The sequence below is a fragment of the Mytilus galloprovincialis genome, chromosome 8, assembly GCF_965363235.1.
Source record: "Mytilus galloprovincialis chromosome 8, xbMytGall1.hap1.1, whole genome shotgun sequence".
In the NCBI taxonomy this organism is placed as follows: domain Eukaryota; kingdom Metazoa; phylum Mollusca; class Bivalvia; order Mytilida; family Mytilidae; genus Mytilus; species Mytilus galloprovincialis.
The window spans coordinates 84,374,115-84,444,140 of NC_134845.1; the positions used below are offsets into that span (position 1 = coordinate 84,374,115).

General features: G+C 34.6%; 1 protein-coding gene and 1 pseudogene across 1 annotated transcript; one reads left to right on the top strand and one right to left on the bottom strand.

The window, feature by feature from the left end:
• Positions 1–29,957: 29,957 nt before the first annotated feature.
• On the top strand, positions 29,958–39,171 carry LOC143043802 (uncharacterized; annotated as a pseudogene).
• Positions 39,172–40,273: 1,102 nt separating this feature from the next.
• Positions 40,274–41,807, bottom strand: LOC143042703 (uncharacterized). The gene is made up of 2 exons (XM_076215138.1): positions 41,437–41,807; positions 40,274–40,510 (listed from the first exon to the last, which is right to left on the bottom strand). The coding sequence occupies exons 1-2, from the start codon at positions 41,754–41,756 to the stop codon at positions 40,291–40,293; spliced, it is 540 nt and encodes a 179-aa protein (XP_076071253.1). The 5' UTR covers positions 41,757–41,807; the 3' UTR covers positions 40,274–40,290.
• Positions 41,808–70,026: the final 28,219 nt, after the last annotated feature.

A 70,026-nucleotide genomic window follows, 5' to 3' on the forward strand; every position in this document is an offset into this window, starting at 1 on the left:
TTTGTTTAAGATTGTCCAACTTCCTCTGATCATTTTTTAATTTCAGATTCAGCCAGTATTTGGGGGTTCTCTCTTTCCAAGTCTCCTTCTTTGAATCATTTCTTCTAGAGAATTTTGCCTGGCTTATGTCAGCAAGTATAGTGGATGTTTTAAGGAATGGAAGATTTACCAAAAGTTTCTTTATTTTACTAGCTGTCTTTCAAATATCTGTCCTAAAAATAAAGCTGATCTTAATATTTTTCTTATATCGTTAAATTCATGTCAGGAGTGTGACGAATTACATCTAAATGGTTAATCATTGAAACATCTTTAAATATACCATTTTAAATCAAAATATTTGTTCTATTTTGTACAAAATTCATTTCCTCACTTTCCTTTATAATATCATAGTTGTACACACTTATTTCCTTTGATAAATTTGCATTACTGTGCACAAAAAATAGAAAAATGACCAATTAAAACTTATTGTGTCAAAACAATTATGATAGATTACACTTTTAAGAGGTAAATGATAGGAATATAACTTGGTTTTAACATTTCTAACACAAAGAAACTTGTTGAACTTGTCCTTGTGAAATTATGAATTGACAGAAAACGCTTTAAAAAAAGTGTCACACTCCTGACATATATAATGCACTCCCACATCTATGATATAAACATATCACAGTTGTAATAATTTTTTTTCTTCTCTTTGGAATAGCCACTTCTGAAAAATAAAGAAGAAGAAAATATTTAAGTCCTATGTATTCTTTGGTAGATGTTTAAAGACAGTTGTCACACTCCTGACATTTTTGGGTGCCTCTCTTTGGTGTCCATTAAAACAATAAAATGTGTGATTTAGAGCACCAACATACCCTTAATTATAGTGCTAATATACCAATACAAACTTATTTCCCATACTGGCATTATTGGAATTTAAAACATGGTTACAAGGAAGCTTTAGTTTTAAAAGTGTCATTTTTTGAAAGACTTTATTTTTTGTACATACCTTCACAATAAAGGTCAGTGATTACTTATCTTAAAATTTTATTGGACAAAATTACAAAAATATTTAAGACTAATAATGTAGCAACTACCAGAAATATTTCAGTATAGCATAAAAACGATCCACCTTTTTCAATTCTACTTTAAAAATTTCTATTTTTTTAAATGTCACGCTAAAAGCGTCACACTCCTGACAAAAATGGCCTGTTTTTAAAACATTTCTCTGCAGTGGTTTGAGATATCTTCATGAAACTTGGCATGCAGCTAGCCCTGACTATCCTGCATTTTATAACACCTGTGTTATAATTCTAAACTTAACTAATTTAAAAATATACCACAAAAAGTAAAAAGCTTCATTTTTTTTTAAATGGCCCATAAGTGAGTTGTGGTCACTTCTTTTTATCATCAGCATTTGATGTGTTAAGTTGAAAATCTAACAAAGGGATTTAACACTACGTCAAAGGATATGACAACATTTAACTGACAAAGTATATGACGTGAACAGTCTAGTATATGGTTTAACTTTGTCTAAAGGCCCTCCAGTAGTAGGATTCGATGAATTAACCTTGCAGACCTACCAAATATAAATGCCATCATCATGGTGGATACGAACTATATGTACTTTTTAAAGCTCGAAGTTGATTCGGATTATACTGCAAAGACCCTCAAAGTGATTTACCTTTGGCACATCTGAATGTGGAAATGAAATACCTTTGGTAATATATAGGGAAAGGAACATGTTGATAACAGAAACTTGCATCTGAAATTGAAGCTAACGAGGCAATTATACACATCTGATTCAAACTGCAAACTTCGTTGAAATCATATATAAATCTGAATACTTGGTTTAGAGGAGAATACCAGTGAGTCCGTGAAATACTTTTCAAACTGATGGAAAATTTCGTCTTCAAAGGGACAAGGGGGAAACATCAGAAAATGAGTGGTCATTATTGGGGTTTGTATGAGAAGGCAGGCCTTAAAGTAAGCGGTTTAACCCAATTTCGAGAGGCGAGCAACATGAACAATCTTAACCAACAATCTAGTTGAAATTCACATAACTTACAGCAACAGTAGAATATAAGTGTTCAAAAGTCATCAATCGATTGACAGAAAACAAATCCTGGTTGCAAACCAAACCCGTGGGAAACACACTAACTATTAGATCATGTAGATGAAAACAAAGGAACAAAAATAACAACTGTCAACATACATTACACGGAACTAGTTGATAGCAACTGCCATATTCCTGACTAGGTACATGCCATTTTTTGACATTTTGGTAGATTGAACCAGGTTTAATGTCTAGCCAATTGCAAGCCTTCCGCTTTATGACAATGTAAAATAAACATCACAAAAATAACAACACGTCATGACAGAATTACAGCACAGACACTCGTAAAAACATTCACCACAGAGAAACGCACAAACAAATAATTATATAGTCGACACAAAATGCAAACCGCAGAACCACAACGATTATTTTCAACGACAAACACCTCGGGATGTCAAAAAACAGTGACGCGCTATCGAAATAACATGCAATTTCGAAATTCATACATTTTTTTCACAATATACATTTGTACTTGTCCAAACAATTTTCATGGAAATTCAGGTATTGAAAGGCAATTCTATAATTATTTGGACAACAGACGACAAGTATTAACACACTATTCAACCAAAACCATAACAGAACTCTAGAAAGGAACCAGTTTGTCTATGTAACAAATTGATATATCTAGAAGCCTGCATCATAGATTTGTCCAAGGATGTAAAGATTTATGTGAGCAACTTACAACATAGACATGACAAACAAGGATTGAGTTGTCATCTCATCTATTTTTTTAAATCAGTTATAGAAACACATTAGAAAACAAACTCGCGTATCACCAAGCCAATTAGACACCTCTCGTTGAACCTATCATTTCCTAAAATGTTTCTTCGCCTCCTCATTTGCCGATGGATTATCTATCGAACAATGTTTGGAACACAAAATATCTTCAACTCTAATGACGAAGGATTATGACTACTCCGATCTGAAGACAGTTATATTTATATCAAAAATTGCTCCCGATATCTTGAAAGATGATATTTTTTACGTGAATGGAGTGTGATACAAAGAAACACTAGGATTTTTGGAGATTATGGTCAAGAAAAATCCTGGCAATTATGAGCCAAAAGATTTTTTATCGACAGTGAGCAGTACTCTCCGGATGATCCTAAATGCCTCTACATAAAAAAGTCAGTACTTCATCAATCATCAATTAAGAGTCTGATCCATTCTTTCCAGCTACTTATATAAATATCATAAGATTAATAACATGGATAACTGGGACAAGAAATCAGAAATTACATCTGACAATGTTGACAAAACAAATCCATCTGGAATGCGAAAAGACAAGATCAGATTTAAATTTCTGTATCTTCTTCACGGTTAGCTATTTTTTTTAAAGTGATAAGTATTGGTTGTTTCTATATATGCCCTGTTATAGATCCTCAATCACCTGTATTGGCCCTCGACACTTCGACTTCAACAAAAAAACATGCATTTAACGAAAGACGAAATAGAAAATGAATTATGAAATCTACGAACGTAACAATGCGTAAAGAAAAGACAATAAATTCAACAGTTATTCCTTCTAAGACACCTTGAAAATTGAATGCAATCAATTTGATTTAACTTCTTTAAAAAAACACATGTTAAAACTATTTTAAGTTATAAGCTTGAAATAAACTCTGTGTTTGTTCAATGGAAGTTTCCGTTTATCCTGTTTGCTATAATTATTATTTAGTCAGTTTAGCTAGACTAGATTTTTTTGTGTTAGATGTACGTTCATTGTATAGTAAATGTGATGTGTACACAGCAAAATGTCTTCAATGTTTCATTAATAACATTAATTAATTACTTTAAGCATTTTATCGTCATAACATTTCATCTTGCACTTGCAGCTATTACATATGAGAATACAGTTAACGTTGATTTTTATAATATTGTGCAATTTGTAGGTTGTTTCATTGAAAAATGCATATAATAGTATTATTTTAATCCACAAACGTGTACCTTTGTGAGTAACGAAGCACATCATAACATTAGGTAAGTCGTTAATATAACACCATAACACGTTTTATACGTATAAGTAGTCTCTATTTGCTTAATACCGTTTTCCAATTCTTGGATTAATAGTGTATTTGATCGTTCAGAAATTGATGAAGAAAATTTCTATCATTTGTTGGTTGTGATCGATCCTCGTCTCTAATTTCTCCAAGTACATGTAGCTAGCTATAAATGAAGCATTCACGACGAATGTTTTGGTGGGGTTTGTTTTGCTAAGTCTTTTGTTTTCTATGTTGTGTCTTCTGTACAATTATTTGTCTGTTTGTCTTTTTCATTTTTAGCCATGGCGTTGTCAGTTTATTTTCGATCTTTTGCCCCTCTTTTAGCAAATAACAATGGCCAGTTTAAATGTAAATATGATCTGTTTGGTTTTTGATTTACTCATCAGATAAATAACTCGAGAGGTCAATTTTACTTTTCATTTGAAGATTTACATTTGCCGGACAATTTGAATATTTATATAATTATATGCATTGATTAAAATATAATACTCCATGTTACCTGTTTAACCATACTATTTTACACATATTGATTTTCTTAACTTCCATTAAATTGTGATAACAATTTTTTGTGATATTACATAATCCATAATACATGCTTTTTACATGTAATACACAAATATTCATATAAACTTTGAAGTAGTTTTGTTATGAAAGACATTTACTTCATGATTGTGGTCGATGTGGTCTGTTGTACTATGTGGAATTTTGGAAATGGCAGATATTTTATTATAATTATTATTGTGTAAACTGTAAATGCATTTTTGCTTTGCTTATGGAGAGAACGGTATTTATAAAACGAAATCCTTGTTAAGCATTTTAAAACAAATTTCTGTAATTCTTATCGATGTATGTGCGTCTTATTTCTTGTTTTTTAGTTTAATAGTTTGATTTATTTTTTCTTTTCTGTATATGTATGTACGTCCATGAGATTGATTAGATTCGAGCTTATGCGTATGTCCAATGTGTCGGAAGGCCAGATTGGATTGAGGAGCCGGGGCGGGGAGTCTTAATTAACAACAACATAGATTTTTCTCTGTTGTTTTGTGGGTTATTTCCAAAAGTTGTGACAATTTTTGGATAATTTACTCATGTATATAAAGCATTTGAACAGTTTACTTTCCCTCAAAATTGTACTGATTAAAATCTTGAGTTTACTTATTTACAATAATCTTGCTTGACCGAGTACCACGATGTCTTGCCAGAAAAAAAGGTGGCCTGTCGAAATGAATAACTTCCGGTTAAAAGTCGGTTATATGAAAATGGACTATTGATTAGTTGACACACAGCTAATCATCACTACGTAATCTTAACAGCGGTGTTTATCAGATCAGAGGATATTCAAAATCAGGTTTTGGGTTATATGTACAGCAATAATGATCTTATGTCTGTCGGGTTATTACTTATGCAAGGCATGCACTGTATTTCAAAATCAAACTTACTAGTTCAATACTTTAAGGGAGAATAATTTAACACTGTCAGTTGATTTAGAGATCTTCTCTCCTCTTGTTTTCGAATTTTGCCAGATAATCGGAGTCCTCTGGTTTTATCCATGTAGTGGTATTAAAAATGTTGCCCATTAACTCCTACTTTTCTTTCCAGAATTTGATTGCATATAGTTAAAAATGTTATCTTTGAAAATCTTATAATAAACCCTTGTTATTTTTTCATTATATTTGAAAGAAAAAAGGTGCCAATGTTAAATGTATGAAAAATCTAGAGGGAATTATTCTTCACAAAACTTTTAATGGCATATATTTCGAAAACAAGAATACTTTTTTTATGCTTTTTCAATTATTTTGTTTAGATACTATTCATTTCAAAGTCTTTTAAAAGGCTTGTTTATTTTGAAACAGAGTAGCAAACATCCTTTAACGATTAAAAAAGAGCATGAAGGTGCATATACCCGTTTCGTTAGTAAGTTCCAGTGGCAAATATTACAAGTTTTATATGTGAATTGAATACAGTATCTTATATAGGACCGACATGTTAACCAGCAATTGCAATGTGTTACATGTAGTTCGAAATATTCGAGGTAGTCATGCCACCCAATCGGGTTACTGCGACAGTTTATTGACAACATCGCGCAGTCTTTTTTCTTACTTGATAATAAGACATATTGAATAGAAGTGAAAACCAATGTTCAAGTCTTTGTTTGGTCTCGCCGGTGTATTGAGCCCTCCATCTGCTATACTCGACGACATGATACAACTTGTCCATTTATGCGGATATAAAGATTTGGGTTTTTTTTCATTGAAGACCTATTTGAAAATTGATAATGATAAAGAACGACATACAGGTATAAGTATTGGCTAGCATTATTCGAAAATAAGGTCTTATCTCAATTCTTTAATTCAGAGGAAGCGTACCAAGGGCAATTAAAAATCATTAGTTAACAAAACAACAGAGAAAAAAAAGCTTAAAGAAAAACAAAGAATAATATACAGTACACGTATACTACGCTACACTACAAGGGAAATTAGGGCATTAACGAGGCCCTGCCAAATATGGAAAGCCAACGGGGTCATATTTCTTAATTCGTAACTTGTCAATTCGTAACTTGTAGTTGTGTATTTCATCATTCGTAATGCGTAAATTGTCAGTCTGTAACTTGTATATTTGTAATTTCAAAATTGTTAATTCGTAAATTGTCAATTTGTAACTTGTGTAACTGTGTGATTGCAAATTCTTTATCGGTAAATTGTCAATTTGTATATTGATGTTTTTTAACTTGTAACTTGTCGATTCGTGAAATGTCGATTTGTGAAATGTCAAAGTGTTAAATGTTGTCGTTGTATTATGATAACGATCATTATGACGACAGATGGCGCTCGGTTTCTTCTTCGCGTACATAAGCCATCTGTAAGTAGGAGCACCTTCATAAGGAGTATGTACATTTTTAAATCAATTATGTTCAGCAAATGCCGCAAAAAAAGAATGCATGTTTACAGAATCCCAGTTTTATTTTGTTTACTGAAGACGACAGGTGGCGTTTCGTTAAAACGTAAATTATATAAAAAAAAATATATCCCGAATAGTTCAGTACCTCCACGTAATAGATCTCTCATAATGGCGAGGTTAATGAAATAGTAGTTTGTCAGCGGAATAAAACGACAGAATTATTAAGGAGATGTGGTATTAAACCGTGAGATTGCCAATGAGACAACTATCCACCAAATTTCAAATAAAGTCGATGTAATTAAGCAAGTATAGACAACTTACGGCCTTTAACAATGAGAAGACCTACTACCATATTTAGTCGTCTATAAAAGGCTACATCATTAAATGAAAACCCAGGTACTATTTATAAACAATTTCTGTTAATCCTTAAATGCTTCTATCGGACCATTTTATTCTGACAGGATGGGATAGGGCTGACAGATATAAATATATATTAATATTCATGCCAACTGAACTATAATTCTTGTCACGAAGCTTAAGAATTGCCGCTATCTAATTTTTCGTTCTATAAAAATTTACAACCCACAGACCAAAATGTTCCCCTATCCCTCTCAACTGCTGCTCAACGCCCAATAATCTCGATAAGATCCCCAACCGGTGCCACCCCTCCTTATAGCCCGGCAACCCGACCAAATCTAATATTTCGTCGATTGGATCGTTTATTAACCGAGTTGATTAACGATGTTAATCAATAAAGCAAATTTTTTTGAGATTTTGAGATTTGCATTTCATATGAATTTAAATAATTTGCAATGAGTTGGTAACAATATAAATATTTCCCGCCCATAGATATTTCAAGAAATGACGTTATTGCCAAACCATGCATGTTGTATTCCGCCTGGCTCTTCTGCCCAGCGGTAAGCCAGGGTCCCAGGCTATCCTTTTACTCTTCAAAATGACCCAAGACATACTACTCCCCCCTGGCCAAACCCAAAATCATGTGCAAAGATTTGCATGGTGAAATACAATTAGGATAAGCATATGCATATTGGAGATTATTGCTTCTGGCATGCAAATGGTGAGATGGTGAAATCTTCTCTGACAAGTGAAAGGGGTAGGGTGTCACTTTGGCTAAAAGTGGGTGTAGGTTACGTGTTTAGTAAAAAAAACAGTTTCATAGTTTTACAACATTGGTAATTGACAAAATATTCAGAGGGGACACCTCTAAGTATATTTCGATCTATTACCATGATCATCTTTATCTAGGAATACGTTGTGGATTCAAATATTGGCTTTAATACAATGGTAGAGAGCGCCGTCGATGTATTGACGGTGCACGAGAGCAGTTTCTGATCATTTCATATGAATTTAAATAATTTGCAATGAGTTGGTAACAATATAAATATTTCCCGCCCATAGATATTTCAAGAAATGACGTTATTGCCAAACCATGCATGTTGTATTCCGCCTGGCTCTTCTGCCCAGCGGTAAGCCAGGGTCCCAGGCTATCCTTTTACTCTTCAAAATGACCCAAGACATACTACTCCCCCCTGGCCAAACCCAAAATCATGTGCAAAGATTTGCATGGTGAAATACAATTAGGATAAGCATATGCATATTGGAGATTATTGCTTCTGGCATGCAAATGGTGAGATGGTGAAATCTTCTCTGACAAGTGAAAGGGGTAGGGTGTCACTTTGGCTAAAAGTGGGTGTAGGTTACGTGTTTAGTAAAAAAACAGTTTCATAGTTTTACAACATTGGTAATTGACAAAGTATTCAGAGGGGACACCTCCAAGTATATTTCGATCTATTACCATGATCATCTTTATCTAGGAATACGTTGTGGATTCAAATATTGGCTTTAATACAATGGTAGAGAGCGCCGTCGATGTATTGACGGTGCACGAGAGCAGTTTCTGATCATGAACGGCTGCCAACGCTCGGTGTGAGCACTACAGTGTCTTCAAGGTGGTTCAACTCGATTATTAGTACTGTTTTAAAGAAAAATGAGGTACACTATTGTGGTATTTTGCTGTGGACGAATTTTTTTTTATTGTCTGGTTCTATAGCAGAAACCACCCACAGTCAACCACCTTGTACAGAAATATTAGCTTTTGGCTTGAGCGTCTTGTCTGTATGTCTTGCAGTTTCAGTTTTGTTAGCGATTTTGAGACGCAACCATCTTCTCCGGATTTGTAGTCTACTGTTATAAATTTTGCAGGTTGTCGCTGTATTCTTTTAAGCTTGTTGATGTTCATAGATGTGTTGGGGTCCCATACTATTGACCATAACCCATTATTGGCCTGACCAGTGAAATGTATGTGGTTTCCTTACATTACGATGGACAATATCTCAAATTTCTTATCAGAAATCCTTGTGTTGAGTTGGCCTTCTTGGCTACGTTGCATGAAATTATTAAACGTGTTGTTTTCGATTTTTTACATAACTGGGTCGATACCTGGTGGACTATCAGTCAGCTCAGTGTTCAGTACTTGATTTAACAAACTTTTCTAAAATTGTCCGTTTATAAATTTGAAATTATTAAGACACTAAGGTTTCTACTCCCCCAAGCAAAGTTGACTTTAGATGAATTTGGCTATTTGTTTTAGGTAGTTTTGTTATATAGCTCTTCAATGGTTTCGGTAATTATACATCCTCGGATTTCAAATGTTTGGCTTTGAGCGTTCCTGATGAAGGTAAATCCAGAAAAGCGCTTTGGACGCATGAAATTATTAAACGTGTTGTTTTCAATTTTTTGCAAATATGTAAGGCTATTTTAGGTCCCCATTTAATTTTGCTGGTTCCTTAAGATTTTATTACAAAATATTGCACATTCAATACAGTTTTGGTATAAGTATACATTAACTAAGTAACTCATTTAAAATAATTTTTCATTCAATCTGTTATGCAAAGTACAAATATTATATAAACTTTTTTTTTTTTATCTTCATTACTCGAGAGGCAAATTTTAAATAAAGACTGTTCGTACATTAAATAAATCATTAGATAATTACATTCTTTTCTGAAATTCTATTATTTCAGCTTATAATATTAAGACATAATGGGTACATGTCCACCTATTTCTCCCATCATACATTCAGTCAAATATTTACACCAGAGAACACTGATATTACTAGACTTAAGTATGAATTTTCCAGCTCCGTCTCATATTTCATGTATTTCGTTTAATTTTGACCCGGTCAAGTATTAAGAAGTAATATCCTACCAAGTGACAGTAATATATTTGCAAAATTGACAAGGAAGTCCATTCCAGCGACACAGGCTGTATATACCTTAATACCGTGAGGAAGTGACATATCCTCCCAGGTATTTTATGTCTATTTGTTTTCTTTTATATGTATGTGCTGTATATAATTGATTTAAATTAGTTAGGTATACATTCCATATGGAGGTGCTCCTACTTACAGAAGAAGAAACCGAGCGCCATCTGTCGTCATAATGATCGTTAGCATAATACGACAACATTTGACATTTCACACATCGACATATCACGAATCGACAAGTTACAAGTTACAAAACATCAATATACAAATTGACAATATACCGATAAAGAATTTTGAAATCACACAGTTTCAAGTTACAAATTGACTATTTACGAATTAACAATTTTGAAATTATAAATATACAAGTTACAAACTGACAATTTACGTATTACGAATTATGAAATTACACAACTACAAGTTACGAATTGACAAGTTACGAATTAAGAATTTTGACCCCGTTGGCTTTCCATAGCCAAATGCCACGGCTTAGAACCGTGGCATTTGGATGTAAAAGTTTTGTTTTGGATTTGCATACTTTGAGTTTTTTTTAACATAAATATTTACAATTGTTATTTTATTTCAGTACATTTAAGTAACATTGATGCTTTAAAATTGAATTAATTTCTTCATATATTTGTTTAAGTCAGAAGAAATATATTGTACACCAGTTTTTTTATGTTTTTTTCATACCATGGTTTGGTATGCTTATCTTGTCAATATGAATAACAATCAAGGTGCCATGTTTACTGTTTTTTGTAGACTAGTTTTTAGCTCACCTGGCCCGAAGGGCCAAGTGAGCTTTTCCCATCACTTTGCGTCCGTCGTCGTTAACTTTTACAAAAATCTTCTCCTCTGAAACTACTGGGCCAAATTAAACCAAACTTGGCCACAATCATCATTGGGGTATCTAGTTTAAAAAATGTGTGGCGTGACCCGGCCAACCAACCAAGATGGCCGCCATGGCTAAAAATAGAACATAGGGGTAAAATGCAGTTTTTGGCTTATAACTCAAAAACCAAAGCATTTAGAGCAATTCTGACGTTGGGTAAAATTGTTTATCAGGTCAAAATTTATGTGCTCTGAAATTTTCAGATGAATCGAACAACCCGTTGTTGGGTTGCTGCCCCTGAACTGATAATTTTAAGGAAATTTTGCTATTTTTGGTTATTATCTTGAATATTATTATAGATAGAGATAAACTGTAAACAGCAATAATGTTCAGCAAAGTAAGATTTACAAATAAGTCAACGTGACCGAAATGGTCAGTTGACCCCTTTAGGAGTTATTGCCCTTTTTAGTCCATTTTTAACCATTTTTCGTAAATCTTAGTTATCTTTTACAAAAATCTTCTCCTCTGAAACTACTGGGCCAAATTAATCCAAACTTGGCCACAATCATCATTGGGGTATCTAGTTTAAAAAATGTGTGGCTTGACCCGGCCAACCATCCAAGATGGCCGCCATGGCTAAAAATAGAACATAGGGGTAAAATGCAGTTTTTGGCTTATAACTCAAAAACCAAAGCATTTAGAGCAAATCTGACATGAGTAAAATTGTTTATCAGGTCACGATCTATCTGCCCTGAAATTTTCAGATGAATCGGACAACCCGTTGTTGGGTTACTGCCCCTGAATTGGTAATTTTAAGGAAATTTTGCTGTTTTTGGTTATTATCTTGAATATTATTATAGATAGAGATAAACTGTAAACAGCAATAATGTTCAGCAAAGTAAGATCTACAAATAAGTCAACTTGACCAAAATTGTCTGTTGACCATTTTAGGAGTTATTGCCCTTTATAATCAATTGTTAACCATTTTTCGTAAATCTTAGTAATCTTTTAGAAAAATCTTCTCCTCTGAAACTACTGGGCCAAATTTAACCAAACTTTGCCATAATTGGGGTATCTAGTTAAAAGAATGTGTCCGGTAACTCGACCAACAAACCAAGATGGCTGCCATGGCTAAAAATAGAACATGGGGGTAAAATGCAGTTTTTGGCTTTTAACTCAAAAACCAAAGCATTAAGAGCAAATCTGACAGGAAGTAAAATTGTTGATCAGGTCACGATCTATCTGCCCTGGAATTTTCAGATGAATCGGATAATCGGTTGTAAGTTGCTGCCCCTGAATTGGTAATTTTGAGGAAATTTTGCTGTTTTTTTGTTATCTTGAATATTATTATAGATAGAGATAAACTGTAAACAGCAATAATGTACAGCAAAGTAAGAACTAAAAATAAGTCACTATTACCAAAATAGTCAATTGACCCCCTAAGGAGTAATTGCCCTTCATAGTCAATTTTTAACAATTTTCTTAATATTTGAAGATTTTCAATAACATTTTCCACAGAAAGTACTGTTATAGATAGAGATAATTGTAAGCAGCAAGAATGTTTAGTAAAGTAAGATCTACAAACACATCACCATCACCAAAACACAATTTTGTCATGAATCCATCTGTGTCCATTGTTTAATATTCACATAGACCAAGGTGAGCGACACAGGCTCTTTAGAGCCTCTAGTTTATATGTTTATTTTCATATGATGGTTTTGATATGCTTATCTAGTCAGTATGACTACACTTAAGGTGTTATGTTTTGTATACTTTTACTGTATACTGTACACCAGTTTTTTACATGTTTATTTTCATACTTATATCAAGGTTTGATATGCTTATCTTTATGTACGTTTTTTATGTAAATTTTTACTTGTTGACATTTTCAATAAATTGTTTTATCAAAAATCCTTGTTCATTTGTTTAAGAGAAACCAAGGATTAAAATACTCGACTGCAATAAGTGATCATAATTATATTTGAAATTTGTCTTCCCTATGACAAAAAAATTGTTAAAGCAATACACAGGTATTTCTTTCAAACAGCAAAAAGGGTAATTTGGACAAAATTGTTATTAACATTAAACTGTAGTAATATAATTATTCCCCACGCAACAAAGTTTCAAGGATATAATGTTTTTGACCCATCAGTCTGTCAGTCTTAATTTTGTCATCACAACTCTAAAACTACACCACAGAATTCCATGAAACTTTATAAAAAATAAGCACTCCACACGTAGTGAATGTTACCATAAAATTGTTATCCCTATGTTTTGTGGGAATTGTACCTCTTTCAACTTAGAAATATACATTAATGTACCCCTGAATTAGCTAGTAAACAGAACTCCTCTGAAACTACTCAACATAATTTCAAGAAAATTGGTCAGTAAGGACATCACATATAGTTGTGCATATTACTAAAAAATTCTTTTCCTCCTTAATATTATAGAAGTTATACCCCTTTGAACTTTAAAAAAAGGTCAAAAGTCAAGGTCATATGAAGTTACAATGGAAAATGGCATACTGTCAGATTGAACACATCATATTTGTCCTGGACAAAAAAAACAATAGCTTGACATAAACATGATTAGTCATGGTCATGGAATAAACAACACCACAACCTTAATACATCTTCCTACCAAATATGATAAATGGCACACTGCCTTGGCCTAATTTCTTCATATATGTCATGGACAAAAAATATGGAAAATAATAATAATTTGACCTTGAAATGGAGGTCACAATGGTGCATGAGAAATCACCTTAGCCAATTACATTTTCCTACCATACATGATTCGTCAATGTCATTGGATAATAATATTATGTCCTGGACAAAACAATTGGAAAAAATCAATAATTTGATTTAAAGGTCATAGGTCAAGGTGATATGAAGGTATCAATGGTGTTTGACACACCATCTCAATTTAATACACCTACCAAATATGATAAGTCAATGTCAAAGGATAGATTTATACCCTGGACAAAGTTGTATGAGAAGAAGAAAAACTACTAAAACAGTATGACTCCCTTCATCTGAAGGGAAGACATTATAACAATGCAAAACATTGAGAAATGACAAAAAATAATAGAACAAAAATTACAAATCAATGCAATAACCATTGAAGGTCCAACATTTACTCACAGAAAAATAAATATAACATTGGGTGGGCTGGAAGGGTAAACATGTGAAGATGACAACTTAAAAACTTTTTTTAAAAACATTTCTAAAACACATATTTTTAAAATAATTATCATTCGTTTATTCACAAAATGCCAATCGAAAGACCTCAGCTTTTTTAAAAAGCTAATCTTGTTAATACATATAATCATACGAAAGTTTAGGAAATATGTCATTATACTTGAAAAATGAAGATTTATATAATTTTAATCGGACAAAGGATATATTTATTGGCACCGTGAAGCCATTTAAGTGCCAAGCCACTTTGACATTTTGTTTATTTAACAATTATTTGATCATCTTTGATATATTTTTTATAAATTCTGTAAACAAAGTTGATTTATATACAATAGTTTAAGAAATATGCAAAAATATTTTTGTAGAAATAAGTGTTTTTTATTCAAAGAAAATAATCAGAAAAAATGAATTGTGACTTTTTGTCGTGAATTTGTGTCTGTGACTTTCTGTCCTACATTCGATCTTGATTATGTCCCATACGGGATTCTATGGATATATTGCAATATAGTCAACAGACTAGCAACGACTAACTTTTTACATACACAGTTAAAACAAATTAGTCGTTGCTAGTAAATACACACCATTACACAAGGTCAATCTAAAGACAAATAGCCTATCAAAGTAAGGTAAACGGACAGAAAGTCACAGGACCAAAAGTCACAGGACATAAAGTCACAAATTTGATAGGACAAAAAGTCACAGGACATAAAGTCACAAATTTGATAGGACAAAACGTCACAGGACAAAAAGTCACAAATAATTTATTGACCATTATTTTAATATATATGAATAAATCTTGAAATATTTACGTTTAAATACATATATTCATATCAAAATTTAGGAAATGTGTCAGTATACTTGAAAAATGAAGATTTATTTAATTTTAAAATGCATAAGATGCTTTTCTTGACACCATGAAGCCATTTAAGTGCCAAGTAACTTTGACATTTTGGTTTTTTTAACAATTATTTGATAATCTTTGATATTTTTTTGATATATTTTGTTTAAAAAGTTGGTTTATATACTATAGTTTAAGAAAAATACAAAAATATGTTTGTAGAAATAAGTGTTTTTTATTCAAAGAAAATATTCAGAAAAAATGAATTGTGACTTTTTGTCCGTGACTTTTTGTCTGTGACTTTTTGTCCTGAGACTTTCTGTCCTACATTCGTAAAATAAATAGTCCGTTTCTAGTACATGCACAACACTTAATTTATACAAGAAGCTCTTCAAAGTAATTCTGCAAGCGGATTTGGTCGTTTGGTCTAGACTGCGGGACATGTAAACAAGTCTTATTGAAAACTACGTTCAAAACTATGATTGCGTTGGATTTCCCCCTGCCCAGTCGTTTAACATGTTTGATTCTGTCGTATTTCCAGATTGCCACTCATAATTAATGCCCGTCTTGGCAAGGGGTAGATAAATTTGTGAAATATTGTACCAAAAGTTATCTTAGTAGTTACAGTTGTGTTTTAGAAGACAAATGCACTTTATTTGAATGACATCTATTGACAAATAAAGTTTCTGTGCCATTTTAAAGATGGGTACCCTCTGACGTTTTTCAATCCCTTCACCAATATTATGTCAAAAGACCTGATATAAAATGGAGAAAAAATGCCAAAAAAACATCCTTTATTATAAAAATCCAACTGAAGTGTCTATTTATACTGCACTTTTGTTCATTACAAGTCATTTCTTCAAAGTTTATGCCTTGAAATAAGTAGGAGATAACTTTCATAATTTTGTCCTGAAAATAAGCTTCCTCAAAATGAATTGTAGATGACATACATACTTGACAAAACACTATAGTGGCTTACTTTTATGTAGATCTCCTTTCTGCTATTGCCACTGGATCTCAATTATCTTCAGTATCCTGTGGTAGGGAATCAAGCCATTCCGAAGTTTTGTTAAAGACGAACATAAGGAAGGCTTCATTTGATATAGTTGATGCATTGGGTCTGTAACGCAGGAAGAAATCTAACATACCGAACACACGCTCGGGAATTTTATTATGGGGAATCACTGATTTACTTTGTACTATGAGTTCTTCTGTTGGTTTAAAATATCTGCCACCAGGTAATTGTTCCTTCATGGCCTTTTCTAATACCGAATGCAAACCTTTGAATGCCATTTGTGCAAACGCACAAGCTTTTTCATCAATGCCATCTTCTGCATTAATCAGTTTCTCAAAGACATCATCTTTTTCTATAAATGTGTCTGCAAAAAGGTAGTCTTCACCACTTATGAATGCAGACAAATCTTTGCTCATTTTATTTAAGTAGAACAAATTCAACGACTAAAACAAATGTTACTGAACAGGCAAATGTACAGCAACAACGTTTAGAATTAAACCAGCAATTGAAAGCCATTGAGCAACAAGAGCTTTGTTTAACAAATTTGATGGTAAAACCATCCAAACCTAGTCCCCGTATGGAATCTGTTTAGACACTGGAGAAAAACATAACATCCCCAAACCTAGTGAAATTGGGTCCAAAGAAACTCTGTCATGGCGTTAGCAGAGCTACTATTTGAAGAGCTAATTACAAAATGTATTACTAGTAAAAATCCAATTAGCTCCGATTCTGATGCTGGAATACCGCTAGTGGAAATCAAGCAAAAAACATTAATCAAAAAGAAAAATTGTTTTCACCTCCTCAGACTCAGAAGATGGACAAATTACTAAAAAAATCAGAAGATGATGATAAAAAAAAAAATAACACAAGGAAAAAGTACACGTGCACTAAAAAAGTAAATAAATGCTTTAATGTATAAATATAGACTTGCTTACATGTATAGGTGATTTGAGCATCAAAAACTAATACACTTTACAATACTTCATTAATTAATAGTTTACTACATTACTTTATTATCAATATATATTGTCCACAGGGGTGACTGGGGAATAGAAATATGGTCACTAGGTCTTCTCCCGACCGGCAGTAATACGCTTGCCAAAGTGGGGCGTCCGTTTGGCTGTGTGGGATGTATTCTCAGTAACGTCCGGTCAGATTGGGGACGTTAAATCCGATGCCTCGTGTAAAGAGAATGCCACGCTCTTTGAACGTTAAGAACCCTTGCAACAACTCTTTGAGGGGTCCGAACTTGGCCTGTTGCAAGGCAAAATTTCTGTCCCTTTCCAATATACCGTCATTTTCCCTTGGCAGTCCAAATTTCCCCATCCATCATCCCAGATGGCCTGTATTGTGACAAGACCTACCTGTTATATTTATTGTGAACTTGTTCTCGTCCTGAATATGCATGAAATATTTGCCACTAGTCTACACATTAAGCAACCAACAATCAATCAATTAGTCATTGCAATATTTCTATGACTTAGTTCTTTCACTTTGGGGGCACTAATTGGAAAAAATGCATTATTTCAAATGACATTTTTAGTAACATTGAGGTCCTTGACCACCACTTGAGAGATATAATTTATCAGTTAAAATATTATATTTTTTTCAAGTTGACCTTATGTACAATATGTGTTTTTTTTTTTTGCAATTGTTTAAAGCTTTATGGTTCCCTTCATGTATCATTCTATTAAATAACAACCAATCCATGTTTGCCTTGGTCATAACCCCCACCCCCTGCTTTGGCAGAAGGAGATGTAATGGTATCAAATGGAAATCAGAAAAAAGCTGTTTTCTGTAGCGGAATAAGGCAATCATTGTTTGTAAATGATGAGACCCCTGGTATTTTAGCTATTTCCCGTTGCGAAAAACGGATGGATTTTATCGACTGGCTAGCAAAGGGAATCGATTTCGGACGAGTTCAATTCGGAGGAAGGATCAAAGGCCTATTCCGCATATTATATGAAAGTCTTCGAACAAGCATGGAAGGGAAGCTAATCTGTACGCCATAGTTAAAGGTGGTACATATTGCGCCAGAGCGCCAAGCACTTTGTGTAATGAATCATTCGTCAGCAAGAACCGGATCCGTGGGATCAATGTCTACTTTTTTAACAACTACCACATAAAAAAAATGCAAGACATGTTTTCGTATAAGTAAATATTTTGCGATGATATACAGTATTAAGATTACTTAATGTTTTTCATAGTTCGCTATGTGGTCCCACGCATAGATGCACTACGGGTTGAAGCAAGACCCAGTGCAAATCCCAGTTATCTCCCCTGAACAACCAATCAATAATAATCTTGAGCATTTCGAAGCTGTGGTATCTCGTGCAAGATTTAATTCCGTTATGGTTCTTAAACCGGCTATCAAAGGGGGGCAACGGTTGGGATTCCGTGCAAGGGCGGTTTTTCCATTGTTTAGAATTATTTGAGGTAAATATATGTATGTATTGTTTAACATGTGTATACATGTACTTTGAAAAAAATAATTGTGAAAGCAGAATATGTCTTCAACTTATATTTCAGTGTGAGGATATAAACGGACATCCAGATGAGTAGAAGTCTCCGACGAGTTGGTATGCCATGCCGTTATGGGGTCGCACGCCTAGAAGCACTACGGGGTGAAGCCAGAGCCGGACCAAGAGCTAATCTCAGTTACCTCCCCAGAGCCGGATCCAGAACCAGTCCCAGTTAGCTCAGTAAGCATTTCCAAACTGTTATCAATACTTATGTAGAATAAGTTTTAAAATATGAACCAATTAAAAAAAATCCATGTATGTCTATTAAACCAAAATAATGTTTATATTTTGTTATACTTATTTAACAGTGATTAATCAAATGAAGACTATGGAAAATCAAATGGAAACAATGAAGCTGACACTTGATAAAGTGGCAGCTGTCAAATTAAAACAAGAGGAAGAAGTTGGGGAGTCTCTGGAAGAAGTTCTTTTAGAAAAGATCAGCACAGCTACCATGATGCATGATCTTGAAACAAGACTTAAAGAAGATGAGGAGTTCCAAACGTTTATTTATTTACTGGTTGTTCTTGATTTTTTGTCGCTCCTTGTATGCAAAAAAGTCAATCTAAAGTCATTTTTGGCGTTAGAAATTTAAAATTTTAACAAAAACGTGACCACGGCGGACAACGGTATTTCGATGAGACTTGTTTTCCTCTTTCCAATGATATAAAATATGAGGGGCTGGACAGGGGGGTATGTTTTTCCCTGCTCCTGCCCCTCTTCTCCCTTCTCCCGCCCTCCTTCTCCTTTCTCCCGCCCTCCTTCTCCCGTCTCCCTCTTCTTTCTCTCTCCCTTACCTTTTCCGACATGCATTTCATTAAAATCCATAAAACATTCAGGAAGAGTTTCGCTTTGAAGATTAGTAATGCCATACTATTAAAGTAACGAGTATCTCCCCTTTAACATTTCGAAATTTCTCATGTTAATATTTCTTCTATATCCATCCAGTTTTTCAGGAGTAGATGCACTTAAAAGAGATACATTGATAGACAGATAGGGTGCAATATGCCTGCAACATGATCAGACGCATACAAATTCCCATCTAGGAGGGACATTCCAATGCAACCTCCCATATTTTCAATATTTGACAAATTTTAATCGGAAATAGTCCTGTTAAGGACGGCAGTAAAAAAATGTGAATGTGTGCCTCCAGCTTATTTCAGACCTCAAGGTCATAAATCTTTCGAGCATGATTTTTCTACTCAGACTCGTAATCAACCAATCAAATTGTTGGATTTCATGTTTCGAGCATGATTTTTGTGCTCCGAGCACTGAGCAAAGTTTTATGCCTTCAAGGCCTGATACACGCCGTCTCCCGATTACTTTTAAAGTATAAAATTCAGAGGCGTAGCACTCAAATTTATATTGGTACGGCGTGAAATATTATGGGTCGCAAAACAACTCATATCTGCCTCCTTGAGGCAGATATTCGGCAGGGGTTTGGGGGCAGCTAAAGGGCCAGAGAAATTTTGGGATAAATGGTGCAAAATCCTGCATTCTGACACTTAAATTTCGCTTATCATTTTTTCAGTAACAATTTGAGTTATCTCACTTTTTTGAAAGTCTAATTCAAAATATAGAAAAAAGAAAAGAATTTGAAACATGAAATGTGTCAAAAAGTCAACAATCCAAACGGATACAACAAGTGGAATATCTTGGCTTAAATTTATACTTCCAATTTTGTGTCGGATGCCATTCAATGTGTCTAGGCATACAGTTTTTTTTTTTATAGTGGTACAGATAATAAATTTCTTTGCCGAGAGTAGCGGGGCAGATTTTTTTATGACCTCTTTTTCGCCTCAAAAACATAAAATAAGTGTAAAATGCACTAATTTCATAGTTCTTGACGTGAGGCTTGTATATAAATAAAGAGTAAGGGTTAAACATTTTTGATGCCGTCTTCTACTCCATTAAATTTCTATTATAAATTGATTAGATGGTTCCAACGCTAGAATTTCTTATTGACATTTATTGAGAGGTTTCTAGTGATGACTTCTTTACACATCTTTCGTCAAAGACATATGGTTCAATTGTAGAAGTTTATGTTATATATAAGTTATGGTCCTTATGATGATTTTAATACGGGGACCTCAAAACTCCCAAGAAAAAGAGTAAAACTAAAAATCATACAAGACTAACAAAGGCCAGAGGCTCACGACTTGAGACAGGCGCAAAGTTGCGGCTAGTTAAACATGTTTTTGAGATCTAAACCTCCCCCTTATACCTTTAGTCAATGTAGAAAAAACATACACACAACACTACGCACAGTAAAAGTCAGTTGAAGAGAATTCTGAGTCTGATGTCAGAATAGGCCACAAAAGAAACTAAACAAATTGGCAATTATACATAAACTAACACATACTTCTAGCAGTTACATACTGACATGCGAGCTCGAGACTTGAATTAAACTAATATATGATATCGTTTCATCATATGAATATCAAGCACGATCCCTGCCGTTAGGGGTTTAGTAGTATACCATCATAAAATATATGAGAAGAAAGAACCCTGTCCAAGTGAATCAATATTAAAGCCAAAATAAGCAATCTTTAGTGAACTGACAACAGTATCGTAACTAACCCTTCTTAAAATAAGTAGCTTTTGAGTTGAATGCCGACAATGTTTGTGACAATGTATAAACAAGGGAAAATAGAACATTTTCAGCCGATTCTGAAAGGGACATCCCAAATTCACCATCATTTCTAAAAAAAAATGTGATAAGTTTAAAAACAATTCACATAAAGTTCAGCTACACAAAAAAACGTAATTGGTAGGCTAAGGTTGCATCATCTAGACATAAAAAAGTATTTAAAAAAGATTCGATAATTTATTTTTTCATTTCGGTGCCCACTTTTTTATTTAGCTTATTGAATGCCGTACTCAGTTTGACTTTAAATAATTGTTTACTTTTAACACATTATGAAACCTGGATTAAGAGTTCTACTCGTCTCATTAATTGGCTACTAATCTACCACATCCCTTTATTTCTATTGAACCAGTATTAATAAAAGTTTATATATATATATATATATATACCGTTTATATTGCCTATGACTCATAAATGGGATTTTCTGTCTTTGTTTTTTCCTGTAAAAACTTTGTTTTCTTTAATCCCGTGAAAAAACTTTGTTTTTTTTTCAATAAATTTTAAAAAAAGGTATGGCATGCCATACCAACGAAAATCATTGGTACGACAGCAGGCTGCTACGCCCCTGTAAATCCAAACTTTAGAAACGCAGGTTATTTTTAATTTGTGAAAATACGTGGAATTTTTGTGACACTATTTGTGCAATTTCGTAAGAAACCAATTCGTTTTAAATTGGCTGCAAAAAAATGCTTCTTTTGGAAAATAATACTGAATATGATTTGTTGAAAATACATAGTACAAGCAGTCTTTGGAAATCAGAATTAACAATGAAGAATAATACAATTGTTCTGGAACTTGGTTATTTTGGCACACTTTTCCTATATGTTCCAAGTGTAACCCGTTTTGAAATATAATTGGACTGTACAGATAATATGGTTCCGGAAGTTTTTAAAAAATAGATTGCCGATACTGTAATCTTATAAATACAGTTTACACAGGACAGCAACATCGAAATGATGAAAAGGTTAACAAAGGCCTGTCATGTTGGGATGTCAACACTTAATGCGCATCTGTTTGAACAAAATAAAATGATATCTATTAGACCCCCGGTTACATATTTTTTCTTTCAATTCAGTATTTCAAAAATTATTTCTTGAAATTTACAATCACACAATTCATTAAAATAAAACCCAGTGGCCAACAATAAATGAATAATCGTTTAATTAATTATTTTAATAATTGTCGAAAATAAACCAAGAAAAGCGCTCGGAACGACAAAACAAAATAAAAAAGATATGTTTGTTTGATATATTTCTTCAAATGCAGAAACAAACTGAAACACGTAAACATTTTAATATCATTTTGATTCATGTTAATTAACACTTGGTGTACAGGGATGGGTGTGTTTTGTTGTTGAATTGGACATGATTTACAATTTAGATTCCCAACTATATTCCATTATGATCTTTAATATAAATATATATATGAACCAAAAGTGCGCAAATTCAGAGCACAGAGTCTGACATCTTCTACAGTGTACAATTTCAAGGTGGAACTTTTATAATGCACCAAGTGTTTTACCTATAGACGATGCATGTATGTTCTCAGATTTTTTTTACTATATCATTTTTCACGAAAGACAGAACAATTTCAAAATGTATTGTATGGTCCTGAACATGCCTGAAATATTTTCTACCAGACATTTTGCAACCTCAAATCAATAAATTCAAATTATTCTTGAAAATCACTGTTCACCCAATGAAATTTTGAAAGCTGAATCTCAGACTCCACCCTGTTAGTTGGAAATAAAACTAAATCAGTTAGAATTAATAGGAAATTTATGAAACCAGACAGTGGAAATAAAAAAACCGTTACTCTATATTAAGTAATTTCATCCTTTTTTGGCCAAATTCTATGCATATAGGTCAAATTTGAAGCAATTTATCAAACAAAATAATAAGGATGGTGACATGTATCGCTATACATGCACAGGCTCACAATAAAATCCTGGAAATTGTTAGTTTTTTTTATTCTTTCTCCATATATAAGAGATTGTAATGAATTAGTGAAAAGGTTTTTCATTACTATGCACAATTTTCTGCGACTGTCATACAAGTGAGAGTTTTGGCTAACCATAAAACCAGGTCCAATCCACAATTTTCAGCATAAGAAAATGCCTAAAGCTGAACCAATTCGGAATATAACAGTTGTTATCCATTTGTTTGATTTTGCAGTTAGATTAAGGACTTTCCTTTTTAAGATTTCGTCGGAGTCGTTTTTGGTTGTTTTTTTGTTCGTTTTACTTTTTAATACCATTTTCTTGAATCTTTTGATCCACTCATTAAATTTATTAAATAATTGTTTTCCTGCTAAATTTTAATAATTTTAATACACATTTTTATCTCCTTTATATACCCTTTTCTCCTTTCTCCTGCCCCTTCTCTCCTTCCTCCCGCCCCTTCTCTCCCTTCTCCCGCCCCTGCTCTCCCTTCTCCCTCCCCCTCTCACCCTTCTCCCGCCCCCTCTCTCCCATGCTCCCAATACCCTGTCCAGCCCCTCAAATATAGCCGTGTGTTGTTCCGTTAAGGCAAATCGATTAAATTTGTTGATTGGGCACCCTACTGTAAAGTTTTATTATATTTTTGTAGAATTAACTGCCATGACACAAACCCTCTTGTTAACGAAGCTTTTGCAGTAAATAATTCTATTTCTGAAGTTGGTATACTGTTGTCAAGCATATTTTAAAGAATTTAACATTGATGGAAAATATGTTGATTTTAAACTGATAAAAAATTCACTGAAGTTTTAACCATATTGTGAAGGAAGAGTATAATATATAATTTAGTGTTCGCCTACATAAAATGATGGTTACCGATTTGATATAGAAGATTATGGTGCCAAGACCGATGAAAAGGTTTACCAGCCGACACTGACACAGTAGACAGTAATTTGGAATCTGTTATAGATTCGGTTTTACACAATATATGTGAAACAGTTCAAAAATGGAATCAAACGGTCTGATTTTAAAACAATAAATGAGGACCATTTGTTATAGATTTTTACACAACTTCCTTACATTCTAAGACTGGGATATGCACAAAGAACAAGCCTGTTACTGCCCATAAAGTCCTAATTTGAAACAGTTGATTCCAAATCATAGTTTTGTTTGCCTCAAACACAAAAAAAAAAAAATGCTGATTAGTCTTTGTTTAGACATGTTCAGAATTATTTTTTTTTCACTTATAGGTGAAAGAACATAAACCGGAAAATTTGCACCTGCAAGTTTTGGAATAAATTTTGATCTACATAATTTAATTGTCAAGTACATTCAACTATGTTATTTTGTACCAAATTACAGAGAAAAAAAGTTAAAGGATTTTTATAACATGGCCGAGACAAAATGAGGTTCCGGGAAGATTAGAAAAACTTAAAGCAATGCAACTTCTGTGGGTAAAGGAGATTCCCCCCAAAATCACAACAACGAAGTTAAAGGGAAATCACACTATTTATACTACTTATAATAACTCATTGAAATTTTGTTGGTAGACAGATCATTGAAGCGGAAAAAAATTTGGGGTTACCAATGTTGTTTTAGAGATATGACGTCATCAAAAAGTAAAGAATTGCGTTATACCGAAATATAGAAATATCGCTCTAAAATGCTTAAAGAAGGCAAAATTATTGAAAAACGATGTTAAACTGGTTTAAATAAAATAGTCAATTGCAACTTTTACCTTATACACATTTCTTGGTGTTAGCCAAAATGATGCCTCCAGCTCATTTGTAAAATGTAGCGACTATCAGAATGTTGATCTGATCAGGAAAAAACTGTATTCCATGACAAGGACTAGTCAAAATGAGGAGCCTCCCAAAACACCAAAAGGTTTAAAAGACATGTATTTCAAGATCTTTCTCTTATATTTCAACAAACTAATTCTGAGTTTTTGTCCTGTGTGATTTTTTTTCTTGCGACTTTTTGTTTGTTTACCCCATGTACGAGCAACGTCAACATTGTTTACCTGTGTGATCTAACAAGTTGAAATCTATAATGTTCATCGATTCATATTTGTTATTCAAATTCATTAATGCTTACGACACAATGTTTATGATATAATATCGGTAATGTACAGCCGGCTTACTTTGAAGAGCAATTTGTATTAATTGAGTGATGTGCATGTACTAGCAACGACTATATTTTATTTTACATGCGAGTGTAAATAAATTTGTCGTTGCTTATAAGCAAGTGATTTATCGAGCTGGCAGAATCCACTTTCTTTACAAGATATCTTAAAAATGTTATGGATTTATATATATATGATTCAATTGGCTCGAAAAATCTTTCAAGCTTTGTCAAGTATGTCTAGTTCAATAGCTATATCTTGAGGTAAACGGACAGAAAGTCACAGGACTTAAAGTCACAGATTTGATAGGACAAAAAGTCACAAATAATTTGTGGACAATTGTTTTAATATATGAGAAAATATCTTGAAATATTTACTTTTTTAATACATATAATCATACGAAAGTTTAGGAAATATGTCATTATACTTGAAAAATGAAGATTTATATAATTTTAATCATGTAAAGGATATATATTTATTGGCACCGTGAAGCCATTTAAGTGCCAAGCCACTTGGACATTTTGTTTATTTAACAATTATTTGATCATCTTTGATATATTTTTTATAAATTCTGTAAACAAAGTTGATTTATATACAATAGTTTAAGAAATATGCAAAAATATTTTTGTAGAAATAAGTGTTTTTTATTCAAAGAAAATAATCAGAAAAAATGAATTGTGACTTTTTGTCGTGAATTTGTGTCTGTGACTTTCTGTCCTACATTCGATCTTGATTATGTCCCATACGGGATTCTATGGATATATTGCAATATAGTCAACAGACTAGCAACGACTAACTTTTTACATACACAGTTAAAACAAATTAGTCGTTGCTAGTAAATACACACCATTACACAAGGTCAATCTAAAGACAAGTAGCCTATCAAAGTAAGGTAAACGGACAGAAAGTCACACGACAAAAAGTCACAGGACATAAAGTCACAAATTTGATAGGACAAAAAGTCACAGGACAAAACGTCACAGGACAAAAAGTCACAAATAATTTATTGACCATTATTTTAATATATATGAATTAATCTTGAAATATTTACATTTAAATACATATATTCATATTAAAGTTTAGGAAATGTGTCAGTATACTTGAAAAATGAAGATTTATTTAATTTTAATCATGCATAAGATGCTTTTCTTGGCACCATGAAGCCATTTAAGTGCCAAGTAACTTTGACACTTTGTTTTTTTTAACAATTATTTGATATATTTTGTTTAAAAAGTTGGTTTATATACAATAGTTTAAGAAAAATACAAAAATATTTTTGTAGAAATAAGCGTTTTTTATTCAAAGAAAATAATCAGAAAAAATGAATTGTGACTTTTTGTCCTGTGACTTTTTGTCTGTGACTTTTTGTCCTGTGACTTTCTGTCCTACATTCCAAAGTAACCCTGTCATAATTTTAACGATAACGATATCAGGTTAAATAGTTTCAATATTATGTACATGGCTCCGTTAGTATACACCAATTTATGACATTGCATATAAATTGACAATACATGGTACAACATCTTCTTCAATTTTTTTCAATCTGACATTAATTTTAATTAAACGAAACAAATTATATCTGATGCTGTATTTTATGTAAATATTGATAATCATTGGATTGCAGTTATTAATTATCAGATTTAATTTTTCTGCCCTTTCGGGCAAATAAAGCGAATATATATATGAATGATGTATATCGCCAGCCGCGGTACACTGGGGACTCCATTGTATGTTTTTAAATGTTAACCTGACACAAACGAATGTTATTTTCTGGTCTAACAATAAAATATGTTTTTCTAATGATGCTATTAATTTTATTGAATAGATTTTTTGTTGCATGTTTGAGAGTTTTAATTCATAGACATTGACCTAACTCAACATTATGTTTCCAATGTGCATGGATGATAAATAAAAAAAAGTGCCAAGACATAGAAATGTTTGTATCAACATTTATGAATATAAAAAATGAGATGTGGTATAATTGCCAATGAGACAACTCTCTACAAGAGACCAAATGACACAGAATTTAACTACATTTGTACTTTCTACTAAATTTGGTTAAACAAAAAATCAATATTTTACTTAAAGTCATAAGAAACGAGTGACCGGTGAAAAATAATGTTCTTCCAATTCTAGAACCAATGCATACAAACATCATAAACTTAGTCTTCTGTGCTCGAATTTATCAACTTTTTCGTGCAAATTTCGTATAATTGTCAATTTTATTTTCAATTGGTCAGTGTTGTTGTGAAAATATGGCAGGTAATTAAAGTTCGTGTTTTGAAGCCGAAGTTTAACGATTGTCACATGTTTGTCAACAATTGACGAAAAATAAACAAAAAAGCATGGAAATTGAGCACGTGTTTAACATGTAAATTCATATAATAGTTTATTTTAAGGACATCCATGCGTATTGTGGTCACCGGATTTTTACGAGATGGGTCACACTGAGGTCACCTTGCATACGGAAAATATGTCGGGGGAATTGCTTGCTGGAAGGAAGCTATTCAAATAAAGTAAACTTCTTCTAAATATGAATAAATTAAAGAATTTTCTTCAGAAAAAAGTATATGTACATAAGTTTTATAATGAAAACTATCCATCATATGCATTATTTTTTTTTGATTTGAGGTTTCTTATGACTTTAAGCATGACTGGAGCAGGCCCCTTCATTTCTGGATCTGCAACTGAAAACACCATCATCATTTCATATAAATCCAAATCCTTCCCTTAAACAACCAGACGTCATCCAAATTCTTCCCTTAAACAACCAGACGTCATCCAAATTCTTCCCTTAAACAACCAGACGTCATTCAAATGCCAAACTAAGCTTACCCATTGTAAAAACTGGTTTACAGTCTAAATATGATAGTTATCTGTCTACATTCGTCATGATTTCATCGGGAACCAGTAAAGGAACTTATATTTTGAACCAAATGATACAAACAAACGAAATTATCAATAAAAATGTCAATTGTTCTTGAACAATTGAGAGGTCTTTCCTTTTCGAAATGTAAAGTAAATGTTCCAATAGGCGTAGAATGCATTGAAAAGCTCCCAAACACACATAAAACCGTTAAAAGATGACAAAAACAACAAATTCGATAATTTGGACATGACCTTGACTTTTGACCTTGTAACCTTTGTAAAGGTCATTGGTCCACAATGTCATTGTAAAAGACCCCATGGGTCTAGGACTTTTCGTTCAAGAGTTAAAGCTAATTTTACCTTTTCAGAAACCGTTAACGGCGGTTATGCCCCTTAAGAATATGTCAAATCCTTTCGGTCCAAATGTAAAAAAGTTGTGCCTCAGTCACCTTAACATTTTTCACTGTTTACTATTTCTGTAAGATTGACCGCTTTTGAGATATCGACTAAAAATTTGAAAGGTCAAAGGTGAAGGTCAACCTTAAAAACATTTAAAACACACTAAAAATACTTAAAATAGATCAAAAACACATAATTCGCTATCTGGGACATGACCTTGACCTTGTGACCTTTGTCAAGGTCATTAGTCCACAATGTCATTGCTGAAGACCCCATGGGTCTAGGACCTTTGGTTATATAGTAAAAGCTGATTTTGTCTTTTCAGAAACCTAAATAAGGGGTTATGCCCCTTACAGAAAGGTCAAATCTCTTCGGTCAAAATGTAACAAAGTTGCGCCTTAATTACCCAAACATTTTCCACTATTCAAAACTTCTATAAGTATAATGGTTTCTGAGATTATCCCATAACAAGGTCAAAGGTCAAGGTCAACATACACATTTGACCTTCAGGTATTTTTCAAAGTCACATGAATTGATGATGAATGGTGAAGATCCTAGGTGTCTACGACTTACAGTTTCTGAGTTTTGGTGGTCAACCGACACCAGTTAATTTTCATAGGGACATAACCCTACCAATGAGTGGTTGAAACCTTTCGATCCAAATGTAACGAAGAACCGGGGTCTGGTCCTGAACAAATTTCACCCTTCGCTTTTTTTCTACCTCTTACGGTTACGGTGTTTGAACGATAACAAGGTTTTTTGGTTTCGGAGGGATTACTCCGAACCAACAAAATATTTCGACTCACAGGGTGAGTTCCGGATAGGTATTCATGACACCGATACAAAGTGTGAACACGAAAGCGACACGTCTTATGGTTAACGCGGATAAATTTGTCAAAGTTTGGCGGAAGAATAATAATAATAATTAAAAACCAATTGTTCAGAGAACCATTGATGGTCTTTCCACCAGTTAAGACCTTTTTTATATTAAAATATTAAATTTGGTTTAAAATGTCAATTTAAGCGCCAAATGACAGCTTATTGAACGCTTCTTCAAAAAATATATGGTTACTATACTATATTTTCTATAAAAAAAATATATCGAAAAGGGAAAGAATCTTTTACTTCCGGTTTAAAAAGTTTACTTCCGGTATTCTTTGATAGTTTACTTGACACTGATTCCAAAAATATATGGTTCTATATACTTTTACATTGATTTAGTACAAAAAATAGCTACTTCCGGTTTACAAAAGGTCACTTCCGTTGTGTTTTTTAAAGAGCCACATCATTCAAAATTTCCAAAATTTTTATTTCTCATTTCCCTCATGATCCTTCATTTTTAAAACGATTGCAAAAAGTCCGAGGAGAAAATTTACAATAATAACAAAGTTATTAACACAGGTGTGTTTTCGTCGATTTAAATCACCTGGATAAATTTCTCGGTCGGTAAGTTCCGTAAGCTCTCGGCAAAAATACGTCACATCGAGAACAGATAGGTACTTCCGGTTATTGAAATCACTTTGTTTACACTGAATCTACGTACAAATATCGAATATATATAAGTTTTTGTATTATTGTAATGCCGAGGGGAGATCATGGTGGTAAAAGCAGTGGAAGTGGCACAAGATGTGTTGCTGCCAACTGTGGAAATACACATAAAGATGGATATTCTTTGCACACTTTTCCGAAGGATCCATCACTTAGCCGACAGTGTGTTGACTTCGTGAAGGTAAAGAGAGCAGTATGGTCGGGTCCAACAGAATATTCTGCCATTTGTTCAAATCATTTTACCATGGACTGTTTCCCATTTCGTGTTCGGTTTGAGTTGGAACACTTTGGACGAAAACCGAAGAAAGTGCAGCTGAACTGTAATGCCATTCCTTCAGTGCATGCCGCACCAGAACAATTGCCATTGCCATTGGCAGTTACCCCTAAGTCAAAGAACAGTTCCAAGGAGAAACGGAAGGCATCTACTAACAAATCAGCCACCTCCACATCAGCATCACCAACAGTGACGAATACAACACCAACAGCAACTAAGGCTAGAGCAATGCCATTCCCACTAGAAATGTTGTCACCTTCTGAGGATGCAGTATGCCAAAGTTCTCCTCCAAAGAAAGTTCGTAGAGGATATGCAAAGAGAGAAACTGCAAGGGTAAGAATAGTCATTGGTGTCACTACTACATAGGTTTATTAAAATTGCAGTGTTATAGTAGTCTCAGTACCATGCAATACATTTTTATTGTTCATGCATACATATATATATGTTTTCTATCAGGTGTCAATGGGGTTGGGGTACTTCCCACATAGTATATATATACATGTACATGTACAAGATAATAGGATGTCCTGCTTTGATAAGTCACATTCTCCAGCTCGAATTGACAATATAAAAAAGAAGATATGGTATGATTGCCACAAGAGACCAAAATACACTGAAATTAACAACTATAGGTCACTGTACAGCCTTCAACAATGAGAAAAGCCCATTCCACATAGTTAGCTATGAAAGGCCTTGAAAAGACAATGTAAAACAATTCAAATGAACGACCTAATTTGTGTACAATAATAAATGAATGTAAACAAGGTAAAGATATACATGTTTAAAATCTAAATTATATAAAAAGGATAGGGTTCATCAATTAACACAGTCACAGTGTAACGTAAGTTACAATATAACAGCCTTCATGTTTATATATCATCATTATTAATACTTGATGTAGATAGTAAATTTTGTGTGTTAATTGTTTTTTAGCTTATAGCTGAACATGTCCATAAAACAGCTGGCAACACTTCATCTGCAGCAGTAGTTGACAGCAGTAAGGAAGATGGGGTGGATGCACATGTAGTAGAGGAAACAACCGAATCATTGTGTGTTGAAGAGGTAAGCTATATTTTTCATTGTACATATAACTTGCGAGGTTTAACCTTTATATTGAGATGTTTACACATATATAATAAGAAACTTTCTAAATATAACTTTTTTTTATACTAAATTGAAAATTCTGATATATTTTATGTTTATTTTAAGTAGTACAGAGATACTTAAAATATGTAGAAACTGCAATAGTACTGTATTCTATTATTTTTTTCTTTTTACAGGCTACAGAATTTGTTTTAGAAGAACATGGTCCAAGAACCAAGACAAAGGGCACACAATATAATTGTAAACCAAAAAGAAGATCAATGTTCTGTCAGACTAACTTATCAACAAAAAAGAAACCAGTAAACACTGAAAGAAAAAATATGGTCAATAAAGATAAAGATTAATTAGTAAAATTTATATCTATATTTTTTGATAGGGTTTTTATGGCAAAGCTATGATAGAGGAGGGGCATTACTTTTTAGCTCACCTGTCCCGAAGGGACAAGTGAGCTTATGCCATCACTTGGCGTCCGTCGTCGTCCGTCGTCTGTCGTCGTAAACTATTTCAAGAATCTTCTCCTCTGAAACTGCTGGGCCAAATACTTTCAAACTTTAACTTAATGTTCCTTAGGGTATCTAATTTATAAATTGTATCCGAAGTTTTGATCTATCAACAAACATGGTCGCCATTGCTAAAAATAGAACATAGGGGTCAAATGCAGTTTTTGGCTTATAACTCAAAAACCAAAGCATTTAGAGCAAATCTGACATGGGGTAATATTGTTTATCAGGTCAAGATCGATCTGCCCTGAAATTTTCAGATGAATCAGACAACCCGTTGTTGGGTTGCTGCCCCTGAATTGGTAATTTTAAGGAAATTTTGCTGTTTTTGGTTATTATCTTGAATATTATTATAGATAGAGATAAACTGTAAACAGCAATAATGTTCAGCAAAGTAAGATTTACAAATAAGTCAACATGACGGAAATGGTCAGTTGATCCCTTTGGGAGTTATTGCCCTTTATAGTCAATTTTTAACCATTTTTCGTAAATCTGAGTTATCTTTTACAAAAATCTTCTCCTCTGAAACTACTGAGCCAAATACTTCCAAATTTTTATTGAATGTTCCTTAGGGTATCTAGTTTGTAAATTGTATCCGAAGTTATGATCTATCAACAAACATGGTCGCCATTGCTAAAAATAGAACATAGGGGTCAAATGCAGTTTTTGGCTTATAACTCAAAAACCAAAGCATTTAGAGCAAATCTGACAACGGGGTAATATTGTTTATCAGGTCAAAATCTATCTGCCCTGAAATTTTCAGATGAATCAGACAACCTGTTGTTGGGTTGCTGCCCCTGAATTGATAATTTTAAGGAAATTTTGCTGTTTTTGGATATTATCTTGAATATTATTATAGATAGAGATAAACTGTAAACAGCAATAATGTTCAGCAAAGTAAGATTTACAAATAAGTCAACATGACGGAAATGGTCAAGTGACCCCTTTAGGAGTTATTGCCCTTTATAGTCAATTTTTAACCATTTTTCGTAAATCTTAGTAATCTTTTACAAAAATCTTCTCCTCTGAAACTACTGGGCCAAATACTTCCAAACTTTAACTGAATGTTCCTTAGGGTATCTAGTTTGTAAATTGTATCCCAAGTTATGATCTATCAACAAACATGGTCGCCATTGCTAAAAATAGAACATAGGGGTCAAATGCAGTTTTTGGCTTATAACTCAAAAACCAAAGCATTTAGAGCAAATCTGACGTTGGGTAATATTGTTTATCAGGTCAAGATCTATCTGCCCTGAAATTTTCAGATGAATTAGACAACCTGTTGTTGGGTTGCTGCCCCTGAATTGATAATTTTAAGGAAATTTTGCTGTTTTTGTTAATTATCTTGAATATAATTATAGATAGAAATAAACTGTAAACAGCAATAATGTTCAGCAAAGTAAGATCTTCAATTAAGTCAATTTGACCAAAATTGTCAATTGACCCCTTAAGGAGTTAATGCCCTTTAAAGACTTTTTTCACAATTTGTTCATCATGTTGACTTACTTTAAAAAATCTTCTCCTTTAAAACTGCTGTTACAGTATCAATTTCAGCCAAACTTAGGCTAAATGAGTTTCAGAGTATCTAGTATAAATTTTATATTTTATTTCCTTGTATGTCAAGAAACATAGCTCCTATGGCTAAAATAGAACATAGGAGAAAATGATTATTTTTTTTGGCTTTTGAAGAAAATAGGACGATCCAAAAATATTAAATAAATTGAAAAGCCAAAATAATCATTGATGAGAGATTTAACCAAAAGAATTAAGGTGAGCGATTCAGGCTCTTGAGAGCCTCTTGTTTCTGTGTGTTTTTTGTCTGTCCTGTTCTATATGAGGTTAAAATTTAGCCATTATCCATTTGAAGTGATCTTTCCAGATTTACAAAAAAAAAAGTATGTCAAATCAGGGTTTTGACCCTCATATAAGGTTAATCTTTGTTCCTAAAGAAATATGACATTGTTTTTTTCTTAATAAAATAGGTACACAGACTGATTACATACAGAATGCTGCATCTCTCATGTCTCATGCAAAACCACCCATGACAGATGACTATTGTTGGGTAAGACCAGAGCATATAGACCAAGAAATGGTAAAACCCCTACTTAAATCAAAGAAAAGAGTCTCCAACAGTAGTGCTGATCATGAACCACTTTCATCCCCATTTAAAGACTCGGATGTACTCGATCCAACTTTTGAACCAAGTTCTTCAGATATGTCAGAAAATGAACAGGACATGGAGAATGGTAATCATAGAAAGTATGCATTTGTTTTATTATTGTGAACTGGTCATATTGCATACATGTATATTAATATACATATATAGTCAGTCTAGGAGGATTGAGTGGACTAGTTTTCAAATAACCATAATATACAGAAAAGAAAATACAACTGAAAATGGGAACACGCACACAAATTCTACATTTTAAGTTTAAGTTTATGATGAATTTGTTATCACATCAACTTGAAACTAGACACACATCTAAATTATGAATAGATACTTCACAAATATATGCCAAATTAGGGTTTCCACGTCATTTTCATGGATCACTGAACATATAAAATGATAGTGTACTGTGGACACATTTATTTGTTTACATTTTTATTACAGGATAATTTTAGTGCTTCTATATACAATAATTGTTCTCTTCTTTTTTTTAAGGAACTTGCCAGCTGCTGAGATGACAAAGTATATTGTTTTTGAGGCAAATTTGCAGGAACTATTTGATAGATGCAAAAAGTGTATGACACCTTGCAGTGGGAATATCAACTATGTGAATGGTTCTCTTGTTAAAATATCTTATGTATGTCCTGCCTGTGAATTTTCTTTCAAATGGTTTAGCCAGCCTTTTGTCAGGGGAAAGCCAGCTGGGAATTTAAGCATGTCTTCTGCCATTCTCCTCTCTGGATCAATTCCTAGTAAAGTATTGAGGATGTACAACTTCATGAACATATCTTGTGTCAGCATGAGTACCTACATGAACCACCAGAAGTTCTTTATTTTTCCAGCAATTGGGCATGTTTGGTTTAATTACCAACAAGATTATGTTCATGATGTTATACAAAGTGGTAGAAGTGTTGTACTTGGCGGTGATGGTAGATGTGACACTCCTGGCCATTGCGCTAAATATGGAAGTTACAACATGATTGATTTGGATGAGGGAACTGTTGCAGATATTCAATTAGTTCAGGTATATATTTACATTTTTATGCTTTGAAATTAGTCCTAAAAAATATTCTGGAAATCAAATTACTAAATATAATTCATTATTATAAAACAAAGTATTGAAAACTGATAAGCTGGACTGGCAGATGAGATGGACAAACTGACGAACACTGACAAGGTGGACTGACAGATAGACAGCTTCCCCTAAACTAAACTGAACATCACCATGCTTATATAATATAGAGCATATTGTTTTTTAACAGGTCGAGAAGAATATTATAGCTATCAGTTTTTGTCGAGCCTGCAACTTTTGTTGCAGAAAGCTCGACATAGGGATAGTGATCCGGCGGCGGCGGCTACGGCGGCGGCGGCGGCGGCGGCGTTAGCTAACTTCTTAAAAGCTTTATATTTTAGAAGGTGGAAGACCTGGATGCTTCATATTTTGTATATAGATGCCTCATGTTACGAAGTTTCCGTCAGTCACATGTCCAATGTCCTTGACCTCATTTTCATGGTTCAGTGACCACTTGAAAAAAAAGTTCAAATTTTTTGTAATGTTGAATTCTCTCTTATGATAGGTAATAGGATAACTATATTTTATATGTGCGTACCTTGCATGGTCCTCATGTCTGTCAGACAGTTTTCACTTGACCTCGACCTCATTTCATGGATCAGTGAACAAGGTTAAGTTTTGGTGGTCAAGTCCATATCTCAGATACTATAAGCAATAGGGCTAGTATATTCGGTGTATGGAAGGACTGTAAGGTGTACATGTCCAACTGGCAGGTGTCATCTGACCTTGACCTCATTTTCATGGTTCAGTGGTTATAGTTAAATTTTTGTGTTTTGGTCTGTTGTTCTCATACTATATGCAATAGGTCTACTATATTTGTTGTATGGAATGATTGTAAGGTGTACATGTCTAGTGGGCAGATGTCATGTGACCTTGACCTCATTTTCATGGTTCAGTGGTCAAAGTTAAGTTTTTGAGTTTTGGTCTTTTTATCTAATACTATATGCCATAGGTCAACTATATTTGGTGTATGGAAATATTTTATGATCTTTATGTCAGTCGCGCAGGTTTTATTTGACTGTGACCTCATTTTCACGGTTCATTGCACAGTGTTAAGTTTTTGTGTTTTGGTCTATTTTTCTTAAACTATAAGTAATAGGTCAACTATATATGTTGTATAGAAGCATTGTTAGCTGTACATGTCTGCCTGGCATGGTTCATCTGACCTCGACCTCATTTTCAAGGTTCATTGGTCTTTGTTTAGTTATCTTGGTTAATGTTAAGTTTATGTGACAGTTGTTATAAAGCTTAGCTTTATACTTAGGACTATCAACATAATATCAATGATTAGTATAGAAGGCGAGACATTTCAGCGTGTGCACTCTTGTTAAATTTTCAACTGTTATTATTTTCAGAGTAATGAAGTTCCAAATAGCCACCATATGGAAAAGGCTGGATTAGAGAGAAGTATTGATTTTTTTCCGTCACCATAACATACCGATAAAGACCATAATAACAGATGGACACAAAATGATTGCCAAATGGATACGGGAACAGATGCCAGAAACAACACACCACTTGGATGTATGGCATGTTGCCAAAGGTTAGTTTTTTAAAGTGCTGTTAAATGAAGTACTTTTAACAGTACTTTACTATTATTGGCCTTACTAACAGGTATGGGCTTTGCTCGTTGTTGAAGGCCGCATGGTGACTTATAGTTGTTAATGTCTGTGTCATTTTGGTCTTTTGTGGATAGTTATCTCATTGGCAATCATACCACATCTTCTTTTTTATATTTTGTTTCTAACCAGTTTTTACTGTGGCATGAATGTACTATAAACACATTATGTCAAGTTAAAATATATAATAAAATGGCTATTTTTCAGGTTTAAAGAAAAAGTTGGCCAAACTTTCATTAGAAAGACTGTAAGGACCTTCAGCCATGGATAAAAAGTATTGTCAACCATCTTTACTGGACTGCTGCCTCTTCCACAGGACAGGACCAGGTTGTCATTGTTGCTAAGTGGTATTCCATTCTGAACCACATCATACATGTACATGATGGGCATGGTGAAGAATTTCCAGCATGTCAGCATGGGCCTTTAGAGGGCAGAGAAAGGCACAAGAAATGGCTTAAACCAGGTACTGATGATTCTTAATAACGATTTGTAAAATTAAGGGCATTCAACACAAGAGCCTTGGCTCATGTTTGTTTTCATGACATTTTTATATGTAATATGTGGCTATTCTCAGCTGTTTTTATGCCCCGGGCGTAGGGGGAGGACATTAAGTTTTGCCTTATTCTGTCTGTACTACCCAAAATTGGTTTCAGTTTTCAGTTTGCTTCATCAATTGTTATAAAACTCATACACATTGCTTTTTACATCAAAACACAGATTAAATTTGAATTTTGGTGGGAGTCACTTTTACCTTCCTTTAGTAATGCCCCTTTACAAATGAAAAAAAAGTGAGGTTTCCATTCTCTAACTTTATTTTAGCTCAATGTTATGAAACATATGTCCCTGTAAGTGTAACAAAAATTTACAACACCTCTGTCAATATTTAATTTAATTTCAGGAACAAAGGTGTATGAAAAGCTGCAGGGAATTGTGTGTCACTGGCAGATGAAAAAGAATATTGTCATGTTGTCACCAGGCAAACAGACTTCAGCCTTGGAGGGTTACCATTCTGTCATAAACCACTTTGCACCCAAAATGATTGGCTTTTCCTACCATGGAATGCTTTGCAGGTAAAAATTTGATAAAATGCTCCTCAGTGTACAGCATGGTACCGGTAATCTGTATGCACAAATTTAAATCATTTGCTAAAAAGGTTATTGAAAGTAGAGAAAGCCTTTTTGAGTTATTGTACAATGTGACAGACTGAAACAGATGGACAATGGTATACCATAAAAAGTCCATAATTTAAAGATAGCATATTAAATGAACTTGAGACTCAGTGTCTCTCTTTGCTTTTTATTTTCATATTTTTTTCAGTAATTTTTGGTATGAATCGACTAAACACCATTTGTTTAATTTAAAATTTTAACAGGTTGTGGCTGGCAGCTCTTCATTTTAATGAGAACAACCAAAGGGAACAAGCTGTAACAAAGGATGGCAGAGCACGGTACAAGATAGTCTATCCAAAGTTTAAGAAGGGGGATTACTCTGTAAAGAGAATTTTGGTAGACTGCACATATGGTAAGTGATCCAAGTAGTACTGATCTTTGAATGCCGGTATGTCAAGCGTTGGTCATTAATGTCTGGATTCTTCCTGTTTTACATCGTATTACATACACCACCAGGATGTTAGACGAGTAGATGTATCTAAGTTACACCCCAAAGATATTATTATCAATGTAAAATTAAAGATTTCTATATTTCGAAGTTAAAATGCTGCAGTATAACAGACAAGTATTTTAATGATAAAACTTTGTATTCTTGTAGACTATGTACAAACAGTAATGACCACAGTGATGGGTCTTCGAAAGGTGTCTCATATGAACGAGCATGGTGTTAAACTGCTGGTAGAGGTTCCTCCTCCTCTTTGTAGTGAATATGAGAGACCAGACAAAGAGATAGCAGTTCAAAATCTGATGAGCCGCTTCAACATTGCAGTAACTAGTCACTGTCAGCCTGATGGAAACCAGTGTAGTTCTGGCCAGGGAATGAGCTCCTGATTTGTAATACTGCACATGAGGGAATGACTACCCGTACCTCTTTCCCAAGGAATTGCCAGCACCAATGGTGTTCTCCCCAGGATTTTTTGATAGCGCTGTGGTAAGCGCGCGATGATCGATTGATTCACCATTTTTACATAATGTTACATTTATATATAACTACCATGTTGTTTATATTATATTTAATATTCAAAAACCTGCATTTTGTATAGTCATATGCTTTCACTAAAATGGAAAAAAGTTACATTTTAAATACTATGTTTTAAAAATTAAAATGACTAGATAATTTTGGTCCATCTTACAAACTGCCTGTATGCAGTATATCTGCTGCGTCTGAAAACAGAAGTAAAACTTTGATTTTGGGACAAATAAAAGATTAAGGACTTTAATTCAAATTATGTAACAATGTACTTAAATGTTTGCAATTTTTCTTTTTTGTAATATGAATTAATTAGTTAAGTCTGCCAATTGATATTTTATCGTATGTTTTTCTTTGTTGTGATGTTATGCTATTGTTTCAGAAAAAGGGAGAAGGTTTGGATCCATTAAAACGTTTAATCCCGCTGCAAATGTTTGCACCTGTCCTAAGTCAGGAATCTGATGTACAGTAGTTGTCGTTTGTTTATGTAATATATACGTGTTTCTCGTTTTGTTTATATAGATTAGACCGTTGGTTTTCCCGTTTGAATGGTTTTACACTAGTTATTTTGGGGCTCTTTATAGCTTGTTGTTCGGTGTGAGCCAAGGCTCCGTGTTGAAGGCCGTACTTTAACCTATAATGGTTTACTTTTTAAATTGTTATTTGTATGGAGAGTTGTCTCATTGGCACTCACACCACATCTTCCTATATCTAATTATGTGCACTATATCTTGACAGTTATAATAACCAACCATGAGTATGTACAATTTCATAGGTCAAAGGTCATGGTGAATGAATTGGGTTATAGTTGAGGACCCTATGACCTTTGATAAATATTGTGCCAACACTTATATATCTTAAGAAACATGAGTTCTACATACAAGGTCAAAAGCTTAGTTTATAGTTGAGATGATAAAAATTGTGTCAATTATTGACAGCGTGGCTATAGAGATCGCTTACATTTCCTTGATGTCTAGTCTGGTCTCATTTAATCATGGTTGGCAAAAATGTCTTAGTAACCCAACAGAGAAATAAAGTGTACCATTCCCAACTTTAAATTTAACTGCATGAAATTTTTTTTTTTTGCTTTAGTATTAATATATTATTTTATAAATGCGGTAAATTGTTTAGACACATATTTTGTAATTTGCCAAAAATTTACAATTTGATTAAGTTAAAAAGAAGTATTGAAGGCAATGAAATAGTTTATTACTCATTAGCCTGTTCTGGTCTATCACCATATTCCTGTTTGTACTGGAAGTATGCAACACCCAAAACATGAACATCAAGACAGACTGGTGAAAATCCTGGATGTTGTGTTATGCAGGAAATGTCTGCTTCATTTTTGACATCTAACACCCTCTGCACTTCATTGCAACAAATGCATTCTCTGGCTGTCGGCATCACCTCACAATTTCCACAAGAACACCTGAGGAAATACAAAACTTTATCTACACTAGGAAAATATAAAGCATCCATGATCTGTGATAGTAAACAAAAAACTTAAATTATTTTAGCCACGAATGAGACCCCCCCCGCCCCCTATTTCAGATTATATGACATCATCATAGTACAAATAGTTGTGACGTCTTAAAAGGCTATTTATTTATTTTCCTGCGATGCATTCATAGTCCGTAAAAATTTTGATGTTTTAAAAGGCCATTCAGTTATGATGTCATGAAAGGTTATTTTATTTTTCAGTTACGCCTTCGTAGTTTAAATATTTAAGAGGTCTTGACTAAGGTGTTTGTTTCTGTGACACGTGCACTTCCTACATGTAGTCCAAAAAACTATGACGTCTTGAAAGTATATTTTATTTTTTTCTGTGACGCCTTGTAATCGAAACAGAACAGAAGTCTTGAAAGTTTTTTCATTTTTTCTATGACCCTTGAACCCTTTGTAAAAGACCTCATAATTTTTTATCCCCCCCTCTCTTTTTTACAAGGACAGGCGAGTATTGTCAGGTGACCTTTACTTCATCAATTTCCATGGTACATCTGTATAAAATTTCGTGTGTTCTCACTATAAAAACAAACAAAAATGCATGCTGATCCTACTATAATAGAAATGTTACTTTCGAAGACTTAAATTAATTTAGAATTTTAAACTGTTTCTGCCATTTTTTTTTCGGTGATATTTTCATACTTTCTGTACTTGAAATTTTGTTTTAAAAAAAATATCCACTTGATATGCTACGTATCCCACAAGAAATATGTCTACAACTTGTCGTCTTATGCAAGTTATATCCGTGTTACAGAAGATCACAGAACTTGGTCGATGAAGAGAAAAGCCAAAATCGGAAACTTGCAAGGATAAACATGTTAAATGGAAGTTCTCAAATTAAATTAAATTTACCAAGAATTGTCTTCCAGTCTATTTTCTTCAAGATTTTCTCCCTCCTCGTTTTCACTGGTCTCCGAGTCGGAAGCGTATGGCTCGAACTGATATGGATTTATTCCAGCCACACCAGCAACAACCTCCTCCATTTCATCTGTGTCGGAATGTTCTGTCAGGTTTCTCTCCTCTTCATCACCAAAAGATGACGACCCACACGACAAGTCATTTTCTGGTTCGTCTTCGTCATCACTGGGCTCGATAGGCCGTGGTTCAGATGCATTATCCTCATGTGCCATTGTTTGGAAGTTGATATTTGTTCCCGATGTGACGTCATGCATTGTTTTGGGTATTTGCCGGATGTCTTCGGCAATTAGAATCGTGCATCTTCGGTAACAGGTGCGATAATGAACTTTGGACCATTACTATGGCTTTATTTCTCAATTTTTTTTTCATCGGGTTTTTTGCATACGACATCTAACGATATATTAATTACATTTTCGTAATAAAAAAAATAATATTTTTTTCCCTGTTGTGGCTCTTTAAGGTCACATTGCTTACAACTTAATGCAAAAAGTCCCATGGCTTTATCATGTGTACATATGAGGTAAAAGCAAAGGTCAAAATCTAGAACGTTTAATTAGCATATGACCTTGAGCTCAATTTCAAGGTTATAAACCAAGGACCTCAAATCAAAAGACTCTAGTCCTCTACTTTATATTGTTAATGAGTTATATTACCATACGTATGATATTAGATATAAAAAGGGGGAAAACTCACGTCAAATGTCTACGTACCCTTTCGACTAAAATTCATGTGTTACTTCATGTCGTAACTAACAATTTTATGAAAATATTTTGTCGATATCTTGTATGATTACTGAAAATAAGAGATAACAAGCCAAAATCAAAATTTTAATCATGACCTTGACCTTTGACCTTGACCTCATTTTCATTTTTTTGGACCAAGGACCTCAAATCAAAAGACCATAGGCCTCTACCACTTATGGTTTTTCAGTTAAAAATGCATATCACTTATATCAAATATAAAAGGGGAAATAACTCTCATATGGAGTCTCCGGATAGCTTCGGTAAAAATGAGTCAAATCATCCTGAGGATATAACGAGCAATTTGGTAAAATAAATTTGTCGGTTTCTTATACGGTTGCGAAGATTAAGCGATAACAAGAAAAACAGTATTCGGGGAGATAACTCTTACATGGATAAGATTTTGGTTACGCGGTGTCAGTTTCAAAAGCTTATTAATTGTTCGATATCATATACCATATATCTAATCGACATCTTGCGAAACAAAAAAATTGCGAAGGAACAAAAAGTTGGCGGAAGAAAAAAAAAATAATAATAAGGCCACACCAATTTGATTCCTTGTTCGACGGACCCGCCCGCACCTATTTTTTTCAAAACAGAATTTTTTAATTTTTTTTTGTTCCCGCTTTCCGCATCCGGAAATATAATCATGTCCATTTCCAGCTCCGTTTTTTTTGTAAATATTATAAAAAGATATCAACATTGGTTTTTAAAATCACAGTCTAACCTGTCTATAACGATTTTGTGAATATCTGTGAGAATATTTGTTTCAGCATGAAACCTATTTATTCAAAGCAGGAGTGCTCTGATGTAAATTTATAATGACGGAAATACCTGTAAAGAACAAAAAATTGGTTACTTTCCCCCTTACTCATATTCCCTATCAAAAAAATTTTCGTTGTTAGAATAAAGTACAAAGAACTTCTGAAGGATTTGCCTTCAACTGCAATTATATTGTACTAGTATGCTGGCGAAACAAAACTATCCATAGCCGCTGCATGTTTATGCACTTGTCCTGATTGATTTAGGGGCCTGTCGTTCAGCAGTTATCGTTTGTTGATGTTGTTCATTGGTATTTTCCCGTTTGGATATACATGATATATAAATTAGATCGTTGGTTTTCCTGTTCGAATTGTGTACGCTAATAATTTTGGGGTCCTTTATAGCCTGCTGTTTGGTCTGTATGAAAGCCCTGTGTAAAAGGCCGTACTTTGACCTGTGTTTGTTATTATCAGGTTGAGAACAACCCTACCTCAGACAAGGGGTCATTTTACTGATGTAGAAAAGAAAATAGAAATACCAAGGATTTGTATAGTTCTTCTATACAAAACCTTTGAAAACTTAGAATTTTGTACTCAAAAAGAGGAGAGTTACATCATATTTTAAACAACTTTTTCTAAAAGAGGGGTCCACTTATTTTGAATAATATTAAATTGTTAAAGTAATGTGTTAACATGGTTAAAGTTCAGGAATATTACAAAATTTGGAAATCAGTCATGTCTACTAAATGATCTGTAAATCTCATTTTAGTCTATCTTAATGAATGTTTTCCTATTATTTGGATACTGTGGAGCTAGAAGAGTAATCTTGTCTATTATTTTTATTTTTTTCCTCCTGTTCAAATGAACCACATTCAATAGTTTACCCCTCCCCCTTTTTACAATGAAATCTACCCAAGTGGGCCTTTTGTTTAAGTCAAAATTGAAAAACTACCCAAAACTGTTTCATATTGAAGAATTTGCTACAATACAACTATCTGGACACAAGAAAGACCATACCTTTCTCTTTTTTGACTATACTGGTCTTTATACATGCCTACTATATCATGGTTTTTAGACTGTACTTGACCCACCAATGCATATAAAATTTGATATAAAATTCAAGAAAAAACAAAATGAATACTCAAGTTGGTGTTTTTGGTAAGAATAATGATTACTTGTCACCAGGGTTTCCCCTGGGTCAATTATTTTTGTCGCCACCTCTTTCGCCAAAACAATATATTTTTCACCATTTTATTTTTTTCTTTCGCCAAGAAACATATCTTTTCAAATTTACCTTTTTTCTGCCCCCCCCCCCCCCCCCCCCCCCCCGCTTCTTAAATAAGATGACTTTGCCCCATTGTGTCTATGATTATTCTCTGAAACTTATTTTAGTCTACATTTTAATGAATAAACACTTAACATTTACTTTACATCAACAGATATCTTTTTAGCTTAAAAGGAAAATACTGATGTGCCCTTTTGTACTAAGAAGCGGTTTTTACAACAAAACAAAAGCTTTTATCACATGGAATTGATCTCTCATTTCATGTGAAGTCATTACATTGAAGAGTTACTCTCATTCGAGGGGTTGTTCCCAACCTTTTGGAAAGATTTTTTTTCATAACGACAGTTTCTTTTCTTGACCATCGTAAATGAAAAAGTTGAAACGTAAAACTATGCTTGAAACACGTGTGTCACTCAAACAACTTTAAAGTAGTCTCACTAATCAATTACCTATATTAAAGTCAAAGGATAAAGTTTTATATCGGAGATTTTTCTTGCTTTTGAACATTTTTCGTCACAACAGCTTTCTTTTCTAAACTATCTTTAAAAAGAAAAGGAGACGTCAAAAGTTTGCTTCAATCACCTGCGTCGCAAAGTGGTAAATAAATTTTATTAATTAGTCCTTTGTTGTGGATAGCCATAAAATGCAATCAGCTGATTATTGATTTTCTGTCTAAATCTTAATGAGGTCAAGGTGACTTCCGAGTATTGTCCGATCGGGTAAAGTACGAGAAACTCGAAAAAACTAAATAAACAAGATGGAGGAAAATAATTCGTTATATATTTTTCTTTCGCCAAATTCTTTCGCAAATGACGAATTTTTATCGCCACAATTATTATTTTTTCGCAAATTACCGCAAGCGGAAACCCTGCCTGTCGCACCTAATCACAAAAATCCTTGTCATGATGGATTGCTTTAGAAAAATTCTACTTTTTAAACAAATTATTAACCCAAATATGAAAATTTCAATTAACCATGCAATGCCGCAGACAGGAAAAGAAGTATAGACTCATGAAAAATGAACATTTTGTGAAAATCTTTTCACCAAAAGTTCAATTTATACATATTCTACCTAAATGTCAACAATTGAGCCATGGAAATAATAACCCTTTAATAAAAACATTACTTTTGTATGTAGCTGTCTCTTCAACTTTGCTCCGATTTTCAATAAAACTGTGCAACTAAAATTTTCATCATAAGAAGATTTCATTGAGAAAAAAATCTTTCTATGTTCTTTTTAATTGAAAATCATGTATGTAATACCATCAAAATCTCAATTTGCCTCAAACTGTTGTGCTTAAAATCTATTAATACTTTTGAATGGTGTCTAGTATAAAAATGCATAATTATTACATAATTTCAGTTCTTTCAGTGTAACTTGATACCCCATGATTTTTTTCTCTTAAAAAGTTCTTAAATCATGATGTTTTATCATTCTGGGCACACACAAGTCCACATGAGCTACTTCCTTGTAGTGAACATATGAAAAATTACCCTATGCAGGTTGGAGTCTTGTAATTGACTGCTCCATAGGCTTACAATAAAAAAATAAAAAATGCTACATAGAAAAAACATTTCATGCTTATATCATGTATGTACTAATGTGAAAAAGTGCACTAATCCTTTCTGGAATGGTTATGACAAGTCACTGATTTTCGAGGCATTACCGTTGTTGCAGTCAAGTGCTGTGATTGTTATACCACCGCCCAAATCAATCATAACAGAGCAACTTCAACAATACAACGAGCATTCTGTCAAGTTTGATGAAACATCTATGCAAAGTTATCACTGTACCATCAGAGAAAATACATCATTGGACATCCTGGGAACTTCATAAGCAAGAAGGCCTTTCATTGTTTTCGGTATGCACAAAGGCAATTGAAAAAAAATATCAAACATTGTTGTTGATGAAGCACATTGTGTTTCCAATTGGGGAGGATGGATTTAGGGAAAAGTTTCTTGAAATTAGTAAGTTGAGATCACGTTTTCCAAGTTCTTAAATGCATGCATTCACTAATACAACCATAGATAAAATGCAGAAAGATATAATAGATTTACTAGGTATGCAGTCGTTTAAAGTTCAAGGAAGTATTGACCAGTCAGAAATAAAACACAGAAATGAAAAAAGCAATGCTTAAGACTCTTATGATTTTGTATTTCATCCTGTGATTGATGAACTTTTTCACCGGCAGAAAACTTTACACAGACTTTGCATATTTACGCCTTGAAAAAATTGAGGGTATATGTATACAATTAAATGTAAATGGTGAAGATTCGAATAACGTGCAAGGTCATTAAATTTCCATTTTTTAAATTTCTGTTGTGGTATATGTATATAATTAAATTTATGCATTATTTAACATGTGTATATAAAAAAGTAAGTGGGGAAGAAGAATATGTCTTCAACTTATATTTCAGTGCCAGGATATACGCGGACGTCCAGATAAGCAGGAGTATCCGACGAGTTGGTATGCCATGCCGCTATGTGGTTCCACGCCTGGAACACTACGGGATGGAGCCCGAACCAATCCCAGTTACCTCCCATGAAATCACTATAAATTATCATCTTGAGCATTTCGAAGCAGTGGTACGTCGTGTACGATTATTCTCCGTTATGGTTCCTTATAGGCGAGCGCCGATTTGAGAAAAAGCCTCTCGTTAAGGTTTTTAATGCACCTATCTAACACACAGCTAATTTTGGTATCAATTGAAAGAAAAACTTCTCGTGCATACGATTTGGGTGGTCGTCAAAGTTCCCTATGATCACGTTTCTTGCAAATCTCACGAGAACACAGACATGTCGAAATACTTTGGATTATACGGTGACATTTAACATAGAATATATCGATATTGTTGTAAATATATGAATCATTTTTATCTAAGATAGCTTTGACTACATTCTAAAAAGACATCGAATCCAAAAAAAAAAAGAAGATTTTATGAAAAATTAGATAATTCAGAGGAATTTGTCAGACCAACCCTAAAATGTAAAAAAACCCAATATTTTTTCAGATTGTCAGTGTGAATGATTTATTAAAACTCTAATATGTTTTGTTTGTATAAATTCCATATACTTTGAAAAGATTGCGACACACATCGAAGCTCAATGATGGATAATAAATGTTTGCCGACTTCTCTTATATCTGCATCATTAAACGGTATTCCGGATCTGTATCGTGTTTATCCCAGACGCTCAAAATTTATATAAATCGAGTATCTAATATGCACAAGAACATTTGAGTTGCCAAAATACAAGTCGTGTTTTAACATATTACTAAAAAAATATTCTTATATGTGTTACCGAAACACCATTTTAAGCATTACTAACGATATTGAAGATTCACTGTTAAAATCAGTTGAAACTGGAAGAACTAAAATTAAATATTTGTTGAGTCATCTCTATCAACAGACAAGGCAAGTAGCATTAACTATCCCATTCAAAGATCAGGACTAGAGACCTTTGAAGATATGAACCCCAAAGTACAAGTAAAATGCAAATCTGGGCAAGTTGTAAAAGGTCATTTGAATCCCGAGCTTGTGTTTAGACGTGTACTGTCTCTAAATAAATGTAAAGATGACGTATCGGTAGAAACTGTGTTGTCCTATCCAATTTGTCCCACTGCATTTTTTCATGACGATGGAACTATAGAGAAGACAAATAAGTCTGATCTTGCCCATGAATTGGAAACTGCAGTAGGATCAGTCCCTAACATTCCTCCATTCGACCACAGTGATACCGTACTAATAAGAGATGGCATGAGCTCAGTTTAGTCATTTGATGTTAAAAGGTTCTCCACATTGGTAGACTTGACCAAATCTTACATTATGCAGGTACAATGATCATGCTTCCGATTTACAGACAAGGTTGTTGATGTCTTTGATCGCTATGACACTGAACACTCCATAAAATCAACAGAGCGACATAGACGGTCGGCAACAACACTACACAAAAAGGTTATCATATCACCGAAGGCCAAACTGTTCCAGACTGGACTTTTTTTTTATCAAACAACAAAAACAAGCAAGCTCTGATTACTTTCCTTGGTGATTATTTGAGCAGCAATTTGTCTGATATGTTCCAGGAGGAAAATAAATGTTGAGGTCTTGCCGGTGCATTTCCCAATCCAGAAATAGTGCGACAACTATCTAATGAGCATGGAATCGGTCTCCCAGACCTTTTCTGTTCGCACGAAGAAGCAGACACAAGAATCTTGCTTCATGTTATACACTCTGATAAAATCTAGCAGTTGAATAGAAGGGAACGAATCATAGTCAAGTGTTTTGATACAGATGTGCTTGTGCTCTGTGTTCATTATGTCAACGTCCTTGTGTCGACTGAACATATGTGGGTTTTGACGGGGTCAACTAATTCTCTTAGGGATTGTAGAAGGTACATACCAATCCATGAGTTAAGTAAATTTCTTTCACCTTTACTAGCTAACATTCTCCCTGCAGTTCATGCTTTAACTGGTTATGATACCATTTTCGCTATATTTTGGTTTGGCAAAAAGACTGTATTCAAGTTGGTGAGAAAATCTCCGAGTAAGTTTACAAATCTCCAAAACTTTGACAGAATTGATTTTTCCACATCGTTATCAGCAACCAGAGAGCTTATATCAAGCCTGTATGACCCAAAAGACAAGTTCACTTCATTACATGTTGACTTATACCAGTAACGTGTTAAACTTGCAAAAGAGGGACGAAAGATACCAGAGGGACAGTCAAACTCATAAATCAAAAATAAACTGACAACGCCATGGCTAAAAAAGAAAATGACAAACAGACAAACAAAAGTACACATGACACAACATAAAAAACTAAAGAATAAACAACACGAACCCTACCAAAAACTCAGGTGCTCCAGGAGGGTAAGCAGATCCTGCTCCACATGTGGCACCCGTCGTGTTTCTTATGTGATAACAAATCCGGTAAATAGTCTAATTCGGTAGGTCACATTCACGAAAGGAAAGGGGATTGTAGTTACGACGTAACAAAAATATCCAATATCATTTGTGAAACGGTTATTCCATAACGGTCAACCAACTCGTAATACATGGTGGCCGTAGAATTTACGAAGGAATGATTTCAACTTCACCATTTGAAACTCTTGGTTTAAAAGCTTCCTTTTGAGCAGCAACCCTCTATCAAGAAAATCATGATAGGAAATGCAAGCACGGGAATATTGTATCAATGGGGAGAGATATACCCCGTATGTAGGTGCTGCTAGAGTGTTGCTACTTAGAAGTGAAAAGTTCACAATTGGAAAGCTGAAATTATCTCTTTTATCGTAAAGTTTTGTTTTCAACCGACCCTCATTATCAATTTCTAGATGTAAGTCAATTTATGAGGCCGACTTAAATGCAACATGCAAAGACACAAGTTTGTTTTGATTGCCACCAAGCGAATCTTCATTCAAAGAACATGTTTTGCGGTCATTTCTTCAAACGAAAATTTGGATGTCCTCACATTTCGATCACCCAAATCCTTTGTGTCCTTATGAATACGGATGGAAAAAGAGTTCACATGACCCGGATCTAGCCTACTTTCTAGGCATGATAACGTTCGATTTCCTGCAAGATGTAATATGTTCTTGCAAGAGGAAATATATATGTAGCAAGTCATGTATTTGCCGAGAGCAGCCGATGTCTTGCACCGAGCGTTGTCCACGTCAGGGTAGTGATACCTGCCAAAATATATATTCTAAAGAGGACATCGACCTCGAAGATCAAATGAATGACGATGACGATGATGAAGATGAAAACGATACCATTGACTAATAGCGAAAGAGCATTTGAGCAAAGGGGCAACATAAAGTTTTATTTGCCTCACTGTTATTCAATGTAAATATGTATAATATTATTAATTTTGTGTTTTTGTAATAACTCTACCAGCAGTTCAGTATATGATGATATTGGTAAAACATACCTTGCTCAACCTTAAATTGGTTTGCAAGCTTAAGAAAATTAATTAATAATGTATTTATAACTGTCGAACTAACAGGAGACCAAAATAATATATATTTTTAACTGTGCTGTAAACATAGTGAATATGCGCTAAAAGTAGTTTTACGATATGTTTTAATATAGTTTTATCAATATTTTGTCGGTATGAAAAACATGATAGGAGAGACATTAGAGCTTAAAAAACTAGTTATATGTTATCAATATAAAACCAATAGAATTTGTGTGTTTTTGATGCAAAATTAAATATCACCGAGCGTTTTGCGTCAATACCCGTAATAATTAAGATTTTCACAAAAATACGAGAATTTTTCATTTTAAACACTTTCTTTTTAAATTTTATTTCAGAAACAAAAATTAGACTGATTAGAGTTAATCAAATGTTATATTTCATATTATATTGCAGATGAATTTGTTTTTAAACTGTATTTTTCGAACAATATCGTCAAATTATGACTTATAATTCCCCCCCCCCTTTTTTTGCCATTTTTAGAAAAATGTGACCATTTCCCAATTTGACGACCAGGCATTTCTGAATGTACGATAAAACACCTTTCAAATGATACATCATATAGCCGTGTGATAGGTAGGTGCATTAAAAACCTCCGAATCCCTGTTTTGGCGCTCGCCTATTAACCGGCAAATATTCAAATTGCGAAATAGTAAAGGTAGAGCCAGCTCATGAAGAGCTCGGAGTTCTCGAGTAAACTCAAGTCATATACAATGTTAAGTTTAAATGTCTTACCTAGCCGTATGATGATATTCACTCCAATAGCAATGGGGATAAGGCTCTCGCTTACAATGCAGAAAGCAATACTATTAAGGGGGCAAAGGTTCGAATCCCGTGCAAGGTCGTTTAATGCCCCGTGAAAAAAAAATGAGGGTATATGTATACAATTAAATTTAAGCATTATTTAACATGTGTATGTTATGAAAAAGTAAGTGGGGAAGTAGAATGTCTTCAACTTATATATAAGTGTGAGGATATACGCGGACATCCAGGTGAACAGAAGTCTCCGACGAGTTGGTATGCCATGCCGCTATGTGGTTCCACGCCTGGAGCACTACGGGATGAAGCCAGAGCCGGATCAAGAGCTAATCTCGGTTACCTTCCCTGATCTGCCAATAAATTATCATCTTGAGCATTTAGAACCAGTGGTACCTCGTGTCCGATTATTCTCCGTTATGATTCATAAACCGGCTATTATTCAAATTGCTGATGGGGGCGAAATAGTGGAGGTAGAGCCAGTTCATGAAGAGCTCTCAGTTCTAGAGTAAGCTCATGTCATAAACACTGTTAAGTTTAAATGTCTTACCTAGCAATATGATGATATTCACTCCGGAACAATGGGATAAGACTCTCGCTTACAATACAGATAGCAATACTATCAAGGGGCCAAAGATTCGAATAACGCAAGGTCTTTAAATTTCTGATGTGGTATATGTATATAATTAAATTTATGCATTATTTAACATGTGTATGTTATGAAAAAGTAAGTGGGGAAGAAGAATATGTCTTCAACTTATATTTTAGTGTCAGGATATACGCGGACATCCAGGTGAGCAGAAGTCTCCGACGAGTTGGTATGCCATGCCGCTATGTGGTTCCACGCCTGGAGCACTACGGGATGGAGCCGGAACCAGAACTAATCCCAGTTACCTCCCATGAAATGACAATGAATTATCATCTTGAGCATTTCGAAGCAATGGTACCTCGTGTACGATTATTCTCCGTTATGGTTCCTAAACCGGAAAATATTCAAATTGCGAAATAGTGGAGGTAGAGCCAGCTCATGAAGAGCTCGGAGTTCTAGAGTAAACTCAAGTCTCATACAATGTTAAGTTTAAATGTCTTACCTAGCCGTATGATGATATTCACTCCATTACCAATTTGGATAAGGCTCTCGCTTATAATGCAGATAGCAATACTTTTAAGGTAGCACAATATAACGATTTTTTATCCCCAATTAGACATAATTAAACTGATGTAATTCCACTTATCCTTCTTTAAATTCTATAAATGAGGAACCAAAAGAAAGAAGAATGATTAATCTTTCAAATTGTGACAATTTCATTATGACATAGTTTTTACATATGTAATTGTTATGTAATTTGTTTCTATATTGTGATGTCCATACTTATTTCCATTGTTTAAGTTTCTGTTGGGGTATATGTATATAATTTAATTTGTGCATTACTTAACATGTGTATGTTAGGAAAAAGTAAGTGGGGATGTAGAATGTCTTCGACTTAAATTTAAATGCAAGGATATACGCGGACATCCAGATGAGCAGGAGTCTCCGACGAGTTGGTATGATATGCCGCTATGTAGTTCCACGCCTGGAGCACTACGGGGTGGAGCCAGAACCATAAACAATCCCAGTAACCTCCCACGATAAGACAATCAATTATCATCTTGAGCATTTCGAAGCAGTGGTACCTCGTGTACGATTATTCTCCGTTATGTTTCCTAAACCGACCATCATTCAAATTGCTGATGTGGGGCGAAATAGTGGAGGTATAGCCAGCTCGTGATGAGCTCTCAGATCAGGAATAAACTCAAATCATATACAATCTTAAGTTTAAATGTCTTACCTAGCCATATGATGATATTCACTCCGGTAACAATGGGGATAAGGCTCTCGCTTACAATGCAGATAGCAATACTATCAAGAGGGCAAAGGTTCGAATCCCGTGCAAGGTCGTTAAATTTCCATTATTTAAATTTCTGTTGGGGTATATGTATATAATTAAATTTATGCATTATTTAAAATTGAGAATGGAAATGGGGAATGTGTCAAAGAGACAACAACCCGACCAAATAAAAAACAACAGCAGAGGGTCACCAACAGGTTTTCAATGTAGCGAGAAATTTCCGCACCCGGAGGCGTCCTTCAGCTGGCCCCTAAACAAATATATACTAGTCCAGTGATAATGAACGCCATACTAATTTCCAAATTGTACACAAGAAACTAAAATTAAAAAAATACAAGATTAACAAAGGCCAGAAGCTCCTGACTTGGGACAGGCGCAAAATTGCGGCGGAGTTAAACATGTTTGTGAGATCTCAACCCTCCCCCTATACCTCTAACCAATGTAGAAAAGTAAACGCATAACAATACGCACATTAAAATTCAGTTCAAGAGAAGTCCGAGTCTGATGTCAGAAGATGTAACCAAAGAAAATAAACAAAATGACAATAATACATAAATAACAACAGACTACTAGCAGTTAACTGGCATGCCAGCTCCAGACTTCAATTAAACTGACTGAAAGATTATGATTTCATCATATGAACATCAGGCACAATCCTTCCCGTTAGGGGTTTAGTATCATACCATCATAACATATATGAGAAGAACATAACCCGTGTCATGCCAACAACTGTTTTTAGAATAAATGTGTTTAGTTCCGATGCAAAGACCTTATCAGTGACTCAATATTAACGCCAAAATATGCAATCTTTAATGACTTGACAACAGTATCGTAATTATATCCCTTCTTAATAAGTCTATTCAAAGGTTTTGTAAGTTTCTGAGGTGAATACTGACACCTTTGTGCTTTATAAAGAATATTTCCATAAAAAATTGGATGTGAAATACCTGAACGTATTAGACGTCTACATGTTGAGCTATATTTACGAATGATGTCTTTATACCGATGATAAAATTTAGTAAATGTGTATCTTATGAAAAAGTAAGTGGGGAAGTAGAATGTCTTCAACTTATATTTCAGTGCGAGGATATACGCGGACATCCATTGATTGATTAATTGTTGGTTGCTTTACGCCGCATTAGCACAAAAAGGCTATATCGCGGCGAGAGCTAATTCGAATATTATTACAATTTAAAGTATATTTTTAAAATAAGACAAAAAGTCCTTCAATATACTAAAATTCTTGACTAAAGCAAATTGAGTATATACAAATATTATTTCTTTCAGAAGAATTTTTAAATTCCTCATTACATATAAAATTTTCAGGATTGTTGGGTTTTTAATTTTAGTATTTCGTATAGCTTGTAAACATGAAAGTGAATCCGAACATATAATAAATTTGGATTTATCTGAAGAAGCAATACATTTCAAAGCCAAAATTATTGCTTCTGCTTCAGCAGTAAAGATGGATGCATCAGATGGCAAACGAAGGGTTGCAGCTCTGTCCCTGAAGACAGCAGCAGATGCAACTCTATCACCATCTTTTGATCCATCAGTATAGACAGTTGAAAAATCTAGATAATCGGCTTTAATTTTAGCATAGTGTTGTTGAATTAAAAGAGGATTTGTTTTATTTTTATTGTGTTCACGGAGATCAAATATCATTTTTGGTTTGGGAAGTTCCCATGGAGGACATTTGCAAGTTTGAACTTGAGCAAAAGATTTTAAATCAAAAGAAGCTAAATGTGGTTTTAAACGTAAACTTAACGGAGGAATTTTATTTTCATGTTTTGCAAAAATATCTTCATAAATCGGATTAAAAACACAGCTGTAGGCAGGATTATCTGAATGGGCTTTTAGTTTGACAGCATATTGAAGTCCAAGCTTCAAACGTCTGTCAGTGAGTGAGTGCTCATCAGCCTCTACATACAGACTCTCAACTGGTGAGGTTTTAAATGCGCCAAGACAGAGACGCAAACCTTGGTGATGCACAGCATCGATAATCTGTATGTAGGACTTCCTTGCAGAGCCATACACTATAGAGCCATAATCTAGTTTAGATCTAACTAGAGATCTATATAAATTGAGTAAAATGTTGCGATCAGCACCCCATCCAGATGAGCAGGAGTTTCCGACGAGTTGGTATGATATGCCGCTATGTGGTTCCACGCCTGGAGCCCAGGTACCTCCCATGAAATGACAATCAATGATCATCTTGAGCATTTCGAAGCAGGGGTACCTCGTGTACGATTATTCTCCGTTATGGTTCCTAAACCGGCAAATATTCAAATTGCGAAATAGTGGAGGTAGAGCCAGCTCATGAAGAGCTCTGGGTTCTAGAGTAAACTCAATTCATATACAATGTTAAGTTTAAATGTCTTACCTAGCCATATGATGATATTCCCTCCGGTAGCAATGGGGATAAGGCTCTCGCTTACAATGCAGATAGCAATACTATCAAGGGGTCAAAGATTCGAATCCCGTGCAATATCGTTATATTTCCATTGTTTAAATTTTTTTGAAGGTATATGAATATAATTAAATTTAGGCTTTATTTAACATGTGTATGATATGAAAAAGTAAGTGGGGAAGTAAAATTTCTTCAACTTATATTTCAGTGCGCGGATATACGCGGACATTCAGATGAGCAGAAGTCTCCGACGAGTTGGTATGCCATGCCGCTATGTGGTTCCACGTCTAGAAGCACAACGGGATGGAGCCAGAACCGGACCAAGAGCTAATATCAGATACCTCCCCTGATCTGCCAATAAATGATCATCTTGAGCATTTAGAACCAGTGGTACCTCGTGTCCGATTATTCCCCGTTATGGTTCCTAAACCGACCATCATTCAAATTGCTGATGTGGGGCGAAATAGTGGAGGTAGAGCCAGCTCGTGATGAGCTCTCAGATCAGGAATAAACTCAAATCATATACAATCTTAAGTTTATTGATTGATTGATTGTTGGTTGCTTTACGCCGCATTAGCACATAAAAGGCTATATCGCGGCGAGAGCTAATTCGAATATTTTTACAATTTAAAGCATATCTTTAAAATAAGACAAAAAGTCCTTCAATATACTAAAATTCTTGACTAAAGCAAATTGAGTATATACAAATAAAAATCAACAGTAAAATAACGTGATAAAAATTAAAATCGATTTAAATATAATAACATTTTTATATTCTATAATAAATTCCAATTTCTTTTAAAAAAGCAACAATATTTGTAAATGGAACATTATTAAATAAATCATACATATTATTGACATTGAAATGCTTCTTACGAATATCAGCAAAGTCAATACAATGAATTAAAACATGTTTAATAGTATACTTGCAGTTGCAAGGAACACATTGTGGTTCATCTTCATTTTTTAAAAGATACTCGTGTGTTATTCTAGTATGACCAATACGACATCTAGTAATAACACACTGATCTTTTCTGCACATAATATTATTAAAAGGTTTGCCTAAATTAGGTTTAATTTCATGCAATTTATTATCATCTTTTTTACTCCATTTATTTTTCAATATATTAAAAACATATTCTCTAATATTAGATTTAAAATCAGTATATGGTATATCACAGTTAGATAGAAGATCACCCAGGGCATTCTTTGCCTCAAGGTCTACAGCTGTGTTTCCAAGGATTCCAACATGACTCGGAACCCATAGAAATATTATTTCTTTCAGAAGAATTTTTAAATTCCTCATTACATATAAAATTTTCAGGATTGTTGGGTTTTTAATTTTAGTATTTCGTATAGCTTGTAAGCATGAAAGTGAATCCGAACATATAATAAATTTGGATTTATCTGAAGAAGCAATAAATTTCAAAGCCAAAATTATTGCTTCTGCTTCAGCAGTAAAGATGGATGCATCAGATGGCAAACGGAGAGTTGCAGCTCTGTCCCTGAAGACAGCAGCAGATGCAACTATATCACCATCTTTTGATCCATCAGTATAGACAGTTGAAAAATCTAGATAATCGGCTTTAATTTCAGCATAGTGTTGCTGAATTAAAAGAGGATTTGTTTTATTTTTATTGTGTTCACGGAGATCAAATATCATTTTTGGTTTGGGAAGTTCCCATGGAGGACATTTGCAAGTTTTAACTTGAGCAACAGATTTTAAATCAAAGGAAGCTAAATGTGGTTTTAAACGTATACCTAACGGAGGAATTTTATTTTCATGTTTTGCAAAAATATCTGCATAAATCGGATTAAAAACACAGCTGTAGGCAGGATTATCTGAATGGGCTTTTAGTTTGACAGCATATTGAAGTCCAAGCTTCAAACGTCTGTCAGAGAGTGAGTGCTCATCAGCCTCTACATACAGACTCTCAACTGGTGAGGTTTTAAATGCGCCAAGACAGAGACGCAAACCTTGGTGATGCATCGAGAATCTGTATGTAGGACTTCCTTGCAGAGCCATACACTATAGAGCCATAATCTAGTTTATATCTAACTAGAGATCTATATAAATTGAGTAAAATGTTGCGATCAGCACCCCAGTCGGTGCTGCCGACAACTTTTAAAATATCTAAAGCTTTTAAACATCTCGCTTTTAACATTTTGATATGGGGTAGAAAGGTTAACTTTTTATCGAAAAGTAAACCAAGAAATTTGGTTTCATCAACCATTTTAATTGGGTTGCCGTAGAAAGTTAGTTCTGGATCAAGATGCAATTTTCTTTTGTTACAAAAATGCATCCCGACCGTTTTTGACGTGGAAAATTTAAAACCATTTTCCGAGGCCCATTTTTCAATTCTTCCAAGACATAATTGTAATTGTCTTTCAATGTTATTCATATTTTTGCCTCTGTAACATATTAAAAAATCATCAACGTACAATGAACCTTCAATATTACTTTTTAAAACTTCAACAAGGCTGTTGATTTTAAGACTAAATAATGTAACAGATAAAATACTGCCCTGAGGGACACCCATCTCTTGATCATACAGATCAGACATGGTCGAATTAACTCTAACATTAAATTGTCTGTTAGAGAGAAAATTAGAAATAAAATTAGGCATATTGCCTTTCAACCCCATATCAAATAGATCTTTTAAAATACCATATTTCCATGCAGTATCATATGCCTTCTCAAGGTCGAAAAAGACCGACACTATATGTTCATTTTTCGCAAAACCATTACGGACAAATGATTCGAATCGAACAAGAGTACTGCGGCCCTGTCGGAATCCACACTGGATATTGGCTAATAGCCCATTGGATTCAAGGTACCAAACAAGGCGATCATTGACCATCCGTTCGAGTGTTTTACAGACACAACTGGTAAGAGCAATTGGTCGATAATTAATAGGATCCGTATGATCTTTACTTGGTTTTGGAATAGGCACGACGGTTGCAAGCTTCCAGATTGATGGTAAATCACCAGATTCCCAGATGTTATTCATGAGCTGCAAGAGAGCGTCTAGTGAGGAATCTGGCAAGTGTTTTAAGAGTTGGAAGTGAATATTATCAGGCCCACACGCTGTATCATGGGCTTTTGACAGAGATGTTTTAAGTTCTTCAAGAGAAAATAGTTTATTATAATTTTCACCATTTTTTTATTTAAAGTTTAATTTAATTTTTTTTTTGTTTTTTAACTTTTTTAAAGTCTTCTCTGTAGTTGTTACAAGAAGAAGATTTCGCAAAAGTTTCACCAAGCTTGTTGTCAATATCCTTTTCAGATGTTAATAAATCATTGCCGTCTTTCAAATGTTTTACAGTGGCTTTAGAATTTTTACCTTTTATTTTATTTACCATATTCCAAACTTTTGTCATCGGAGTGCGAGATGTAATCCCCGAGACAAATTTTTTCCAGGATGTTCGTCGGGCTTGCCTACAAGTCCGCCGTGCCTTAGCGCGAAAAATACGGAAATTACTCAAGTTTTCCGTCGTTGGTTGTTGACTAAACCGTCTTTCAGATTTTTTACGGTCACCTATGGCTTGATCACAAGCGTCATCAAACCATGGTTTGCTGGGATGTCTAGGATTTGCCGAGGTCTTAGGAATAGTTCTGTCAGCAATTGACGTTAAAACTGTATTAAAAGTTAAAATTGGATCATGTACAGTCTCAAACATCTTTGACTGAAGTTCCGCTTGACAGAGATTCTCAAACAAGGACCAGTCCGCTTTGTCAAGTTTCCAACGTGGAACTCTCTGTTGGCCAGAAGTAAAAAGATGTTCAAGTACTATTGGAAAGTGATCACTTCTACATAGATCATCATGAACACGCCATGAATAATCCAGGAGCAGAGAGGGATCGCATATAGTGATATCAATAGAAGAATAAGACCCGTTTCCAGGATGAAGATATGTATTAGATCCATCATTAAAAATGCATAATCCTTCTTGAGAGACAAAGTCCTCAATGATCTTACCTTTGGCATTATGAGTCTTGCTACCCCATAATGGATTGTGAGCATTGAAGTCGCCCATAAGTATAAATGGTGAGGGTAATTGATCAGTGAGGTTTTTGAGTTTTGCTTTATCTATAATTGAATTGGGTGGAATATATATCGAACATAATGTAATTGTTTTGTCTAATGATAAACGAATTGCAACTGCTTGCAGATCAGTGGTGAGTTGGACGGTGCTATGAATGACGTTGTCCTTCACAAAAATGGATGATCCGCCTGCAGCACGTTCATCTACTTTAGAAAATGTGCTATACATGTTGTATCCTTTTAAAGATACATTGTCACTTTCTTTTAAATGAGTTTCTTGAAGACAAAATGCAATAGGTAAAAATGACTGAACTAGAAGTGTTAATTCGAGAAGATTTATTTTAAGACCTCGGCAATTCCATTGGATGATATTTGTCATTATTTAATAAATGAAGGGCGAATGCTGTCGAGTTTGCCAGCATTCTTATTTCGCTCACCCTGAGATTTGGATCTTTCGGGTGGCGGAACACTTTCGATATCCATTTCAGTTTCGTCGATAAATGTTGAAAATCTGTTGTGCGAGGAGAGTCGTCGATCTCCAGGACCACACGCAGCTGGTTTTACTCCGCCACGACCCCTACCCCGCGACCTCGAATCAGAAGACTTCTGAGAGGATGTATTCTTTTGGACATCCTTCTTTTCTGGAGAACGAAGAGGAGATGGGGCTCTAGTAGACTTTGCATTGGACGAAGAAGATAACTTTTTGGATGCAGTTGAAGGAAGACTATTTGAGGTGGAAGAATCATCTATGTCACTGGGAAGATCCCAGACAGATTCATCGCACCAATTGTGTATTTCTACTGTTTCTTTTTTATTTGATTTCTTTTTCTCATTTTTTTTTGTGATGATAGTGAGCTCTGTAAGGAAGATTGAGTTGACTGAGTACTGGTTTTGGAAGATTTTGGTTTCCTTGGAATTATTATTTTATCGGTAGGTTCTGTTTCAACAGGCAGCATTTTAAAATTGTCCGCATCAATTGGCCAAGTCATGCGAGTTTGTGTATTCTCGTGACTGAATGAGCGGACAACTTTGCTGGCGTACGATGGTCTGTTTGAAACAAGGAGATCATTCGAAACAGAAGCTATCTGTTTAGCTTCTGGGTAACTAATGTTTCTTTCTGTTATTTTTTCTTTAAGGTAAACAGGGCAGTCCCTTGACGATGAAAAATGGGATTCACTACAGTTTACGCATTTAGAAGATTCAGAGCTACAGTTTGTTCCCTCGTGTCCTTCGTCAGAACACTTGAAGCATCTTTGCTTACCACGACATTGTTTGCTTCCATGACCAAACTTTTGACAAGTAAAGCATCGGATTGGGTTTGGGATAAACATGTCAACTCTGATTCCGAAGCAACCTAAAGTAATAGATGGAGGAGGAGTTGGAGTTCTAAAGGTCAAAAGATAAGTATTTAATTTGATTATATTTCCATTCTTTTTAATTTGAAATCTAATAACATTAGTTACACCTTGGCTTGAAAGTTCCTCACCGATTTCTTCCACAGTAAGGTCACCAAGGTATTGACTTCTGTCTCGAATGATCCCCTTACAGCTGTTCAAACTGTTATGAGAGGCAGAAACAGGAAAGTTTGATATTGTAGACATTGTAAGTAAATTTGTTGATTGACTTTTGTTGGAACATTCAACCAACAAATTGCCAGATCTCATTTTTGAAACTTTTTTAACAGTACCAGCAACGCTTTGAATTTGTTTGTGAATTACAAAGGGCGATATTTTTGAAATTGGTTTTTCTTCTGTTCCTTTTATTACAATAAATCTGGGCCAACTGTCATCTTCCCGACAGGGCTCTGAATCATCACATTTTCTTTTCTTATGTATTAAAGCTGATTTAGAGGGTTTGTTTTGTTGTGCCATATGAAAGGAGAAAGATTCACCATTCTTGCCATCCACCCACCTCGGAGTGCCTACAAGGGCGATGCTGTGTTTCCGTGGCGAACCGGGATCGAGTGCTAATGCTGAAAACGAGCTCCAAATATAATGTAGCTGGTCCTCAAAATCAGCACCCAAGATCCACTGCGGAAAGCACCAGATGTTCCAAGAATAGTATACTCAAGCAGAGCGTATCCATCAAGCGAAAAAGAAAGCGTACCACTTGATTGACCCATGAGCCATCGCCTTCTTCAGTTATCCAAAATATAAATAGCTTAATTTAAAATACATGTGTATATTATGAAAATTGTTACAAGAAAGCTTATTGTTGAGGATTAACTGAAGGGCTCGACATGACCAGCCGATTGATCGAACCGGGTCCATCCGACCTCCCGTTTAGATGATTTCGAAGCCAAAGCAGCTTATTGCACTATAGTCTCGTCCGTCCGGGTATTTTCTGACCGTAAGGAGTCTGGCTATAGCCCTCATCCACAAGGATCTCGTCAACCACCGACACGGGTAGCAACCCATGGCAAACGGGTTGGAGAGCCTATTTTATTTAAAACATCGGGCATCTCACGATGTTCGGATCACTTTAGTCTGGTCTCTACCCTTCGACCTGTCCAGCATGGGTAACCCTACCAGGAGACGAAGCTCCAGCTGGCATAGCTCTTGGGGTCACTGAGACACGCAAGCCCCCCGACCACGGCAAGGACAGCGATCCACCGGAGGGCAATCTTAAGTTTAAATGTCTTACCTAGCCATATGATGATATTCACTCCGGTAACAATGGGGATAAGGCTCTAGCTTACAATGCAGATAGCAATACTACCAAGAGGGCAATGGTTCGAATCCCGTGCAAGGTCGTTAAATTTCCATTGTTTAAATTTCTGTTGGGGTATATGTATATAATTAAATTTAGCATTATTTAACATGTGTATGTTATGAAAAAGTAAGTTGGGAAGTAGAATGTCTTCAACTTATATTTCAGTGCGAGGATAAACGCCGACATCCAGATGAGCAGGAGTCTCCGACGAGTTGGTATGCCATGCTGCTATGTGGTTCCACGCCTGGAGCCCAGTCACCTCCCATTAAATGACAATAAATGATCATCTTGAGCATTTCGAAGCAGTGGTACCTCGTGTACGATTATTCTCCGTTATGGTTCCTAAACATGCAAATATTCAAATTGCGAAATAGTGGAGGTAGAGCCAGCTCATGAAGAGCTCTGGGTTCTAGAGTAAACTCAAGTCATATACAATGTTAAGTTTAAATGTCTTACCTAGCCAGATGATAATATTCCCTCCGGTAGCAATGGGGATAAGGCTCTCGCTTACAATGCAGATAGCAATACTATCAAGGGATCAAAGATTCGAATCCCGTGCAACGTCGTTATATTTCCATTGTTTAAATTTTTTTGAAGGTATATGAATATAATTAAATTTAGGCTTTATTTAACATGTGTATGTGATGAAAAAGTAAGTGGGGAAGTAGAATGTCTTCAACTTATATTTCAGTGCGCGGATATACGCGGACATTCAGATGAGCAGAAGTCTCCGACGAGTTGGTATGCCATGCCGCTATGTGGTTCCACGTCTAGAAGCACAACGGGATGGAGCCAGAACCGGACCACGAGCTAATATCAGATACCTCCCCTAATCTGCCAATAAATGATCATCTTGAGCATTTAGAACCAGTGGTACCTCGTGTCCGATTATTCCCCGTTATGGTTCCTAAACCGATTATCATTCAAATTGCTGATGTGGGGCGAAATAGTGGAGGTAGAGCCAGCTCGTGATGAGCTCTCAGATCAGGAATAAACTCAAATCATATACAATCTTTAAGTTTAAATGTCTTACCTAGCCATATGATGATATTCACTCCGGTAACAATGGGGATAAGGCTCTAGCTTACAATGCAGATAGCAATACTATCAAGAGGGCAATGGTTCGAATCCCGTGCAAGGTTGTTAAATTTCCATTGTTTAAATTTATGTTGGGGTATATGTATATAATTAAATTTATGCATTATTTAACATGTGTATGTTATGAAAAAGTAAGTGGGGAAGTAGAATGTCTTCAACTTATATTTCAGTGCGAGGATAAACGCGGACATCCAGATGAGCAGGAGTCTCCGACGAGTTAGTATGCCATGCCGCTATGTGGTTCAATAAATTATCATCTTGAGCATTTCGAAGCAGTGGCACCTCGTGTACGATTATTCTCCGTTATGGTTCCTAAACAGGCAAATATTCAAATTGCGAAATAGTGGAGGTAGATCCAGCTCATGAAGAGCTCAGGGTTCTAGAGTAAACTCAAGTCATATACAATGTTAAGTTTAAATGCCTTACCTAGTCGTATGATGATATGCACTCAAGTACCAATGGGGATAAGGCTCTCGCTTGCAATGAAGATAGCAACACTATTAAGGGGGCAAGGTTCGAATCCCGTGCTAGGTCGTTTAATGCCCGTGAATAAAGAAATTGAGGGTATATTTATATAATAAAATTTGAGCATTATTTAACATGTGTATGTTATGAAAAAGTTAGTGGGGAAGTAGAATGTCTTCAACTTATATTTTAGTGCGAGGATATACGCAGACATCCAGATGAGCAGAAGTCTCCGACGAGTTGGTATGATATGCCGCTATGTGTACCCACGCTTAGATTGATTGATTGATTGTTGGTTGCTTAACGTCCAGTGGCAAATATTTCATGCATATTCAGGACGAGAACAAGTTCACAATAAATACAATAGGTAGGTTGTTGTAATAGAGGCCATCTAGGATGATGGTCGGGGAAATTTGGACTGCCACTGGAAATGAGGGTATATTGGATAGGGACAGAAATTTTGCCTTGCAACAGGCCACCTACGGACCCCTCAAAGAGTTGTTGCAAGGGTTCTTAACGTGCAAAGAGCGTGGCACTCTCTTTACACGAGGCATCGGATTTAACGTCCCCTTCTGACGGACGTGACTGCGAACTTGATACATCCCGCACAGCCAAACGGACGCCCCACTTCAGCAAGCGTTTTACTGCCGGTCGGGAGAAGACCAAGCGACCATATTTCTATACCCCAGTCACCCTTGGGGTCCCCACGCTTAGAAGCACTACGGGATGGAGCCAGAACCGGAACCAGTCCCAGTTACCTCCCTTTGAACTGCCAAGAAGTTATCATCTTAAACATTTTGAAGCAGTGGTACCTCGTGTACGATTATTCTCCGTTATTGTTCCTAAGAGTTTATTTTTTTAGGGTTAATAATACTTCTAACATCATAAAAAAGGTAAATTTTCCATTCTTTTATATACAATCCTTCAAGTTTTCCCATGACTAAAATACAATATTTACTCTTGTGTAGTAAACTGTTGGGAGTGAGATCCAGAAGCTCCAAAACTTTAATAATATAACTATACCATGAAGTGTAACCTTCATACAGTCTTTCAGATAGTACCAGTGCTTCTTTTAGTAAAATGTCATCAGATTTTTTTTTTTAAGTTATCCAATATTTAAGGATGCTTAATAAAATAGACAATTGTATTGGTAAAGTCCCACTTCTTCCATGACAGCATTATTTGTGCTCTTTCAGTTCACACCAAGTATATATTTACAACTTTTTACATTCAATTTTTCAAGTATAAAATCATTACATAGTTTATAAATTGAAAATGAATCCTTGAGTGTCGAGGGACTGTCAGGACCCCATATATCTGATCCATACAGTAAAATTGGCTGAATTGTGTGGTCCAATATATCAATGAATGTTGAAATTTTTGGAAGTGATTTACTTAATGATAAAGTTCAGATTTAGCCTCTGTAAAAGCACCAGATGCTGAAAATACAACTCCCAAATATCTATAATATTTAACATTTTCTAAAGTGATATTATTGATAGTAAATTTTGAACTCGATAAGCGACCAGACGTGTTAAAAATCACACATTTAGTTTTTTCATAGTTTATTTTCAGGTTCCACTGCAAGCAACAAGATGACAGCTTATTAAGAGAGGTCTGCAGTCCCTTTCCACTTGAAGATAACAATACTATATCATCAGCATATAACAAACAACTCAATGGATTCTTATTTAAGACTGCTGGATCACTAGAGATATCAAAATCATTCTTTCATTAATAAATATTTTAACATCAGATTGAAATAAAAAAATCAGTCAAATTATGACCTAATTTGACACATAATTTAGTATTGGCATACATGTTTTTCAATACATGATAAAATTTATCACTTACACCAATGTTTCTCAGTTTATAGAAAAGCCCCTGCAGCCAAATTGAACCAAAGGCTTTTTTAAAATCAATTTACTCCCTTTTTTGTTTGTTTTTCAATAAGGGATCTTAAAATGAACATGTGATCCACAGTACGTTTTTCCTTAGTATATCCTATTTGTTCGTGGGGGATAACATTGTTTTTTAAAAGAAATTTATCTAATCGTAAATTGAGGAGTTTTGTGAATAATTTTCCAACACAGCTATTAATAACAATGCCTCTATAATTAGATGGATCATCTTTAACTCCATTTTTATGAATAGGATATATATACCCTTGTCTCCATACAAGACTAACAAAGGCCAGGGGCTCCTGACTTAGGACAGGCTCACAAATACAGTGGGGTTAATGTTAGTGAGATCTCAACCCTCCCCTCATACATCTAAAAAAATATAGAAAAGTAAACGCATAACAATACATACTTTGAAATTAAGTTCATGAGAATTCCGAGTCTGATGTCACAAGATGTAAGGGTTAAACCAAAGAAAATTAAAAAAAATGACAATACTACATAAATAACAACAGACTACTAGCAGTTAACTGACATTCCAGCTCCAGACGTCAATTACAATCACTGTATTGGATACCTAAACTACATAAGTGTCCTTACAAACAACGGTATATTGCTGGGTCTTCCAAGTGCTCCACGAAACCTCTTTCTAAATTATTAACATCTATTTTTTTTTTATCAGCAATCAAAGACGGGCTTCAAAGTTATTGTGAAACTGCCTATCCTTGAGGTGGCGTGAATCAGATGTGGATACTTAAATATTCCAAAGATCTTTTAGAGTACATACAATCTAACTCTCTTTCATCTTGTAACAGTATTAAAACATTTGACTTTTCTACTCTTTACACGAGTATTCCACATTCCAAACTAAAAGACAAATTGAAAGAGTTGGTATTACTTTGCTTCATAAAAAAGAATGGCCAACGTAGATACAAGTATCTTGTCTTAGGGAGTGATAAATCATACTTTGTACAGAATCAATCTGATTCAAACAAAAAATTCTCTGAAACCGATATTATCAAGATGCTTGATTTCTTGATTGACAACATATTTGTAACGTTCGTAGGACGTGTTTTTCAACAGCCTGTCGGCATCCCAATAGGACAAAAATTGTGCCCCTCTACTTGCCGACTTGTTTCTTTATTATTATGAGGCTGACTTCATGCAGGAACTTCTTAGGAAGAAATATAAGAAGTTAGCAATATCCTTTAACTCTACTTTCCGCTATATAGATGACGTTCTTTCACTAAACAATTAAAAATTTGGTGACTATGTGGAACGCATCTATCCCATCGAATTGGAGATAAAAGAGGGACGAAAGATACCAAAGGGACAGTCAAACTCATCAATCTAAAACAAACTGACAACGCCATGGCTAAAAATGAAAAGGACAAACAAACAAGAGCACACACGACACAACATAGAAAACTAAAGAATCAACAACACGACTTAACTGTATCTGTAGATAAAGGATACTACAGATACAGGTAAGTCGGCTTCATATCTTGACTTGCATCTAGAAATTGACAATGAGGGTCGGTTGAAAACAAAACTTTACGACAAAAGAGATGATTTCAGCTTTCCAATTGTGAACTTTCCATTTCTAAGTAGCAAAAGAGGGACGAAAGATACCAAAGGGACAGTCAAACTCATAAATCTATACAAACTGACAACGCCATGGCTAAAAAAGACAAACAAACAACAGCACACACGACACAATACTAGGATTAAAACTTTGTACGCGTTCCGTCTTCAAAAAACTCAACAGTGACACTCGAATAAAATAGGTAAAAAGGCCATATGAAGTCGAAGAGTATAGGACCAGTATTCCTGAAATTTTTGCCAAATAGAATGGAGGACAGAAAGTCACGGACAAAAAGTCACAATTTATTTTTTTCTGATTATTTTCTTTGAAGAAAAACCGCTTATTTCTCCAAAAATATTTTTTTATTTTTACTATTGTATATATAGCAACATTCCAGCAGCACCTACATACGGGGTATATATCTCCCAATTGATACGATATTCCCGTGCTTGCATTTCCTCTCATGATTTTCTTGATAGAGGGTAACTGCTCACAAGGAAGCTATTAAACCAAGAGTTCCAAATGGTGAAGTTGAAATCATCCCTTCGAAAATTTAACGGACGCCATCACGAGTTGGTTGACCGTTATGGAATAACCGTTTCAGAAATGATATCGGATATGTTCCTTACGTCGTAACTACAATCCCCTTCCCTTTCATGAATGTGACCTACCGAATTAGACTATTTACCAGATTTGTAATCACATAAGCAACACGACGGGTGCCACATGTGGAGCAGGATCTGCTTACCCTTCCGGAGCACCTGAGATCACCCCTAGTTTTTGGTGGTGTTCATGTTGTTTATTCTTTAGTTTTCTATGTTGTGTCATGTGTATAATTGTTTTTCTGTTTGTCTTTTTTATCATTAGCCATGGCGTTGTCAGTTTGTTTTAGATTTATGAGTTTGACTGTCCCTTTGGTATCTTTCGTCCCTCTTTTACACTGATTGAAATATTATTTCTTCATCATGTGAACCCCAAGGGTGACTGGGGTATAGAAATATGGTCACTTGGTCTTCTCCCGACCGGCAGTAAAACGCTTGCTGAAGTGGGGCGTCCGTTTGGCTGTGCTGGATGTATCAAGTTCGCAGTCACGTCCGTCAGAAGGGGACGTTAAATCCGATGCCTCGTGTAAAGAGAGTGCCACGCTCTTTGCACGTTAAAAACCCTTGCAACAACTCTTTGAGGGGTCCGTAGGTGGCCTGTTGCAAGGCAAAATTTCTGTCCCTATCCAAAATACCCTCATTTTCCAGTGGCAGTCCAAATTTCCCCGACCATCATCCTAGATGGCCTCTATTACAACAACCTACCTATTGTATTTATTGTGAACTTGTTCTCGTCCTGAATATGCATGAAATATTTCCCACTGGACGTTAAGCAACCAACAATCAATCAATCAATCTTCATCATGTGAATATCATGCACAATCTTTCTCGTTAGGGGTTTGGAATTATATATGAGAAGAACACAACCCGTGTCATACCAACAACTGGTTTTGAAATAAATATCTATGTCCGGTGCATACTTGACTCGTCATACGAATAACGTCAAAAATATTTACCGTACAGGTAAAATAACTTTGTCGTTTATAGTTTACCACTTTATCATGGTCATTCTTTAAGATAATTAGCCAGTTAATATAAAATATATTAATTAGCCAATTAATATAAAATATTATAAAGTAATGCTATAGCACAATTATTCATTAATTCGCGTCACATAGGTAAATAAATTTGTCGTTGCTAGTGTCAATCGGTTAATATACAGTGTCGTGGCAACGAGATCCTTAGTCAAGTGAATACAAAACTAACTATAAACGAAAACTTTAGGATACTTAAAAAAAAAAAATAGTAATCATAACTATATGATCATATGTATAACAATTTATAAAAGTAAACTATTACAGGTCAAGGTTCAACTTTCAACACAGAGCCTTGGCTCACACCGAACAGCAAGCTATAAAGGGCCCCAAAAATTAGTAATGTAAAACCATTCAAACGGGTAAACCGATTGACATAGATACTAGGATTAAAACTTTGTACGCGTTTCGTCTTCAAAAGACTCAACAGTGACACTCGAATAAAAAAGGTAAAAAGGCCATATGAAGTCGAAGAGCATAGAACCAGTATTCCTGAAATTTTTGCCAAATAGAATGGAGGACAGAAAGTCACGGACAAAAAGTCACAATTTATTTTTTTCTGATTATTTTCTTTGAAGAAAAACCGCTTATTTCTCCAAAAATATTTTTTTTATTTTTACTATTGTATATAAACCAACTTTGTAAACAAAATTGATCAAAACAATCTCAAAGACGATCAAAGAATTGTTAAAATAACAAATTGTCAAAGTGGCTTGGCACTTAAATGGCTTCATGGTGTCAAGAAATATATCTTTTTTATGATTAAAATTAAATAAATCTTGATGTTGCATGTATAATGACACATTTCCTATACTATTTATGAAAATATGTATTTAAAATTAAATATTTCAAGATATTTCTCTTAATTATTAAGGGTGACTGGGGTATAGAAATATGGTCACTTGGTCTTCTCCCGACCGGCAGTAAAACGCTTGCTGAAGTGGGGCGTCCGTTTGGCTGTGTGGGATGTATCAAGTTCGCAGTCACGTCCGTCAGAAGGGGACGTTAAATCCGATGCCTCGTGTAAAGAGAGTGTCACGCTCTTTGCACGTTAAGAACCCTTGCAACAACTCTTTGAGGGGTCCGTAGGTGGCCTGTGGCAAGGCAAAATGTCTGTCCATATCCAATACACCCTCATTTTCCAGTGGCAGTCCAAATTTCCCCGACCATCATCCTAGATGGCCTCTATTACAACAACCTACCTATTGTATTTATTGTGAACTTGTTCTCGTCCTGAATATGCATGAAATATTTGCCACTGGACGTTAAG

Bases quoted from the DNA above. Each gene is read 5' to 3' on its own strand.
- LOC143042703 (XM_076215138.1), bottom strand. From the start codon at position 41,756: ATGCATGACGTCACATCGGGAACAAATATCAACTTCCAAACAATGGCA. The intron at 40,511-41,436 runs GTAAATTTAATT...GTATTTCCTCAG, and splicing joins AGACTGGAAGACAATTCTTG to GTGTTCTTGTGGAAATTGTG.